Genomic DNA, 57,753 nt, shown 5'->3' on the forward strand with positions numbered 1-57,753 from the left:
CAGGAGCTGCTCCTCACGCCTTCCCCTTCCTTTCCCCTTTCCTTTTCCCTTCCCTTCCCTTCCCTTCCCTTCCCTTCCCTTCCCTTCCCTTCCCTTCCCTTCCCTTCCCTTCCCTTCCCTTCCCTTCCCTTCCCTTCCCTTCCCTTCCCTTCCCCTTCCCGCCAGCGCTGACGTCCCGCTCCACCAGCCAGATGGCCTCCAGAAGGCTCTCCAACGGGCCTCTAATTAAAAAAGCCTTTATTTTCAAAACTATTTCACAGCTTATTTTTCTGACAATGGGATGGGGCTTCTTAAGCTAATGCTGGGCAAGAGGAAAGGGAAATACAGGCTGGCTGCTGCCTGTCGTGTTTTCCTTTCCCACTGACACAGGTTGTATTTACCATTTACCCACCGCAGCCGGGGAACCCATGTCCCCTGCAAATCTGCGCCCCCGAAGCCTCCCCGGGGCCAGCGCTCGTCTTCCCTAACGATACTCGGCTCTGTCCCCGTTAGCCATCCGTGCTGATGTGCCTAACGAACCTGAAAGCCTTTCTGACTGCAGACTGAACAAATTTAACAATTTCCCCCCCAATTCCCCACATGCTGAGTCCGGCAGGAAAGAAACCAATTGCCACATCCTTTCTGAACTACGACCCATTTCATTCAGAGCCCAGCAGTGTTTTATTCACCCCGGCACATTCCCAATCACCTTCATCCTATTATTAATCAGCAGCAGAATCGCTTCTGCTTCTTTAAGCAGCGTTTCTAAAAACCGAGCCACACTCCTTTAGTCATAGCCAGAGAAGTTATAGAATATCTCGAGTCGGAAGGTTCCCATAAGGATCATCGAGTCCAACTCCCTGCTCCTCGCAGGACCACCTAAAACCAAACCGCAGCATCCCTGTCTCTGCAGAAAGAGGCTGCATTTTCTTTTTCTTTCCTTTTGATCAAGTTCGTTTGTACCCACGTGGCATTTCTCATCAAGCGGTCGTACCCCCTTCCAGCTGGCAGGCAGTCCCATACCTTGGTTTTAAAGCATAAATAAGCCCCAGTTTTCTGCAGCGCTTTGTCTGTGCCGAGGCCGGGCTGTGGCCGCGCTGGGGGAGCCCCCACAGCCCCTCGGCTCAGCCCCGGCCCCGTCGGGGACGATCCCCTCGGCCCCTCGCTCGCCTTCCTGCCCCCGGGGGTCAGTCCTGGCCACTCCAGCAGCTTCTCCTCTGCACCCGTTTCAGGAGCGTTTCCTGCGATATCAGCATTGAGCAAAGCCTTGGGCTGGCTCCGATTTCTTGGCTTTCGCTGAACGGGAAAGCGAAAGGGGGAGAATCAATATCCCAGGAAGAAGAAACACCTGATCCTGTGTCGGGCTTCACCTTGGGCTGGCTGGAGGTGAATTCGGGAGGCACTTCCCGACACGCTATAAATGCACCATTAACTCCCCCTCAGCCGGCTGGACACAGGCTCCAGGATGTGGAGGGGAGGCAGAGGGGTCCCTGCCCGCCCTCACCCCGTCCTTTGCACCAAAGCCCACCCCCCAATGTGGTGTGGGAGCGGAGGGAGAGCAGCTTTGGGCCGACTCTGGTCACCACTGTCACCTCCTCCTGTGGCTGGCGTAGGGTCCCCGGGGCAGAGGAGCCACCCTGGCCAGGGCAGAGCCGGCGCTCGTGGCACGGAGGGGGTTCACGTCGGCTTCACCACCCGGCTCTGGTGCTGGCCCCGGGGGACTCGGGGAGGGGGGGGTCCCACTGCTCAGGCAACCGGGGGGGAGATCTGCTCCCTCATTAACAGACCAAGCTGGCGATTCAGGCTGGACCTTCCCAGAGGGCTTCGCCGCATTCGCGACATCGGGCTGGAGTTAGCAATGTGACATTTCGAACCTAGAGATAACGAACGTGACATTCTGTCAGGTTTAATTAGTCCCTTTGCTGTGCGGTGACAGCCGCCGCGGAGGCAGAGCCGGGCTGAAGGCGGCAGAAGAGAGGGCTGTCACCTCCCGGGGCTCCGCAAGCCGAGGGCAGCTCCGGGAGGAGACGCTGGGACTGGGAGAAGCAGTTGCCCAAGGAGGTGGTTGCTTTATTCTTGAATGCTTTTGCTGACAGCAACCTGCCTTTGCCTCACTGGGATAACTGAAGGGTCACTCCAGACCCCCACGTTGTATTTTCGGTCCTCTGTGGCCTGTTACAATCTTCTGGGGCTGGACAAGCCCCGCAGAGGAGGGACGGGGTGTCTCCAGGGAGCAGGAACATTGCGGAACCTCTTTCACCCCTGCTCCAGGCTGGAGGCGTCGCAGCACCACGTCCCTCCTGACGGGCAGCCTGAAATGAGGGCCCCGTTCACTCGGCGCCCCGGTCGCCGCGTTGGCGGCAGCGCAGGCAGCGGCTGGGGTGGGCAGCCCTGTAACACGGCAAGGAACAAGCTCCCCGAGCGCGTCCGTGAGCCCGGAGACTCTGCCAACCGCCCCCAGCCCAAGAGCTCTCCTGTCAGCCAGCGCGGACGGCCGAGGCAGCCGGGAAAAGTCTCCTGGGGCCCCGGGGGACCCGGTCTCTCCCTCACCCCTGCGAGGGCAAAAGGAGAAGCTGGGGTCCCGGAGCCACCGCTGCCCATGTCCTTGCAGTGCCCAGCGTGTTCCCTTCCCCAGGGATCACACAACCCCGCACGGCCCCGAGGATGCTGCGGGCGCCGGGTCCCGTTCTGGGGGTCACTCGGCTGCAGCTCTCCCGGGCGACCGGCTCAGACTTTCCCCCTCCCTCGTCTGTTCGTGCCGTTCCAGACCAATTACTGGGAGTTTGCACCCAAAGGCCGCCAGCCAGGCCTTTATGCAGGCAGCTGCCTGATCTGCGTGCACTCGTGCTAATTGTGGGGAAAGGAGCTGTGGTGGGTTTTGTTCCGTTTCCTGCGCCCTGAACTGAGCTCTGCTTCTCAAAAGGAGAGATCAGGTCCTCTGGATTTCAAAGAATTCGAGAGGGGATCTTTCTAGTTACTGCTCAGCTGGGTTGCAAACCACCCCTGAGGTTAGCAGTGCCGTTGGCGAGAGCAGCCGAGCTTTTCACAGAATGTCTCTGGGATTTGCCTCTTTAAGGTGTCTCCCACCAGGAACGGGAACAAACACTTTTCTTGCAGCTACAGAGTCCTGGGAAATTGGCCGGAGGTAAGATGCATTGTCAGGAGGAGTGGAGCAAAAGTCCTCCTTCTGCAGAGGTTTTATGGCACCTCTAAATCACTCTAGGATGGACAGGATGAGATGCTCCTGCCCTGTCTGTAAAGCAGCAAAACCTGGGGTTTTTTTGCAAAACACCTGGGGGCGATTCCTCCTCCCTCCCTTCCCTTCGCTCTGGCCTCCCTGTGCCCAGCCCCGGCGCAGGAGTGGCCCCGGGCCACCGGCTGCACGGTGGGCGACGGGGATGGCACCAGCATCCCACCCGGCAGGAGACACCTCACGCCACGTGTCGAGGGCTCGCTGAGGCTCGTGCCCTTTGTGGGCACATTTAAATCTCTTCTGGAACAAGCCGTCACTCCTGCAGCACGTCAAAGGTACGTTTCCTCCTGTCCCCACCGGAGGGGATTATGTTCCCAACAGGGGTTCAGGTTTTTTTGCCATAATATGATTTAATGTGACAAGTGTAATTAGATGAGACACATCTTTGCAACAATTCACTACCTTGGAAAATCACAAACAAGCTTAAAATAAAACAGAAAGCACAGACTCCCAGCAATCCCTACATTGCAGCTGGAAAAAAGAAGCACCAAGTTAAGGACTTTTCGGCGCTTCCTTTGGGAAACAGCAAAGTCATGAACACGATACTATGAATTAATTATTTAGATCCCAGCCCTGCAATGGGAGTTATCTGGCCAGATGCCTTTACCCTTCCCAGAGCCCCCTTGGAGTTAATCGCACTCCATGCGGAAAGAGCCATCCACGTGTAGCTCTTAATGGACTGAGGCTTCGGCCCCTGCCCCGAAACAGGCAGAAATAGAACAGAGATGACTCCTAGCACTTGGGTTCCTGAGCCATTTAGTTTCCTCTGGAATGAAGACAACGCATTAAACTCACAGTGCTTTGTAACTGTAGAGGTTTATAGACCGAGCCCTCGGTCCCCGCTGCTGACCTGGCCCGAGCTCACACTGCCCCTTCCCAGCCCCACATCCCGGTTTGTGCAGTGGGAAAACGCCCAGACTGGGAGATTTCCTTCTCGCTGTGTACCTGCGGCTGCGCCTCGTCCACAGAGCTCAGACAATTCCTTATGCACATCAAGATTAATTCTCATTTCCCCCCCGTGGGGCCCTCCGTTTACAATCCAGGCGCCGGAGCGCGGCACCGCGCGGGACACGTTGTCATTTGCCTTGGTCTTAAATTAAAGTGGACGGTCGGCGCGATTGGCGCTGATTTCTCAGTTCACGGGCTTCAAGTTGCAGCATTGCCCGTGTCCTCCACGGAACAGAGATGGAGGCAGAGGGGAAAGAAAATCCTGTGTCTGGGAGAAGCCCTGCAGGGAGCCAGCAGAGGCTTTGGAGATCCTGGAATAACCCCGGCGTTGGCGAGCTTGGAGCGTGCGGAGCAGCACGGCAGGGGACACTCCGAGGAGCCCCCCCTCCTCCCCCGGGGAAGAGACAAGGGGGAAAGAGTTAAAAGCTGTCTCCAGGCAGGAGAACAAAAACGCTATTGCTCTCATCGCGCTTGCTACGCTCATCTAATTACGTTATTTAACAGGATACCCTCTCATTGATTTTAATTACTCACATAATTTGGGAAGTAATTCACAGTACATCCCTGCAGGGTGCATGAGTCTGAGTTGGAACAATGTGCTGGAGTCTTCCTCGCGACATGAAAGGAGAAGATGGGGAGGATGAGCCCCAGCCCAGCCAGCGGGGAGGGGACGTGCCCGCGGCGGCTCCTTCCCTTGGGGACATTTTTGGCAGGGGATGGGCCGGTTTCTCCACCAGCACCGGAGAGGTCAGCGGGGCCGGGGTCACCCTGCAACACAGCGTTATCACACGGGGATCGAGGCAGGTCCGTTTCTGGACCCCCACCTGCGCAGCCCCCGGCCCCACTGGGGTTTGCAGGACTCCCCGTCCCGCGGGAGGGGGTGACGCCGCAGCCCCAGCCCCCAGCTGCCGCCCGAAGGCCATTCAAGAAGCTCCCGGTCCCCCGCCGTCCCCGTCCCCCCTCGCGGAGCAGCTGCGGATTAATTGGCCCTTTGATATCGGTGGGTTTCTGCCAGGGACGGTCGCTCCTGTCTCGCTGGCGGGGGGAGACACTGGTCCCTTCCAGCACACCCAGACAGCTCTCCCTCCAAACGCCCCCGGAGCAAAGAGCCGCTCTCCGTCCCCCGGGGCAGTTAATCAAACAGTCCCCGTCGCTTTTGACCATTAAAAATGCTTTTAGCCACAGCCCCCCTGCAATTTTAATATTTTTTTTTTAAACACGGTTGCACACAGTTTAGCGGAATTGGGTTGCGCATCCCCCAGCACACACTTGTTTGGTTTCTTCACCGTCTTTTGTAAGTTCCCGACTTAATTAGGATGCGAACAATCCCAGAGGAATGTTTAATTAATATTATAAAGCAACAATGGGATGATTAAGCAAGTCTGGGCAGCTGCTATTTATACACAGGGCATGTGGCACTTGTTGGGGGTGAGCGTGTCAAGGAAAAATCATTCCACGGCCCTCTCTCTGCAATTTTATTGCTTGTTTTAATTGTCTGGTTCAGTCCTTTTCTCCTCTTTGTGTTCGCTCAGGCAGAGCGAGAGAAACGGAGATTTAGCTCAGAGTCTCTTGTTCAGGATAATTACAGAGTGGAAGCTTTCAGCCGAGGAGGCTCTCGCCCACCCCTGCTCCCCTTCCCCAGCCACGAGCTCTCCAGAAACAACCCACCAGAATCTTCGGGCAACAGACGCCCTAAAACTGGTCCAGGAATAGCATCGGGGAGGCCCCTTCAAGCAGAAAAATACCCCAGAGGACAGAGGGAAGTTTCCAGGCTGAGAGAGGCGGAGGGGCTTTGCCAGGAGCGGCGGCGGCCGCTCGGCTCCCCCCGGGGCAGGGGACGGGGTGGGATGGGGCACATCCCAGGCTGCAGCGTCGGGGTGTCTGGGGCAGGCACCAGCACCGCCTCCCACCCCCCTGGAATTAAAGCTACTCCTCAAAGGGTTAAGGGATGCTCTCATTGCACGGTGGCTTCATGGCATTGGTTTTTAGGGCATTTGCTATTTAGAAAATATTTCTTCCTTGCTTCTCAGAAGCCTGCGTGCAACCTGAAGTAATTGTATTTGCCTCGGGTTGAACTCTTTTTGCAGCTTCTAAAAATAAACACTTGATTTCTTCCACTTCCCATAGAGCCATCTCTACTGAGAGCAGCCACTAAACACATTGATAAAATATTAAAGGAAGTGGGAAATCCAACAGAAGCAATGTGAGATGGCTCCAGCACAGCCCCAATCCTGTTCGGAATGCACAGCTCCCATAAGTCACATTTTCCAGGGGCAGACACCTGACTTCCAGAGGCAGGGAACGCAGCTGGTCCCGGGCCCCAGCTCCAGGGGGATGTTTGGGCACGCTGCGCCTCCCTCGCTGACGCCGAGCCCAGGCTGCTCTGTCCCGGGAGCCCCAGGAGCGCGGTGGGGACCAGCCCTGCACCCAGCGCGGGCTGCAGCGGGGCTTGGGGGCCGGGCACCCCAGCACAGCTCCCGGGGAAATCCATCCTCAGCATTCTCCCCTGGAAAATCTGCTCCCGGCAGCTCCAAGAGCTGGGTCCCAGCGCTGGCAGGCAGCGGAGGAGACATGGAGGAGCCTTTTCCCTCCTTCCCAAGGGCAGTGGCTTTGCCTCCAGCTGCTCTGACTCATCCTTACGTGCCTTATTCACCACCTCACACTTATTCAATTATTACTTCAGTCCTGGCCCCGCTCTGGGAAGCTTATCTCACACCGAATCCTTCTTGGTCAAGCCCTAAACACCGATTGTTTCAGGAGGAGAGGGCCAAAAGCTGCCTATCGGCTGCTAATCAGACTCTGCATCATGTGTTGAATAAAGGGGAACACCCTGAGCTCAGGAGTGCAGCAAACCCAGCTCCTGGTCCGGCAAAAACTGGTGTGAAATCTGTCGCGGGACAACCCTGCGGTGACACAGCCACGTAGTGATTTTTAACACACCGACGCTGCAGCCCGGCTCAGGCGCAAGGAGCCCGAGCAGCCCCAGAGTCACCTGTGGGCCAGCGGCTGCGGCCGACGGGCACCTCTGTCCTCCCCGTGCATCGGGGCCCTGAACGGATTTCCATGTCAGAACTAAATCGATAGAATTAGATCAGAAAAAACTTCACTCCAAGGCCAGGAAAACACGTGTTATCGTTTGCTCAGTGACAGCCTGTGACAGACTGACAGGACAAATGAGTATCTCCCGGTGCCACGGTCCTGCGGAAAATGGATGCCTTCTCGTGTCTCCATTGAAACTCGTGTTTGTTTCCAGTGGGATTTCAGAAAACAAGAGGCTTCTGTTTGCCGTCTGGGTTTCTTGCCAGAATTCTGGTGCTTCTGCACTAGACAGTATCGAGTCGGTTGCCCAAGGTGCACGTTGCAGAGAGAAACGGGAGGGTACGTAAGCGCTGGCTTCGCCGCGTTACGGGGAGATGCTCCAGCTCAGTGTCTTTGCTGTAACACCCGGGGCCGGTCCCGGCGCGGGTTCTGCTGCCGCTTCGTCAAAGCCCAGGCTCTGCCCTTTGCTCCGTGATCACGCTGTGCCTTTCCCTCTTCCCGCAGACTGACTGTGACCGGTGTGTGAGGCAGCCAGAGCCGGGGCTCCCTCATTTCCAACATCATTTATCACACAGGATTATCCCGCGGGGGCGCCTCTGCAGTCATATTTAATAACATAAACTGCTTCAAATCAAATGAGTTCTCCTGTGAATTGAAGCCACACTGACGCAGCAGCTTGACACCGCTTATTTCCCCAGCTAAATGAAAAACGGGCGTAGGAGGCTGGATGTCTGCAGCCCTCAAAATGTTATATCCACACACCGGCCACGGGGAAGGTCCAACGCAGCTGAAGTCAGTTTGTCTGGTGATTTGCACAAACGTGGAGAGGAAAGGGGCAGCAGAGCTGCAACGCCGCTTGCCTCCGCTCAGCTCCACCATAATCCACTCAAAATGGAAAGAAACTTTAGATTTAAAACGCTTGCGGGGAAAAAAAAAGGCAAAAGTCCTTGTTAACTCCCACGTTGCGGAGGAGCTGGGCTGGAGGAAGCTGTTGCTCTCCGTGGGGTCGCTCTGAAGGACATCCAGAGGTTTCTCTGGTTCCTTGGCTGCAAAACAGCGCTCCATGGAAATGAGTCCCAGGAGCCCCCGGCAGCGTCCTGCGAGCGAAGGTGGTCCCTCGGCACAGCACAAGGTGGTCGTCACCCACGGGCCGCCTCAGCCGGCTCCATAATGCCCCAGTGTCTCAGCCCGCGGAGCCGCGCTCGGCCCCATCAATTTGTCCTTTGTTGCTGGATCGGGGGCCGTGGTGGCGCAGAGCAGATGCCGGTGCCGCTGCCGCCCAGCCCGCAGGCACGGGAGCGCTGCCAGCACCCGGAGCATCCTCCTGCCGCCACACAACGGGCTCCTTATTCGCCCCTGGGGCCACCGTGACCTGCCAGCAAGGGGGGTGGCTTTTGACCTTAAACACTGGTACCACCCGAAGAAAATGCCACGGATGCTTGAACTCGGGCTTCTGCCGGCGGCTGGGAGAGCGGCCGCACTGGGGCCAGCGCTACGGAGGAGACGGGATCGTCTGAGAGATTCCTCAGTCCCAAAAGGGCTGGTGCGATCGGGATTTGGCCAAGAGCTGGCACGGCCAGGTCAGCAGGACGGGCACCTCAACTCCAGCTCTGTCACTGACTTGTCCGAAATCTCTGAGAAATGGTTTAATCTCCCGTTGCTGCTCCCGCTGAAGCGCATCCCGTTGGAGATGAGGGACAGAGGATCCAGGACACTGTAGACGAGGGGTGTCACTCGCTGCTCTGGCCTCTGCTTCTGCTGACAGGCAGGAGGAACGAGCTGAGTTTACTTGTGTGCAAGTTCTCTGCAAAGCGAGGGAGAAAAGGCTTGTTTCAGTCCCAGATAATACAAAAGCTGTTTCCCAACACTGGGATTAGCAAGTAACTGAGCTAAAGCCCAGAGCCCGGCCTCGGCCAGGAGCAGCCACGTTAGCACAGCACTGTGCCAGGGCTACTGCGAGCTTGCAGCATGGCTAATTAGCCCTGGCATAGCCCCTAATTAGGCTGTTTCTAGAGCTGGCTTGGGGCTCTGCACTGAGCTGCCCCAGGCTGGGAGCTCAGAGCCCTCGGCATCACGGGCACACGTTGGCCAAACCTGCCCGTCCCCGGCTCCGTTACCAGCTGATCCGACCCACATCAGACGGGAAAACGTGATTTAATATATCCTTAAGGTAGCACAGAAAATAGATGGATACAGACTGAGAAGTTCAAGAACAGCGTAACAGTACAGCCCCCCGCGAACCACTCCCTGCACAGCTCAAACCAACGCCAGCAGGAGCGGGATGACTCCGGATGACTCCGGGACCGCGGGGCTTCGCTGACATTTTAAATGTGCTCCTTTCCTCCCAGCAACACGTTGCTTTGCTCGGCTGGATGCTGCTCGGCAGCAGAACCACGCGACCACTTCTGGGCGGGTTTTGTGTCACCCTTTCTTTAGGACGCTCTTCGGTAAACTCAGTTTTAACCTCAAGCAGCGGGTGCGCGAGGACAGGCTCTGCTCGGGCACAAACCCCCGTCGCGGCGGCAGGACCGGGGCCGCTCCGCTCAAACCCAGGGGAGGAAAAAGCCCCCCCCGGCCCCCGAGAGCACGGGCGGGCGCCGTGCGGGGAACAGCCGGGGGGGGTCCCGCAAACCCCTTTACACCCCGCTGCGAACCCCCCCGCGCCGACACCGCCCCGGCCCCTCCGATTCTCCGACACCACCATCTAGTGGCAAAGGCCTGGGAAGCGCTTTCGCCTCTTCCTCCAGCTCTTACCCCGAATTTACTGCTCATTTTGCGCCGCAGACCCCCCCCCCCCCCCAGCCCCTCCTGGGCACCCACCAGCGCCTACCAACCTCTCCCGCTCCAGCTCCTCCGGCAAACGGGGTGAAGGGAGCAGCAGCATCTCCCTGGGGAGCCCCCGGACCCCCCACCCCTGGGGTGCTCCGGGCAGATCCCGCTTGGACAAAAAAAGCCACTGAAGAGGCTGGACTTGCCTTCCCCAGAACAACCAGTTCCGCGTTGGGAACAGGAGAACTGGGAGACGCTGCAGAGACGCAAAGTTCCGGAGGGCTGTGGAAAAGCACCCCCATCCCCAAGTACCCCCAGCTTTGCCGGCAGCAGGTAACGTCGCCGGCTCTTCCGGATAAAACACAGTTGGTGTTTATGAAATGAGGTTGGACGAACTTACACACCGCGGCGTAGCGAGAAAATCCAGGTTAGGTTTCTGTTTTTAGAGAAGAGACATCTAGCAATCAGCAGGTACATTAAAATTACTTTATTACTAAAATATTTTTACATTTAGTAAAGATAACCAACCTGCAAAGACCATGCTTCTGCTCCTCCTGAAAAAGGAGGCGCGTAGGTAGGTAGAGGCCGACCAGCTAAGGAACTACGTTTGTCCTAAGAGCTCGTAAGTAGGCAGATGCGTTCACATTATTGTCAACCAAATATCTTCATCCAGTCTTGTTTGGGCTGCATTTAGAACCTGGGATCTCTGTATAATTCAACAGCTGCATCAGGAACACAGTTTTAGAAAACCCTATTTATAGAAATTTCTCCCCCCTGGTTTCCAATACACCGGGCCCAGGAACCACTGGTCACCAGCTAGTCATTACATTTAGATTTCCCATTTAAACAACCAGGACGAAGTCGGTCCTGAGGTTTTCTCTACTGTGAAGATACATTTCTCCTCTCACTTACACAGAAGCGGAGCGGGAGCGAGTCCTCCAACCCTGGGGGAATCCCAGCAGCATCTCACCGGGATGGGACCGGGCCCCACAGCTCCCGGGGCGGCTCTTTCACTTGCAGGTAGCCAGGAGGACGGAGGCGGAGCACCCGCGCGTCTCTTCATATCTGCTCTTTTAAACTCTATGGAACCAACAGGTATTGGGGAAAAAAAAAAAAAAAAGAAAAAAAAAGAAAAAAGAAACCAACCCAAAAGCAGCAGAAAGCCCTTCAGCTGACTGTGCAGCCCAGGGAAGGTTGGCCAGGTTTTGTCAAAAAACGTACAGCAGCCATTTGCTTTGTGGAAATTGTACTCAGATGGGACCAGCGTTCCCCTCCGCAGCTCCCTGGGGAGATGCTGAGCTGGGGGGAGCACCACGGGCACCCCCAACGGGGGGCACCGCCAACGGGGGGCACCCAGGAGCACAGTAAGAGTCAGACCTTCGTACAACATGAAACCAAATTTGTACATATAAAAATAATTGTACAGAGGAAGTATTTTCAGCAGAATACAATCGTTAAACATTCAAAAGAATATAGAGAACTAATTGAAAGTAGCTTTTCTGTACTCGAGAGCGCGGTAGGATTAAATACACCCAGCAACGGGGGGGGGGGGGGGCGTGAGGACATGGCATCAGCCCAACCACACACCGGTGGGGTTTGCTACAACAAAATACTTCACCTACCAGAATGGAAGAGGAATTCACAAAAAAATGGATAAAAACCAAAGCCTGGAAACCGTAACAAAAACACAGAAACAAAATGAAAATGTACTAAAATTTAATCATTCATAAAAGCTGTAATTTAATCTGTGACAGTAAAACACAAGAAGCAATATTAGAGTTGGTTTAGTATATTATATATTTTTGCTTTTAAAGCCATAGAAATCAGTTATCCCAGTTTTTTCCTATAAAAGACCCATTTTTCCAAAGCATTATGCACAAACTTTTTTAATTAGAATATAATGGCAGAATGAAAATAATGATATTCCATAACTTTTAAATATAAAATGAAGTCAATGACTCAAAAAAGTTATTTGTTGCAGTGAGTTCAAAGGGAAATTTCAGATAATATATATCTATATTTATAGATATAAAATATAACGGTGGAACATTTTTAGTGCTTGATGGGGAGAAATTATGATAAAAGGGTCAATATGAAATTTTAATTATAGTAGCAATATCTAACATTTGAAATGCATCCATGCTCCTTTGTATAATCATACACTAGAGTCAATTATATTTATTTTCACATCTTTTAACTGCTATTGCAAAGGAGGAGTATTATTGTCTTAGATTTCCAAGAGATATACACAGAGTAATTTCTTTTTCCAGGGACTGTGTGCAAACCATTTTAAGATCTAAATTCTTCTCATAGTATATAAAAACAGGAGAAGCTTCTTCGGATAGGTTATTAATTTCCATAAGGTTTTGAAGTCGGGAATGCTGGCACTTTCCATTTAGGCAACAGTTCTTCATTCCTGCAATCTAGAAAAAGTTAAAAAAAAAAAAAAAAAAAAAAGGAAAAGGTGATGGAGGGACCTGCTCATCCTGCCCCCGAGACCAACGGTCTCCTGGAAGCCTCCCTGGCCCAGGGGGAAAACACGCTGCGTTTCAGCAGGCAGAGCTCATCTCCCCCAGCACTGGGGTTGGCTCCTACCGCCCTCCGAATTCAGAGGTACTGAAAGAAAAGAGACTCTGGGAGCTGTAACTCTGAGAAACAAGCTCTTGTTCTATCAGCCCACTGGGACACCACACTACCCAAATCCAGCTACAGCACCTGAGGAACAGGAAAAGCCACTTGAGACGCGCTCCTCAATTGCTTTTCCTAAGGCCATTGTTTCCCCACAACCCTAAGCTATTCTTTTCTGGCGTTCAAAGCTGAGAGTAAGAGACTCATCAATCAGTGAGGAGTCCTTAGAAGCCGGGTTTAGTGCAGAGCTCCACTTCTGCTCAGTGACACCTGGGCTACGTGAACACCCACGAACGCTACATGAACAGCACGAACTTCAGAGCTGTTCGTGGCAGAAGCAGAGCCATTTGTTCTCAGAATTCATCCCTGAAATCCTTCTATGGCCAGGAGATGTTTCTCACGTCCCAGCGCCCAGAGGGGCTGTTTGCCCCACATGCCCCTGGCCATGCAACACACGCGTGTGCCAACACCCTACCAGAACCTGAAGCTACAGAAATGCTGTTTTCTTTCAGGAGTGCGCGAGAACAGATGTGAGCACACGGAGTCCCCTGCCAAGATACACAGGAAGATTATTTATAGCCATCTCTAACCTTGGAGTGGTTTTTTGTTTTCATTTTTGCTTTGGGGGGTTTTTTTGGTGGGCAGCTTTTTATTTTTGTGCCATTGAAATCCATGTCCCACCCAAACCGATTTGCCGTTGTCCCCAGAGCACCGAGGACTGAGACAGCAGCTGCAACAATAACACAAGTCACAAAGATGCTGCCAAATTTCAGCAGAGGATAAAAAGGAAGCAGAACTGAGCCATGGTGGCCCCGAGCGCGGGGTCACAAGACAGAGAGAACCTGCAAGAGTAAAAGGGAAGTTCCTGCCCTGTCGCACTCATCACCCCAAGCAAAAGGGGAAAGGGAGAGAAGCAGAGACTCCTCTGCCAGGTCAGTCAGTAGAAATGCCTTTTCTTAAAAAGTCCAACAAATGCAGAATTTTGTATTTGGGAGCAGAGGGAAGGACGAGGAGCGGAGGGAAGGGGAGCGAGTCCCCCCTCTGCTGGGAGCAGCTCACGGTCCTGAGCTGTGGGTGGGATTGAAACCTCTTACCTGGCTCAGAGCTGCTGCACGATGGGCGTCTAAAGCAGCAGACATGATTTCTTTTTAGGCTTCTTCTTTTCCACTGGTGTTTTTCTATTTATCTGTCTGACCAGGTCATAAAAGATCTGAAAATGACAAACACAAACTGAAAAAATCAAAGTGATAAAACACTACACAAGTGTCAAAAATCAGGCAGGTTGGCAAAGCTGATACTCTTTCCTGGGGGCTGCAGTCTCAGAAACTCAGTTAAACTGCTTGCATTTACTTAAAGGTGTTTCTCAAGCAGCTGCTTACGGCACAAGAGAGCACAGGGCTCCCATCCGTGTGCGGAACGTAAGGGAGCTGCGAGCTCCCATCCTGCAGCCCAGCTTTCTCCTGCAGGGTGTGTGACCAAAGGCTTCAGGAGAGGACGGGAATTAAATGGCAACACAGCCCTTGCTTTGGAAAAGTGGGAGAAAACTGGGAAATGACAAAAGGTGTTTTAAAAGACAGGCATAATATCCTTCAGGATGATCTTCCCACTGGCGGCCCCTGGGCTGCTGAGTGTCTCTGCAGAGAGAGACGCAGTAGTGTAGTCTCAGCACAGGGAAAGGCATCTCTTTTCCTTGGCTTTTGCCTCCAAAAGGGGTCTGCATTCACCTGCTCCAGAGGATGCTCTGTTAATGTTCCTCTTTGCAAAAAGAAGTCAAGCTCTTAATTACTTCACCTTTTTGCCTGGTCTAATATTTCAAGTTTTATTAATAAAATTCACAAGGAGAAGCAAAACATCTGCCCTGAACTCGGACATTTCCAGAAGGAGACGATTACAGGGGCCTCTTTCAGCTCCAGAGAAGAGTTTCTTGTGAACGCTGTTGCTGTGAGTTGTTTTCCCAGCAATGCTCAACCCATTTATAGCAAAATGAGCTTTGCAAAAATGCTTGGAGCCGGTCACAGTATTGAGGCGAAATATTTAAACCTTCAGAAGGCTCCACCCTTGTCCTTGTTTACTTTTTTTCCTTCCTGGAGTGGCTGACAGCTCACAAATTCTTGTTGATTCCAAGGAAATTCAGAAAACAAAGAACAGTTTATAAAAAATTGCAGCAACTGGAAATTTAAGATTTTCTGGCTATTACCTACATGAAAAAGCACCAGTGCACAGTTAAACAGTTTCAAATGAAACAAATAACCAGTACAGTAAGTTGCTTATGTTACTTCTCTTTGATTTCCTCAGCTTTTATGCTTTTCATAACCAGACAATATAAACTGGCAGAAAACCAGAAAATTAAGATCACAATAAAACCAGAAACTAATCTTGCAGGTAGTAACTTTCTTTTCTATGATGTGTCTCGCCGGAGGCAGGAGACAGGAGGGAAATATGGAGCCAGGGGATGCACAGGCTAAGGATGATGGTCTGTTACCACGGGTGCACGTTCGCCCCAGGACAGCCCGGTGCTCTGCCGTCCCTGCACCGCTCTCGGGAGAGCTTTAAGGCACCTTTGGCTAACGAGGGGTCAGTCTCTGCCACAAACTGGGGAAATACAGATAAACTGGAATTCGTTACACTCCGCAGTGATTCTGTTCGATGACTGAGCCACGAGATTCTTGCTTAACATTCATAGTTTTACTACAGCTCAGACACAAACACACAAAAGATCCCTCCTGGCAGGAGGCTGGCTCAGCAAGCTATATTTACCGGGTTAGATTAGTGTGCACTGCAGCCAGGCTAATCCCAGCCACAGGAGCTGCAATTCCTGCAGCCCAGAGCTCCCTTCCCTTCCACCCGAGTAAATGCTGTGCTGAGCATGTCCCATGAGCGGCCAAATTAACGCTGGGGCCGGTCCAAGATCCTACTGCTTCTGCTTATCACACAGCCTCCTCCACGGTCCCAGTTATCTCCTGGCACCACACCAGCTACGCCCAACGGGGTCACCTTAGCTTTTGTGGCGGAAACCTGGCCCCTGTAACAGTCAGATCATTCACGGCAGAAAATAAAAACTTGGTGGCTGATGTCAAGCAGAGCTCCCTCAGCAGCGCTGCACGACCTCGGGCAGCAGCAAAAGGCACACCTACTGCAGAGGAGTTTCTCGTTCAGACACAGAGAACTGCTTAGACAGAGATATGCTGGGACACGGTCTCAGTGAATTAGCAGTTTACCAGAGGAGGACTGTGATGGGATGTCGGCCTGAGCAGCCAGACATAGCAGGAATGTGAAAAGCAAGTACTTTCAAAACCAGCCCACGCCACCGAACACAACGTGTAATACAAAAGGGGCATAATCCACGTTCTGAATAGCAACAGCAGCTACCTTGAAAGAGTACACTTTCCAACCAAAGATTATCTAAGCTGAGAGCCTCCAGGGCTCACTCAGAACCCTCTGCTGTTCACGTCCGCTGCCACAGAAAGCACCTACCTGGAGAAGTCACCCGCCCTTTACAGAGAAAAAGGAGCAGGTCTCCTCAAAATGAACAGAAAGAGCAGCCAAATACACGTCGTCGCAAGCCTTTCTTAAGCTGGTAGTTCAGAATCATCCTGAATCTTCTCAATTAAGAACTATATGAAGGACCGTGTGCTGGTTTAACATGGCTGAAGCAGGAAAGACAAGGGAACAGCTGATAGTTACCTCATTAACGTTGATTTTAGACTTTGCAGACGATTCTAGAAAGGCACAGTTACACCACTGTCTTGCTAAGTTTTGACCCTGTTCTTTGCCGACTACACGCTCTTCCTCCAGGTCACATTTATTGCCAACCAGAATCATTGGAACCTGGAGAGAAGCAAGAGCAAGAGATGCGTCAGCAAATTAGCATACAGCATGGACTGTAACGGTATGGCTTACAAAGGCACGGGTCCGGGGGGAGAAGACAACATAGACAGTATGAATAACAATAACAATCCGAAGTTCAGCAGAGCCCACAGACCAGACTGGAGTTTAGATGCCTGCTGGGAAAGGGCTGAACAGAGTCCGTACTATAGCACCCCGGTTCGCTAAAACGAAACACATGGAGGACACCGTAAAACCGACTGGCAATATTTCAGCACAACCTTAAGTTAGTAAAGATTTATTTCCTGGTCTCTACGTTCAACACTGTTCTAGTCAAAAACTTAATTTACTACTGAAAAGCATTTCAGGACTTGCATGTGACAGCAGGCGAGCAGCTGACTTTAGACAACAGAACGTACAGCACGTGTTTTAAGACATACATTATGTGTTTCAGCCCCTGTGACCTATCTTGTCAACCTGTTGTTGAGCCACACAACAATAAATGGAAGCACCTTTGAAAAGCACTGCCCTGGCCACGGAATGAAAAGGACTAGTCCTGTGCAGCCCAGTATTCCCCCAGCCCCGTGCACAAAACCAGCTGCCTTTCTCATCTCGATGCAGCATCCTACGACCGACAGGTTTCGCACACACACAGAAACCAGGATGTTAACTACAAAAGGCACAAATACTGTGCTTGATATTTAGATTAGAATAATTAGATTTCCAACTAGTGACCATCTAGCAGCTCAGCTCCTGAAAGGACATCACTTCCGATAAATAATCTCATGCAATATTAGAATAAACATTTGATACGTGTTCAAAAGATTCACCCCAGAGCCATGACGCAAATACAGGCAAATCAGTTGTTCAAGGCAATGATGAAAGGCCATCTGCCCCGCTCCGTGAGCCCCCGGCTTTCTAAAGTGTTGGGGTGAGTCACCTTCTCGCCCCTTCATGAGGAAGAAAGTGCCTCAGGGAAACCCTATTCTTGTGACATTTCCTACAGAAAAAGAGAGAAATCTAATACTGTAGGAAAAGGACCTTGGCTGCAGTAAATGCTCGTTACCCATGTGTTTCACGAGGCTGCAGGGAAGGAGGGTCCCTCGGCTTGCCCGGCCCTCCCGCCAACGGCACAAGGGCCAGCAGAAAGGATGGGTCTCCTGCCCCACCGAACATCACCAGGTCCTCCCCAGGGCTGTGACTGTATCTGCTTGGGGAGTGCAGAGACAAGAGCAGTTTGTGCTCGTTAAGTGATAAATCCATTTGTCTCGGAAAGTATCAGAGTAAGCGCTGGGGAGCGTAAGCAGCAGGAGACTTGTTCTCATCAGTTACGTTTAGATAGTGAGTTAAAACTCTCTCAGGAGAAAGAAACTGGGCAAAAAGATGTCTTAGTACTCTTTTTAATCTATGTCAGAGATAACGTCCTGATCTATGATTTCAGAAGGCTTTCTCTGCTCCTCAGGCCGTCTCTGCTACGGCTGCAGCACACCAAGATGTCACAAATGGGCTGAAAAGACCTTAAGCAAGTAAACAAAAAACACCCAAAGCTCCCCAAAATCCTCCCTAATAACCAACCCAACCTATCCTTTCTACAAGGATATTCCCTCATCTACAAGACAACGAGATCGCAGCGCCATCCCAGCTGCTGTGCCCCCCGCAGGACCCATCCCCGGGGCACTGACAGGACACTGTCACAGCCCCCTGGAGACAGACACACACCTCAGGGCTTGCTGCGCCGCAGAATCGCGGGTGACGGATCATTTTGAAGTTTGCTTTTACAACCTGCAGCTCATAGAGATCTGAGGGGACGATACAGCAGAGGTAGGGGGGATTTCGCAAGGCGAGCCAGCGGTGGGGCTCGGCAGGCACCCGGCAGCGCCAGCATCCTGTTTGCCCTGCGCTGTGTGAGAGCAGAAAAATCTAAAGAACGGCTGATAATGGGTGTGCACCCGCTCCATTTCCTGAAGCATTTCAGTCTTTGAACAGAAAACGAGTACTTTCCAGCTGGAAAATAAATCATCATCCACTTCCTTTTGTAATTTACAACACACTGTATGTTTCTAATCTACTTCTATGTTAGTATTTGTACTCTCTTCAACTTCTCTTCAACTACACTCAAGATTAATTTCTGTATTTAAAACTCCCAGCCATACTGATTAGAAAATGATCCCGGTTTTATTTTTGAGAAATAAATTTTACTTTTTACATCAGAAACCTGGAGTAGCAATGCTAGTAACAACTAGCTTTTGTTCATTTTCTATTTCAAGTAGAAGACTGGAATTTAAACTTTGGGAGACATACATGATTTAATGGTTTAAGTATTGCGATTTTAAAAGACACGTTCTGAAACCAAATACAGGAAGGAGCGCATTTCCCTAACTCAGCAGAACATGGCTTAAATGTTCAAAAGGCTCTCAGGCTTGGATTCAACAAGTAACAGCCCCCTAAAACAACATAAATAAATGTATTTTAATAATTAAATCAAATCACTGAAGTAAAACGAAAGCAACAGTCTCTATTGTCCCACGAACTCAAGCAGCTTACAGTGCAAATTCCCCTCCCGCGAGTGCAGCTGAGCGGAGCGTCGGGCTCCCAACCCGGCCAACGAGGGACTCTGTTACCAGGGATTTATGCAAGTGTAATCCCTACCTAAATGAAAATCAGTTTTTGCATAAATAGAAGTTCAGCTTGTTAGACCAAGGAGGAACCAAAGCTGTTCAAAACCAGGTAATAGGGACACGGAACACCGAAGATCCAAGAGAAAGCAGCCGCCGAGGTGCCCTCGGCTCATCCCAGTCACTGCGCAAACTGCATTTTCCTGAGCAGCTATTTAAATACAATGCACACGGCTTACCAGGGTCTGGCCTAAATACGTGTCCCAGCCCTGTTCACGGGGCCCCGCCGTACGGAGAGTGGGGCCGGGAGCAAGAGGCGGCTGCTCCTCGGGGACTGACACCACCCCAGAGCCACCGACATCAAAGGCGGTGGCAACTTTTAAGCCATCGGTGGAAAAAAATCAGCAATCTTTTTCACACTCCTCAGGGCAAAGCCTTGAATACATTACCAACTGTGAGGCAAAAAAATATTCATTTCGGCTCCTTCTGGAGGAAGCCTCCACAGAGAGGGAGTTCCCGCACGTCTCCATCAGCCACAGGGCAACCATGGCAGAAGCCACCGGCAACCTCACCTACGTCATACACTTACTTCCCGTGTGCTCCATTACCAAAGCATTTTAAACATTTGCAAAGCAAAAAATATCCTACTTACATCTTCAGTGTCCTTAACCCGTAAAATCTGTTCCCGCAGGTCCTGTAAGTCGTTAAACGTGGACTGTGCTGTTATAGAATATACTAGTGCAAACCCTTGACCGTTCTTCATATAGAGATCCCTCATTGCTGTAAATTGCTCCTGTAATTAGATGTTTTAAAAAGTGATTAGCTAGCGAATGCGGCTAATGAACATTTACAAAGGAATACTTTTATTACAATGGAGACAAGAACATAGTACCGTACAGCATGCATTTGCATTTTTACCCCTTCTTACAGAAATCCACCGAAGCATGCACATTTAATAAAAGCATTAACACATCTCTTTCCCTTTGTCTTTTTTTTTTCCCCTAATAGAGAAAAAGGCTTCTTGAAAAAATGGGGAACAAATGAAGAGCAGCAATAAAAGTCTATCTGCAGATGGACTGTTGTATGCCCCAAACCACAACACAAGGTGTCAAGGTTTGGCCGACATGTTTTGTAGTGATCTTTCATTTATTTTCTGGTTCGGTGTTAAGCACCAGTCTGCCACCAGGATTCCCCAGGCAACAGATACGGACTGGAAATTCAATTTCTCCTCTAACACGCTATTGGAACAGGCCCGGGTGTCACACACTCACGATTTACTGTGAGCACGATTGCGTGGGAAGGCACTGCCTGATCACTCTGAACATGCACAATTATACAGTGGTCATCTCTAGCATGAACAGGGCTTAAAGGTTCAACGCAATGAAGTGCTGGACAGTCTGTACCCAATCAGAGCCGCCTTTGTCCACGCCTGTGAAAGCAGCTTCACCAGAACCACTTCTGCTTCCACGCCTTTGCATTGCTGTTAATAATTTTCAAAGCTTTCTAAATAAAGCTAACTTTTAGGAAGCGTGTCCTCCCCCTGTGATGTGCACTCAGCCATTACAAGGTCTGTTTACTCAGTGGCAGGATTTTGCAGGACGGCAAGTGACAGTGGGACGGCAACTCTTTACACCTGACCTCTCTCAACAAAGAAACTCCAGCGAGAGTTGAAAAAGAAATGATACTCACTGTCCCTGCTGTATCGAGGATTTCAAGCATACACTGTTGACAGTCTACTTCCACTTGCTGGGGAGAAAAGGGAAGAGAGAAATGCAGTTAACACTAAAGTCTGAGATGGGACAGGCAAGAGGAATATCAGCTTAATTTCCACTTCTGCTACAAAGACCTCTGTAAGTGAGCCGGCCACCTGCACCCCCCCAGCGCTGAGAGAGGGTTAATTACACCCCCAGCCAGGCGTCTGGGTCAGCACGCTTGTGCTGCAGGACTCTGTTAAAGGCCTAATAGAGCAGCTCATTGTAAACATCTCAACTTAAGTGAGATAAAATCCACTCGTACAAATCAAAGAACCTTTAACTTAGTTTTTCTTTGGTGCTGGGAGAGAAGGGAGGAAGGAAGAAAAGAAAAAGCACGGTATTTAGTGATGCTCACAGTTCGGCTTAGCAAGTCTTCCACTCCCTGAGAACCATCTCAGATTCAATGAGGGCAATTCCAGGGAAGTCAAATAAACTTAACAGCAGAACTCACAGGACAATTTACATTAAATTATCACAGGCACAAATGCTACAAATTTTTATTTTATGCTTTGGTACCTTTAATTATGGTAACATTTATGCTAATCTGTGAAACAATGGGTTACTTGACATCAACCCAGTGAAGAAAGCGGCTCTGTTGGTAGCGTTACGTATTACGGCAGCGTCAGGGATCCTGACAAGGACTTTTGCTCAGCAATCACAAGCCTGCATCCAGAACGGCCATAAGGAATTTTATATGCCTTCAAACCAACGCATTTGAACTAAATGGCAAAACAGCCATCCTTAAAAGAAAACAACACAAGGCAATGGCTATGCTCCAGTGCTCCAGCCTGCTGTGATGAATGGCACATGTATCCTCTGTAAGAGCTTTCACAGCGAACATACGCACAGCAAATATTGATATCTTCATGTTTTGAAGTAATAATTGTGTGTCAAGTGACAGCAAAAAGGCCTGAGTAACAGCCTGACCCTCATTATTTTACCTTTCTGTACGAATCTTCTATTGTTGGGTCATATTTTTCAACAAAAATTCCCTGAACGAACTGTACAGTCTGTGGAGAGAGAAAAGAAGTAAGTGAACTGAACACAACCAGTAACATTCACCAGGAAGCATTTTATGAAAAAGTAACACTGCATAAACTGCTCAACACTGCTGTTAAAATTCAACAGTGGGGAGCAGAGAGAGACATACGCATTTTCAGTTTTTTAACTGTTGTATTAAGAATCACTTTACTCAAGGAGGTTTTCAAAACTTTTTTGAAACGTAAACTGTTTTCTTGTTGCTTTTTCATAAAAGATGGTGCTCTCAGAAATGCCTTCACTTCAGTGCCTGCAACTTTAGAAGAATAAAAATCACCAAATATGGAAGACTTGAAGTTTAATCAGAAGAACTGGCAATCTGTACACTGTGGAAAAGTACGTCGTGGAAAATCCACATTTCGGTTCAAATCACAGTCGGGTTAGAGCAGAGCTGCTCCGGGTGACGTGCCCAGAGCACAGACATATTCAGAGCAACACGTTAAATCTGGAGCATCTCCAGATGCTCAATTTGTATTAAGCCATTAAAGAAGGAGACATCATTCATTTCAAAGAGGAAGTCTTTCTTCCCATATATAAGCGAATCTATTTCCCCCATTCAAAGCGAATCTACTCTAAACATTCCCCACCAGGCTGTCCCCTCTGTTCTGGGAACGGTGCTTGTGAACCAGCCTTCAGAGCGACAAACCACTCATGACATTTCATCCTTCTACTGCAACACTCACAGTCTTATTTTATGTCTGCAAATACAGCACTGCTCTGAAAGGAAATTAACTGAACCCATGTATTCTCTTCTCAAATTGATTTATTTCTAATAAATCACTGTTCTAACTTTTGTTATCTCTACTGGTGCTTGTGTGTTCAAAGAGACACCAATTACGTAGAATCATAATTACAACTATATTCAACTTCATTCATAACCTGTCTTACTATGGAATATTCTTAACCTCTGATGTACTTTACTTTTATTGATTATAGGAGGAAAGAAAGGCCAAAGGATAAGACAGAAACCTGGAGTTGGTTCCAGGCTATGTGTGGATCCAAGACTTCTATAACTTTCTATCAGTCCGGGGGCTGTGTCCCCCAACTTTGGTTCCCAGTTTTCCATAGGACTGTGCACAACTGGATGCTCTTGGTAACGCTGTCCGCCCACTGACACTCCAGAAGTCACGAGTCTACTCTCGTTAGAAGTGGGGACAAAACTACTGCACAGCAAACACTTATAAAGAAGTTGCAAAATAGCTGTGCCTTAATAACTCTGAAGGGTTTTCTGCTGTCCTGACTTCACTACCAAACGCACAACCAGCACCGCATTGGCACAGAAGAGTTAAAACAATAAGATGGATTTGCAGTGAAACAACACCATATTGTAATGAAAGCACAGGACTGAAAAGGAACACCAGCCTCTTTGTTAGACGTTTTAGTTTATACAGCTCAAAGAAAGAAAATTTAAAGTGACCTCCATATTATTTTAAATCCCTCTCCTTGCTTGTAAATCGTCATTGTGAAAGCTAAATATTACTCACTCTTAGCTGCTAATTGGCACTTACTGTGTCCTGTTATAAATATAAGGGATCAATGTAACATATGAATTACAAGACAGGCTTACTTAGCACCTAGACTGTCAAAAAGAATGTAACTTTTGTTTACAAGACTAAGTATTCACATTTCAGCCTTTAATAAGGCCAGGGATGGATGCCGACTCAGACTTTACATCACAAATATGAAAATTCAAGTATGTCAGATTTAATAAGTGCCGTATTTTACCTCGAGAGTCTTTCACCATTATGTAAGAACAGCAAGACACTCAATCGAGAGGGTGCTGGTGGAAAACGTAATACAGATTGCTCCAGTTGCTGTGGAAAACTACAGTGCATAAAAAAAATTGTACACCTACATCTTGTAAGGATTAGGATGGGATCTCTGAGAGAGTACATCAAATTTTATACATAATTGAATAATCTTTCCTCCTATTCATCTGGATTGTGCAGGTGATTTACCAAGATTAGAATCACCTATTTCAGCAGAATCAACAATGGTGGAAGAAGCAGTGTCTATGACACGAACGGCTGGTCAGGTATTATCATCTTCTGTGAAAAGGAACACGGTGTAGTTCCTTGTTTTAGATAACTTTACACTTGACCAGTTCTTCGCCTTCCTTGTTGGAGTGAGCTGCTTGACTGGTTCGTGATAAATAGGTGACAGAAATCCCTCTTACAATGCTTTGCTATCAACTCCGCTACATAAACCTCTTACTAGAAACAACACAAGTACTTAAGGAGTGCAAAGTGTCATCAGTCTGCTTATCCCTCGTGCTGCACACGCTGGAGGCGACTTCTCATTCTGCCCTGCGTTTTCAGTCCAGGCGGCTCATTCGGGTCCCATCCAGGATGGAAAACACGCAGCCTTCAAGGTACACACGGCTGCAACCTCCGCGAATCCCCTGCCAGGCACGGCAAGCCTTCACCCGCTGTTCCAGTGCAGGCCAGGCTTTTATTACTTAGATACAGACATTCAGTCATTTACAGCGTTATACCCATGTGGGCAGCAGAAATGAAATGCTAACTACTCTAACCGGGACTAATCGCCTGCTGCTTCTCCAAAAAGGTGACACAAATTCACGGACACTTCAGCAGTGTAACAGTGGCCCCGTGGAAGTCACTCTGCGTGTTAAACGTCGTACAAATATCCCGATGCATTTAACGAGCGCTGCCTCCAATAAGATAGGCCAAATTTTGAAGTTTGTGTATTGGTTTCAAAACTGCTTCCCAAAACTCACCAAAGCGGACTTCCCCACACCTCCTGAGCCAAGGACCACTAGCTTGTACTCACGCATGGTGTGGTCTGTTCAAACAGCAACGATCTAGAAAGCAGGAAAAAAGCCAACAGTTAAAAGCGTGCCCGCACATACGCATTTATGTCTTTTGAAAGTAGCAGCACGCTCCCCTTCTCCAAACACTCCTGAGAACAGAAATCTCTTTAGTAACAGCCATGGGGTTTATTTTTCCACCTGGGCACTTGGGGTTCAGAAGGCCACTCCGACAGCTCCACTTTGTCTGAGATGCCCAGGACCCGTGAGCCTGCGGGTGCTGGGAGAGGAGGAGGGTGAATCCACCACGGTACAAAGACAGTGCAGCCACCAGTGCAGGGGGAGCACACGCTCTCGCTGCCTGTCCTCCGCGTTCTCAGCATTTACAGCATAAAATAACAAGTATTGGACAAGACAACTAGCTCAGAAAGACGCAAGGAGAGAGGTTGACGTCTCCTACCCGCCCCCAGCAGGGAAGGCTCCGGGTCAGTATTTTCCCTCTGGAAAAGGCCAGCCCATGGTGGCTGCCAAGGCAGAGCCTCCCTGTGCCCCAGCCAGGGCTCTGCCTTTTTATGGAAATCTTGCAACTCCCTCCACTTGCTGCGCAGCACCAGAAAACTCCTCATTCTCACCGAGATTCCCTGACAAATAAGGCAAATGACAACGCTGGTGATAAACATTTTACACTATGTTTACATTATACGCCAGGCCGGGCTGTCCCTATCAACGAGCTCAAGCAAACAATGACCTCAGCAGCTAATTATCTCCCCCTCTTCCCCCAGCAAGATAGCGCTTTCTTCCCAAGTAAGGCTTCGGAAACACGAGTGCTATGAGCCTGGGCAAGCTGCATCTCTCAAAGGCATTTCAAACTAACGTTAGCACAGGATTTATGGGCTCACTGCCGGCAGTTCGAGGATTGCTTTAAAAATAAAAATGTATTCCAAGTAGTTTGATAGAGAAATGTATCACCTTGTCGACTACCGCTAACAACAGTCTGCGAAGAACAGGGATCGTATTTTTAGCTTTGCAACTGTGGACAACTCCCCGACAATCTGTGTCTCAAGTTTATATAATCACCAAATCGGGACAGGTTTTTTTCTATCATTTAAATTCCCAAGGGAAAGCTGTAGCACAGAGAGAGCAGAGGAGCCCCACGTGCTGCCGCGCAGCCACAGCCAGTCCCCGCCAGAGCCACCGGGACTGGCAGCAAACGCCTCGCTGCAGACTTGCCCAAACATCCTGCATTTAACCCTCAGCCCTCAACCACAGCATGTTTTATGGCCTAAATGTGACACAAGCGCAGGTTAAAACAAAAATTAAAAAAAACCCTGCGTGCAGCTGGAGAGAGACACACAAATTCTGTGGCTGGTTTAACACAAGTTTAGGCTCATTTTAAGTCCAAAGAACAGAACCAGAGGGCTGGCCAGCCCACGCTGGGGCTCAGAGCCACGCAGCCGAGTTGCCCTTCCCTCTCCCGAACCTCAGCGGGGGGATAAGGGTGACACCACCAGCAGCCCCCGGTTTTCAGCACCTTGGGGCGGTTTCTTCTTCATTCTTCAACTCTTGAAACCTACATGAGCTGCAGTTTCTTAACTTCATAGAAATTGTGAAACTAAGTCAAACTGAAAGGGATTTTCCAGAATGGTAACTTTGAATAGCTAAAAGCAGAGCAAGCAATGTCTCTGCACTCTAGTACACCAACATTTTTGGTTATTCTGGCAGCTGTAAGCTCTTCTGCGTGAAAGTTTCCCCGAGAAGTAACATCCACTTCCTTTTTTTTTCAAAAATCATGATTTTGGATGGAAAGGAGAGGGGAATTCCAACTAGCAATGATTTTCCCCTTGATAATCCTGAGAAATTAAAAGGCCATACATTTTTTATAGACCATAAATGCAACTTACTGATTTGGTTTATCTTCATCTTCCTACAGTTCCACACTCTGTTCCACCCAAGAAACCCCAGAAAGCAATCAAATGAAGGGTTAAATTTAGCTGTGAACTCTTCCACTTCTTATTTATAGTAAAAATACTTGTGGGAAAGTTTCAGCTGGGAGCAGTACAAGACTAACTTCTCATTTCTTCTCTACAGTATTTGCTGATTATTTTTCTTTTCAGGTGCAACAGGAAACCAAGATCCTGAAACGCATGAGCCTCATTACTGTAAACCCCACATGCCTTAATTATCTTGTAGCTCTTTCACAAGTATGTTAATGTTATCTGTTTATACAACATGAATAGAGTGCTCAAGAAATTACTATGCTGCATCCCAGCCAACTTTTCATTTGGCAACTGCTTGTGCCCACCTAAATAGAGTCAGACACTGTCGCATTCATTTCCACCCAGAGCTCTGGGTAGTGGAGTCACGTGCTGGGAAGCAATGGCTATGGTTCAAAATGGAATGAAGTTATGGGTGTTAAGTGTTTCTTTCGAGGCAAGAAAAGCATATGATCATGAAGCAGCATAAAAAAAATAGGTCTTACTGTTGTCATAAATGCTGTGAAATTATCTCATTAGTTTTGAACACTGTGGTGCAAAAATAAAGCAAAAGGTAAGCGTGTCTCCTCGCTCGTGCTCCCTTTCCCCATTCACACAAAGCCACTTCTCTGGGGCAGGACAACCATGGGGCAGAGATCACACCTCATCTCCCTGACCCATCACTGCCCCAGGCAGCAGGGCCCCCCCAACCTGCCCAGCACCTGCACAGCCACTTCAATACAGTGATAAATCAGTAGGGTTCAGTTTCAGCTATAAGAGTGAACAAACTTTGCTTCTACACTGCAAAACACCCGACACCTCCAGATTAATCTCTTCTTTTCTTTATTCTTTAACAGCAGCATCTCTTTCCTGCTGCTGCTGTCACAACACTGCCTGGGAAATGACAGAAACGCATACTCAGCATCAGCCCCAAACTGCTCAGCTCCTTCCTGAAGGAAGCGTGAAGAGCCCTCCCCTGTGAACTGATGGAGATGTGAAGAAAAGATGCAGGATATCTGTTTAAATACGCAACAAAGAAAGGCAGGACGGCAGAAGGATCTCTGAGGGACGGGCAGGTGGATGCAAAGGCAGATGAAGCTGTAACCTGAAACATGGCTCTGAGCACCCGCATCTCTGGAGAGCCCAGCTTTCCCCAGCTCACCCGCATCTCTGGAGAGCCCAGCTTTCCCCAGCTCACCCGCATCTCTGGAGAGCCCAGCTTTCCCCAGCTCACCCGCATCTTTAACTGCACCAACCACCTCCCGCCCCGTTGCAACCACGTGGCTGAATGAGGGCTCAGAGCAGCAAAACTTTCAGGGTATTTCCCAAGCAGCGGAAGGAGCTGGGCAGACACAGCGGGGGGAGAATGACCAAGCCCTTCAGGAGATAACCCTGCCGCAAAAATTAGCTGCTCCTCTTAGAGAAGTTTCACCAGCTCATCAAGAAGTTTATAATTTGGATGATGGGGAGAGAGAAGCATAAACAAAGACGATAAGTGAAGACAGCAGTGAAAGAGAGTGGGTGCAAGAACTTCACAGCGAGATGTGAGGTGCACCCTGTGGAATGCAAACGCCCGAGTACAGCTCTGTACATCTGAAGAAGGCAGTTTGTATTTATCAGTTTCTCCTTCTTTCTCCAAACACCGCTGGAGCAGGAGGAGCAGATCCACGGCGCAGGGTGAGGAGGACGGGTACGAGCACATGACCCGATGGCTTTGCATAACTTGGTGAAACGTTGGCTGTGTCTGATGACACAATCTCCGTTCAGTAAGACAATAACGAAGACTTAACAAAATAACAATCAAAGCAGACACATTCTTGACTCAGCCTTAAAAACTGTTGACTGTACTCATAGGTTTGTATTTTGTACAACAGCAGAGGACATCAGGAAAGACAGAACACAAAACTTCAGGGTTTCTCTTCCCCACCACAGGAAACAAGATTCAGGCAACTTTTCATTTTAAACAATGCATTATACACTTATCAGTTCTCAAACTTCCCCAACTGCCAATGTTTTCAGTTAGCAATTTCATTTCAAATACACTGAGAACATTAAAAAAATCATACCTTGGCATAAAAGATCTCTCATCAGTGTTAGCAGCCCTACGGAAGGTTTTTCCAGGCTCCCTGTAAGGGACTGAGAAAAAAAAAAAAAAAGAATTAATCATTTAAATCATTTTTCAAGTGACAGTGTATGCAAGCGCCAAATCTTCTCTTTGTGGTTTTAAACCAAAACACGCCTGTCACAAAACTTGCCCTTTGCTTTATCAATGGAGCTCTACACAATTTCTGAATACTGGAACCAAATTACCTTATAAACAAGAACTCTGGCACAATTTAACGCTGTGTGTGTGACAGTGAAAGATTGCAGCGGGCCGGGTGGAAGGCAGTGGCAAAACACAATTTCTACTTGAGCGTGTCATTAAAAAACTCTTTACAAACTGGACTTGCAGTTAAGGTAAACCATAGGAAGAAGATACAAAATTGAACTTTCTCAAGTTAAAAAGTAAAAATCAATCTCACAACCATAAAGTTTACATTTCTGCTTAATACAGGACCCCAATGGCTTTTAGAAGCAAGAAGTAAAACTCGTCCCTGTGCTGTGCAGCTCCCGGAGCCGTGTCGGCTCAGCCACCCAATGTGTCACACCGAGTGACGAAGCATCGGCCTGAACACAGAGCACCCACGGCCACCGACTCTCGGTTCCCTGAGCCACGGCACATCCACTGCTCTGCGGCAGCGGGGCTGGACCCAGCCGAGCTGCCAAGCCAAACCGCTTGTCTATGGCTTTCTTTACATCAATTTTTACAGGATTTATGCAAAGTTGCCACTTCCGTCCACAATCCCCTGTAGCTGTTATTTGATGATTGCATTTGCAAAAAGGTCACATACGCTTCCAAAGTCTCGCTTTTTCCCTTTCCTCCAGCAATGCCTTCTACCTCGACACGATGGAGTTCATCCTGCTACATACTGATGGCTGTCTTCTCCCAATTTCTGACCGTTCACCCGTCAGCTAACCCAGGGGTGGGAATTTTTAAGAACCATTCAATGACCAACTCCTGTCGAAAGCCAACAGGATCCAGGCTCCCACATCCCTTTTTTCAGCTCCCTTGAACCTCTCTGCCCACCGCCCTCACCCCCGCAGCACGCTGAGACCGCACCGGCGTGGGAAAGCATTACCCCAGAAACCTGGGGAAACGTGTTTCTGAAGAGCAAGTGACAGATAACAGATCAGCAAAGATATTTAAGAACTGAGTCAGTACTAAATGAGTCAGAAGGCCACGGCTGGACGAGAGGCGAGGGGGAAGCCGGGCAGAGCGGGAGCATCTGCTCCTCCACAGCTCCCACTCGGAGCATTTCGGGGTGGCCAAAGTGGGGCTGGGTATGCCACCGTGGGCACCAGCTGGCCTTCCACCACACACTGAGCACGCATCCAACAGGTAGGTTTAAACAGGCATGGCCGCTTTTTAACAGATTAACAGACTCCATCCATTCTGACAAACTGGATTAATCAAACCCTCACCCGAAAGCCGGCTGCTACGGATCTCCAAGCACTCGGGAGCCTCCTGCGCTCTCCAGGCCCTTTCCTCCTCTCCCCCAGTTTGCTTTTCCCACAAGAAAAAAGACAACTTTCTTCTGCAGATGGGCGCTGCTTAAGTCAAATCACCATGTTCCCATTGGACATCTTCTCCCTAATACACTCTACATGAAGCTGCACTTACAAAAGACGAACTGAGATCAGCCTAACCCTGCTTGAGGTTGTATCAAGTTTGCAATGCATTTTAAGAGATTAAAACATAGTACTTTCTCCTATCGAGCACACAGGAGAAAGCCAGCTGCATTTAGAGCAGCCCAGCGACCACGAGTGGTCACCAATGGGAGAAACCATCACTCAACCGCTCGCAATCCAGGGACTGCTGCAACACCTACAAAGTAAAATTATTTTACAGAACCCATCATGTTTCTTTCTTGTAAGAAACACACAGTGCCTGTGGGCCCACGCTGTGCCTTTGCGGCTGAGCGGCAGGATCTCAGCAGCACGGCCCCACGGGAGGCTGAGGAAGCAGAAGCATCAGGCACTGATGCTATCAGGGTCTCTCTGAACCAACGCGGGCATCCTGTCCCGTACCTCCCCATGCAGGAGCCCTGCCGTGCCCCGGTCCAAACTCCTTCCCCAGCCATCTGGGCAGCCCCACGTCACAGCGGGACGGAGGGGGACAGGCTGTCCCAGCCCTGCCTGGGCAGCACAGACACCACGTGTGTGACATTGCCTGAAGAGCACCTAGAAGGCGTGAGAAAAGGAGGGGCAGAGGGAGAGCGTGGAGGTGCACCCAGACAGGAGACACAGCATCTCACCGGTCCTCAAGAGTGGGAAGCAATTGTTCCCCTTTTAATGCTAGAATCATAGGAAGTTGAAATGAAAACAGAGCAATTTGGTTTTTTGAAAATATTTTTTTTTTTAGCAGCTCTGCACCCAACACCCCAGAGCCATGGGCATGTGCCACCCTGGAGCCACAGAAATCAAAGTGTTTTAGAAATAGACAATGAAGTTGTCATAATCCTTATCGAATATTTTCCCAAATATAATAGGAAGTTGGTCTAGAGCAAAGCAGAGCTCATTCCGGCAGCTCCTGCTCCAAGCATTCGCTTGGATCCAATTTGTACAGAAACAGGGATTTTTAGCGAAAGCGCTGACAGCGTCTCAGGGACAGGACTGAAGACAGATGACAACTCAGCAACGCAGGCTGCATTTTGACTCAAGAAGCACAAGGCACAGCCCTAGTTTGAAAAAGGGTGAGAGAAAAGGAACAGAGAAAAGCGAGGCCCTGAAGGAGCACACCCCAAACCACAAGCACCAGCTTCTAGAGCCAGCGTGGAACGGCCTCGTGAGGTGCAGCCGCCGCAGCCACCTGCGCTCCCGGCCCGACACGAGTCTTCCTCTCTTGCCATTCCCTGAGAAGATGCACCGCGGTGTCCCAGGGGAAGAGGAGAGAGGGGCAGGGAGCAACACCACTCACCCGGCTTTAGGGAAGAAAAACGAGACTGACCTCCTCCTGAGCGCTGGCTTGCTCATCACCCACACCTCCCTTTTTCTAGCAGTCTGCTCTGCACATGCGGAAACCAAAACATTTCACATTTTTGAGGGGAAACGTGCCGTCAGCATTTTACAGACCGGGGAGAGAAACACGCAGATGTGTGTGTGAGCTCCAGCACCTCTGTCCCGGGCTGGCCCTGCCACCCCCAGGGGCATCGCCTTCCCCGGGAGAGGGGCAGAGCCTCGGGACGTTACAGCCACGCGTCTTGGTTATTTTTACCCTGGCGGTTAAATACTGAATCATGGCTACTATAAACAAACCTGTTTAATTTTGAACTTGTAAATGTTCTTCATGCCAGTTTTTTAAGTTACTATAAACTAGGCCATGAAAAGGGGTGGATTTATTTTTTTTTTTAAAAAAAAAAAAACAAACCAACATTGCTCAGTGCTCCACCAAAATCCCTTCATTACTCAGAGCCGTGTTTGCAAATCCAGCACTTCTGCAAAGATTTACAATGAAGAAAATCACACTAAAACTGGCAGAGCCCCTCCACAATAAAAAACATACAGAAAGAAAGCTACCGCAGGAAAGGCCGGAAACGCAGGACCCAGGCTCTCCCCTTGGCTCCACCAAGGGCCAGCGCTTGCCAAACGTGGGCTGCAAATTGCCAGCGGCACCGCGCTGCTCCAGCCGCCCAGCTCCGGCACTGCCGAGCGACAGCCCCGCTCACCGGCTGCTCCCTAATTAGTTATTTGTTATACACCATGTATACCACCACATCTTAGATATTAAATTACCCAATGAAGTTGAAATCACATTAAATGCTTCCCTAATATTAATCAAAGCTGTCAACAATTACACAATTGTTACACGCGAGCTACGGAAACGTGTCTGGAAGAGGGACGGTGGATCACAAATGAAAGGGTGTTTGTCTGCAAATTGCGCAATTAATTAACAGAGAGCTCCCCTAAAAAGCAACGAGACAAACACCACCATAGACTTACCCCGTTAGTTAGCATGTAATTTACTTAAATAATAAGCATCACTGCCATGGACTCACTTGCCAAATCCCTTGCCCAAGGCAGTCCATCTCCCTCTCTGCAGGGCACAGCGAAACCTCCCGCAGGGTGCCCGAGGCCACCAACAGCAGAGAGACGAGAGCAGGAGGGGGGAAGACAAGACTAAGCAGAAAGCAGGACTTCAGCCGGACTTTAAAGTACAATTTCACAAACTTCCATTCACACAAGCTTCAGAGTCTGCCTCTATTATGTTGCTCATTATCACTCTGATATGAGAGACCCAAGTAAACGTGTTTTCTGTATTAACTTTATATCATAGCACACATTTTATACACTATGGCAGAAATCTCACCCTCAATTTTGCAGTTATAACAGTAAAAACATCACCGTTTCCACTGACTGCTTTCAGCATCAAATCAAAGACAGCTCAAGGCAACAAGTGTATAACTAACTCTGGATAACCACACCGCCACTGAGTCACGACCCAACTGCAGGGCGACTCTGCTTCTGCCCCTCCAGATTTATACGCTTTTGTTCCAAATTTAACGCAGGCCAAAACCTGAGTTATTTCTTGTAAAAACAAGGAAAACATTTTGGTTCCAAGCAGGAATTTACATTGCCTAATCAACTTATTTTCTCCTTCGGTTACTTCAGGATTAGCAAACAGGTTATTTTGGACACTCGGAACCGCAGGCACTCCCGGGGGAAGCCTCGCTACGTGAAGAGCCGGAGCAACTCCTGAGCGAGCTCCAGTTCCCTACAACAAGGCTCAGGAATTGAATCTGATCCTGAACCACTACTGGGCTAAAGCGCAAGTAATTAGGAACTGAACTCACTGCGATTAGTGAAAAGTGTAACAATGTTCCAATATTGTAACAGTCCAGTATTTATAGAAGAGAACTTTCACCAATAAGTCATAAATTTACAAACAAGAAGGCAGCAATGTTTTAATAACATTCCTTGTCCAAGTGAGAGGCGATCACGATTCACTAATTTAAACCTAAATACACTCTTTTTTTTGTTTGTTTTTGAAGTACTAGATAAAAACAAAACCACCGCAGCGCGAAGCACACACGAAAAATGGAGCTCGTGACGAGCCAAATAAGCAAACGGGTATTTGGGAACACAGGAGAGAAATGACATTGTCCCGAGCTGTTACCCGAGGTGTTCAACTGGAAAAAGCAAGAGGCCTTGCCTTCAAAGCTTGCACACCTCCGTCCTCAAAAGCTCAAGTCCCGACCGTGTGCTCCTCCGAACCACCCCCAAATCCCCGCTTTCCGCTTCATTTCCCATCTCCTGTGCCGCACCGGGATGGTTCCGGCTGCAGGGCCGAGGTCATAAACGCCTGGGCTGAGAGTAAAGTCCTCCGGCAGCAGAGTCGTCCCTCCTGGCTCCGGCGTTGTGCCCAACGGGAGCTCCCAGCAAATTAACTACACCCACGCCAGCAGCCCAGGGAAACGATCTCCTTTGAAAGCAGCAGTAATTCTGCAACTTGAAAAAAGTGATGTGAAGCAAAACACATTGAGATTGATCCTCTCCTCGGTCTGTAATCTTCCCTGCAGCCAGCTTCACGCTGAACTTGCCATTTTCAATATCCTAACGGTAACTTCCATGGAAGCGAGTGCCCACGTCCTCGGCTCAAATTGCCGTGCGACAGAGGCACCGCGGGCACGGAACAAGTGCTTTGGGCAGCTGAAGCCTGCCATCCTGAAACAGCTAATTTATGTTTTGTCCTATTGGTCTGCATTTGCAGAAAGTTGCTAGGGACGTGTGCCAGCCCGACAAAGACGGGGAAAGGAAGCCAGAAGCAAAGCTCAAAGCCCAGCACACTCTGCATCCCCAAATTAGCCCAAGCGCGACGTCACCGGCTGCAGTTGGCAGCGTCCCCGCGGGACGGGCTGCAGCACCGCTGCGAACTCAATACTAATGAGCACTGATCGGCAAACAGCAGGGAAGACATCCACCTAAACGCTGCAGACTGAGGAGAAAACAGGCTTTTCTCAATTACGGGTATAAATCGGCTTCATAGGAAGCATTGAGTAGCCACATTATGGCAACCGACTGCCGGTGACGGGCCCAGCTGGTGGCAGGGTGGCAAAGCCCAGGTCCTCCCGAGCCGTGCCACGGCCCCACTCAGCCACTTCTCCTCATCTACAGCTACTCGAGTACTTTCGGCAGAGGGCTTTACACAAACCAGAGGAGTTCTCAGCAGCTTTTTCAGAAGAAGAAAAGAAAAACATTTCCTTTCCCCCTTCCTTGCCAGCAAAACATGTAAATGTTAAAGGGCATAAACATTAGACACAGGAGCCATTTATGGGACTTCCTCCATCTGTCGTCTACCACATCCACAACTTGCCACTGAGTTTTAAGCCCTATAAAGTTTTTTTTTTTTTTCACTTACTTACTTGGAAAAAAAATGTTCTGACCTTTTTTAATACAGATCAAATTCCAGACAGACTCTAGGAGGCTCAGTCGTAGCAAAACACCAACTACATTATACTTGGTAAGAATAATTTGTTGTGCTGATAGTAGCTTGGCAACGTTCTTAACTATGTTCTTCCTGGTTTATATAATTAGAGTAAATAAGTGACATGAGGTAGGTAGATTGTCGCTGCAATTTCAGCTTGCACTTTAATTATTTTATTTCTGCAGTAACAGGGCCCAGGCACTGGTCACGAAGCCCAGACACTGGTCACTGCTGGGGGCTGGCATCCAGCTGGTCCTTATTGGGTCTCCAGCATCACGCCTTTGATGGAGAAACCAATATAGCTTCCTCCCAATTCAGGTTTCTTTGAAACTCCTTGAAAAAACTGTAGAGGTTTGAAGTACTTTTCAGATGTATTTCTACCCCTCAGTGATCAATTCTAAGGCTAATATTAAGCCTCTAAAAATGCGTCATCTGTGAGCGTGGACAGTGCCCGGCTTTCCAGGAGACTGGGCTAACTTACAAATTCCAGAAAATATTAAGATTCTTTAAATCTTACTGGCAAAGCTGAAATAACCAGTTTGTGTGTATACGCTGGATTTGACCATGCAGACCTATCTAAAGGTCAGGTTTGCATATGCAGCCTAGAGATTTTCACTGCCTTAGGAATACTTTACTCTTTAATGCGTCAGCCACGAGCAACCAAAGCACCCCCAGTTCCCACGCAACTGCAGCTAATTAAACGCCTCTTTTAACAATGATTTTTTGAATGAAAAGCCCCACTTACCATATGGCCACTTATTAATACTACATTGTTTATCAGTTTAAATAAAACCCCTACAGCAATGGGTATCCATGTAATGAGTACCTAAATACAGTCACTGATGGATGTACCTTAGCACTGTAGAGCAGAACTGCACATCTTGAAATGTTTTCATGGCAAATTTTAAGGCTTGATAGGAGCCTGAATAGCAGTAAGTTAATGTACAGAATTAACATAAAATAGAGGAAAAAGTAATAGTTTCACTACTTCTTATAAAGAAATGGAGTTATTTAATATGGTACTTAATCCTTCAGTAGTTAGCTCAGTCCCCTAGTGCTGCTTCCTGGAATCTGGGGGCAGAGGGGAACTGAATTTTCTTTTAGAAGAAAATTTCGTTTTCGTTGTATGTGAAGATTTTAACTGAAGAAATATTCAAAAACGTTATTAACACTTCAGTGCTGGAGCCTGAAGGGCATCACAGCGAGAGCTTTCAGGCCAGGAGGGTGGAGAACCGAACCGCTGGCAGATCTGGCCTCTGCGTCGGGTCTTCCCTCAAGTTTTTAAATCCTCCTGAATCTGCTGGGCTTAAAAGGACAAAACTACTTTGACAATTCATCCTGGAATTTCCTTTATGGAAAATAAAAGGTGACACTAACCCCTAAAGGAAATAGCTCTGATAGTTTAAATCAGTTTTATATGAGCCATTTCAGTATTTATAGGTCAAGCTTGATTACAACCAAAATAGATTATTATACAGCTGTCTTTAAACAACAACAACAACAGAAAAAACCACGGACAGTTGGGAGTCCTGCTCCCAGAAGAGACGCTATGTTTAACTCACAAGGAAGGGAGGACACATCCTCCAGCAGCTAACGATGAGTACCACTGGCATCGGTCAGCTCTTCCCCTCCACCTCACCAATGGTATTCAAACAGGAACAAAAAGAGTCGTCTTTTTTTTTTTATGTGTCTTTGAAATGATAAGACATAAGGCAATAGGAAAAAAATCTCTCCCTTATTAGTATGCAAAATTGTTCAGCATATGGCCTGGAGACAGTCAGTTCTGACTCTGAGCAAGACCTGAGAACATACCACACTTAATTTGAATGTTAATTGCCGTTACTCGCAATTTCTGTGCTTTCCATTTCGGTTAGCACATCCTCCCATCCACGTTAAAACTCCCATTCAACTGTTTTTTCTAAGTAAATCTACAAATACATCAGCCGTACAAATGCACGGGCAATATCCCCACCGGTTTTAAAATATATTTAGGAACTTTGTAAAACTTCTGCCCATACAGATGCAGTTAACATGAACTTGGGAGGAAAAGGAGAACAAAAGTGCCAGCTTCTCAGCTCTCTAGACATGACTTAGTTTTTCTGACACCTGCTAATGGCACCCTCAGCTACCGCCCGCCCACTCCAGCTAAATTCAGTTGTACTCGGCATTGTGTTCATGAGGAGGGTTCAGAGCAAACAGTTCATTCAACAGATAGAGGCTACAAAGTACTGAAATTACAGAATAAAGGAAAAGAGCCACTTTCTCGGAATCACACCATTGAGGAAAGTCCCCTGGAGCATTAAAACATCTGTTTGATCATTTTAAACGAGGTTCCTGCAAAAGCTTTATTCTGAATTTGAGTGCATTCTAGAGATCAATATGCCAATGCAGTGTATTCGTGAAACAAGACAAAGGCGTAGAAACACTGTAATGCCTGTGACTTTGTAAGTGATCTGGTGAGCTTAAAGCCCTAAATGCACGAATATTTCATGAGAAATGCTGTCTGAACTGTTGCAGTCTGTATCTTTAATCTTAATGTTATTTTCAACTACAATTAGTGTTATAATCCAAAGCAGAAAGCAACAATTGGCTAAATTTATTTTATCTTCCCCTGTATTTACTTCATAAACCCATGCAGATTTCTGTTGTTCGGGCCCGGTAACGGTTACCCAGCACATACCAACACAGCAGTTCTCAGGGCAAAGCAAGATGTGCTGGAATGGCACTACTTATGCAAAAAGGAGAATTGCGCCAGCAATAACCTTACCCAGTGAACTATGAGTTACTTTAAACTATCACGTGGTAGGTGGCATATAAAAAGATATCATTCTGCATGTCAGCTGTCTGTAATGAAAGTCTTCCTCTTCTCAGCAGCCCCTCCCTACAACTTCAAGTTTATTTGCATTAGAGAAAAGAATATTACATAAAAAGCAACATAAAAGGGACTGCAACCAATACATCCAGCCAAACTGCTCCTCCCACATACTCGGTGCTTTCCAGAGTAAGGGTCTGTTTCCAGCTGACGTGTTAAAAGTGTGAGAGATGCCTGATTCCATAGAGATCATTCACTGGGACAAAAACTAGTAGAGGTCTTACTTGTAGACGCGGGGAGCGCTCGCAGCTCCAGCCACAGCCAGCTCCAGCCACAGATGCTCAGATCTTTTTAAAGAGCAGATTTCATAGCTATGAGTTCACACACACTACCCTGATTTAAATATGACAAATTCAAATTTTTTCAGTATTAGAACACTCCAGAACACAACATCGCTGGATCCAACAAATATTTCAGCAAAAAAAACCCAAAAAACCAAACATTCCAGCCAGCCTGGAGTTTGCAGTTCCAGCCACTCTCCAGTGAAACGCCACTGCCTGTTTTCCTGCAGCGCTCCGGCAGCAGCAGTGAAGCAACGGAACCGACTGACAAACATGAGGTGTGCTACCAGATGCGTGGCATTTCCAAAAAGCAGGTTTTTCCCCAGTAACTTTTGACAGGGCGACAATTACCTATTATAGAAATGCTCATCCTGCTCCTTACATGAGCGTATGAAGCACCAGGCCAGCATACACATTTGACTGCCTCATTTAAGCGATTAATAAAGATAAGTTTCAGCCATAACCCAACCACTGCTGTGGACATACCCAGTGCTCTTGTTTCAGGGCCCCAGGTGGATTTAAATATTTTCCTTCTTATCAATATTCAAAATAAATAACAAACCGTAATGACTCAGGCCACCTGCTCGACAGGACTGCTACTGCCTGGCTCCTCGTATTTTCAGTCAAACAAAGCAAAACAGGAGAGAAAGCCACGTCCACCACCTGCAGCCGGGGGCTGTGAGCAGCCCCGAGGCTTCCTTTTTTGCTGTGTGTTACCTGCTGCTTCTCCATTACAAAAGCACCGTGGAGGGTCAGACTTTCCCCCCAGACAAAGGGCTTTGTTCATCAAAAGGAAACAAACAGCAGTTTTGAAAACATACTAAGGTCTGCTTTTGTCAGCACCGGGATTTCTCAATCAGAAAAATTAAATATGCGCTTTCCCCGGGTTCACGTCAAGCCACTCCAGCTGTGCCGAGGAAGTGCCTGTGCAGGTAGAGCCGGTATTTCCCAACACACCACCCAGTACCTGCCGGAGCACTCGCAGCGCAGCAGGAACACACATCAAAACACCAGCTTCATGTGGCCACGTTCAGATTGGCGCGGAGCTCCCCTGCCTGCTCCAGCAGCCGAGGCGGGGAGAAGAGAGCCCTCTGCCATGCCCTGGGCACTACGGTCACGGGCAAACAACAGAGTTTTAAAGCTCACCTTTAACTAGAGGCGCTTGCTGCTACAGTGCTGGGAGTGCAAACTGGAAATATAGAGGTTAGAAACCCCAAAATGGTAAGTGATCAAAATTAGGGAAGGCTTCTGGTGTCCCATTTCTTCCCACACACGCCTCAGAGGATCTTCCCACAGCAGATGAATGCAATTTAAGTTTAAACACACCATTTCTGATTAGGAATGTAACACTCTGCCTCCTCCTTGAACACCACCCATCTTCCCACAGCCTCTTCATCTTAATATCATTAAATGGACTACTTTAGACAACCTTAATTATTGCAATATTTGCAAGGGGAGAAGCGATCTCTCAGTAACCGCCTTCTGTCCTGTTCAGAGCTCTGGAGATCAAAACGCATTTCATATCAAACCTGGAAGTGAAATGGCATCCGTAGCTCCAGCACCAGAACAAGGTGCTCCAGCGTCAATACTGGGTACCAGCAGCTAAGCAGGGACGTGCTCTCCTGACTGATGCTCCACTGTCACCACGGTCTGCTCAGCTTCTCCCTGCTCTCCCCTTTCCTCAGAAAGGAGCTCAGAAAATATGCAATAATTAACAAAATTATCATTATCACAGGAAAGCATGGATATCTTCTGATAACGAGCCATTTCTCTGCGGATGGTGCCAGCCAGCCAGCAGACACATAAACCCAACTCACAGGTGATGTCTTTCAAGTCACCAACACAACAAGCAGCTCCAACTGAAAAACAAGCAGTGGAGGCCTTAAATTTGTTGCAATAGAAATGCAGCTTGATATAAACTCCCACAAATGCAGGCTGTTCCTTGCAAACAACACTCCGTTACCACTGAGGACAGAGAGCAAATATTCCCCTACTTACCCACCGTCCAGAGAAGCGGCAGGTCACGCTCTCTCCAGATGCAGCAGGGAAAGCAGAAGCCACCGCGTCACCTCCACTGCAGTCCCGGCACAAGAGTGACAGAGAGACACTGCCCTAAGTCAGACACGGGCAGGAATCACAGTTTCTTGTTCTCTTTGCAACTCCTTCCCTCGACCAGCACTGGTGCTTGCACAACCACACCGTGAGCCACAGCAAGAAGTGATCTGGCTCAAAACTACATATATATTTTTTGGGACTAGCTCAGTTTCCAGCTAACAAAGCTCCCCGACTGACCTCAACATCTAAGAGCGCAAATATCAGAGCAAGGGGGACAACGAAACTGCATTTATCTCACCCTACCAAGCGATACAACACGACAGGCTCCGAGCGACAGGCAGGGCCACACACTCACAGAGATGTCTGAGGGTGTTGGGGTAAAACCAAACTCCCACCACGAGGTTCCAGATCATACCTGCCTCATAGAATCATAGAATGGTTGGAGTTGGAAGGGACCTTAAAGATCATCGAGTTCCAACCCCCCTGCCCTGGGCAGGGACACCTCCACTAGAGCAGGTTGCTCAAAGCCCCATCCAGCCTGGCCCTGAACACTTCCAGGGATGGGGCATCCACAACTTCCCTGGGCAACCTGTTCCAATGCTTCACTACCCTTACAGTAAAGAATTTCCTCCTAATATCTAATGTAAATCTCCCCTCTTCCAATTTAAAACCATTACCCCTTTTCCTGTCACTACATCTCCTGACAAAGAGTCCCTCTCCGGCTCTCCTGTAGGCTCCCTTCAGATATTGGAAGGCTGCTATGAGGTCTCCCCGGAGCCTTCTCTTCTCATCCACGAGCAGCTTTCGTGGATCCATCCATCTATGTGGACCATCCATCTCTTCTCTTCATCCACGAGCAGCTTTCATCAAGCATTCTCAATTTCCTCTGCTTCTAACAACACTGGGTAAACTGGTCTTAACAGGCACGAAACAACTACTTTACACATCACACCACACGTAACTTGAAAAATCACCTTTTTTTTGCACATGGAAGACACTATCTACTACCTGCTCTGCCCCCTCGGGACCGTCACCCACAGCAAATCCACGCTGACCTTGGAGGATGCTTCTTCATGGCCTGCTCTGACACCTGAGCAAAAGCAAATCAACTCAAAGCACACTCGGCTGCAGCCTCAGAGCTCACATTAAAGCCATTTACTCTTGTAGATGCTTTCAGTCCTGGTGATAATCTATGAAATACAAATAAACCACCATTTTTTATATACTATAACCAGATTCCTCCTAAAAATTTCACATTACTGGATCAAATGCTGTGTTGAATGCCAGGTTTACTAACTAAACCCTAAAAAGCATATTATTTGCATTTTCTAAAAAAGCAAGGGTATGGCAAGGGAAACCAGCACTTACGCTAAGATCTTGTCTATTTTATGAATCAGAAGCAACCATACATTCTGCAGAGCTTGTTTAAGTATAACTCAAGAAATCTAAAGGAGAAAGGGAAAAACTAGATGCACCTAAGGAGTCTACATTACTTCTTATGATACAGGCTTGTTTTGCAGAGAACCAGTCAGGGGGAACACCAGGCCATGGGTTAATACAGCTGCAGTCTCCTTCCAACCTGCAGCTACGGCCTCCTTTATCCTCTCTGCATTCTGGATCCTAGGATAAAATCCAAGGAGAAACCTGTTTGAGATGTGCACTTTTTAGGGCGTTAATTTATACACAGAGAGCAGTCTAGGAACCTGAATAATCTCAAATCCTGGCTGCCACCAGGCTTCAGAACCAGAGCAAATAACACAAAACACCTCACACAAGTTTTAGCATCTGAACAAGACAGACTGGACCAAACAAGATAGCTCTGCAAGATTAACTTTTCTTCCCAACTTTCTAACATCCTTACTTATCCCGGCCATTAGGTGTCATGTTTCCAGGATCAGAAGCTTTTGCAAAGTGCAAACACAAATGCCCAAGTAAAAATTGACACTGCAATTTATGAGCAACCCTTTAAAAACATGCTTTCATTAAAATTCTGTTTAACTTCCAATTACCTTTTAAATAAAAGAGTAAAAGCAAATCAGTAACTACTTCAGAGTTCAGCGTAAAATGAATTCAGGCTGTACTCTATCCACCATCCCCACTATCTCCTCTTTAAAAAACAAACCAAACAAAACCCACCTGAAATCAAGGCCAAAAAAAAAATAAAAATCAAACACAACCTCAGGACTTGGTCAAGTTTTAAAAAGGTGTCTCTTGAATCTGCTTCTGCAGAATTGAACACACAAAGCTACCAGAAGTGCTTGACGTTTAACATTGATCTGGCTCATCAGAAGCGAACAGAATGCAGTAAAATAGGAAGTCTCCCATATTATCCTCAAAGAAATTTTGATCCGGATCCCCGGCAGCCCGAGCCCAGCCAGGCTCTCCTCAGCTGCTTCCAGAGAGGTCGCAAGTAACACCAGAGCAAGGGCAGCTCTGAACTTCAGCTACAAGTGAAAAATATTTCAAATCCAAAGAGTAAAGGTTTGAATTTTATGTCCGTTCAAAAGATTCACTTCCTTTTCTCTCGTATAAACAGATGACACGTCCCCGTTCTCAGAATATTAGGATTCCTCTCTAAGATGATTTTTGAAGTGTCTGTGAAGTTGCACAGAAGCAATCTAATCTCTAAACACTGAGTACAAGTTCAAAGTGCCACCGAGCACACTGTGCACGCGCACGGTACAAAACCACTGCAACGTATAGAACAAACAAACATTTAGAGTTTTTTATGCCTAAGAGTATGATTCAATATACAATTAAAACTTTTATGTTAGAGTATGTCCACATGTTACACTACTGCTATCTAATTACGTCTCGATTTTTTTAAGACCAGTCCTGGGACTGGATGAACAGCCACAAAATGTATCACAAACAGGGCAGGACTGTATATTTGCAGCTTATGGTTTCAAACGTAAACCATTTTGATAAACTGCGTAAACATGAGTCTCCAAATAAAAGCATTAACGTGTCACTGGAATTACACTGTGCTAGTAATTCAGTCCGTTTGGCACAGAGTCCTCTTAAAATCTTCAGCAAAGCTACTTACCCTGAAAAGGGCCACACCAGAGCCCGGACACGTGATGAGAGACACCAGCTCCGCTTCCTGCCCGTCCCCAGAGCGGTGGCTCTCGGCTCTGCCACCACCAGTTGGTCCCGCTCGGTGCCACCAAGGTTCCTTCGCACCGTACACGGCCCCTCGACCAGACCAGCTACACCCTCCAGACACACACTCTCCTGTGTTTAAAAAGGCCATAAGAAGTATCGACTTTTAAGAAGCGCAACTCACTTTTCCGTGGCTGATCTTAGCCCGACAGAGCACACACGCTCCTCTCCTCCTGGGGCGTAGAAAACACTGCGCATGAAAACAGCTTATTTTTAGCAGCAGCGTATGTGAGCGCAGCGCTTCCTGTCGACTCCACCTTGAAGAACGACATAGGCGTTCTCGTGTCCAAAACTAGGATTTCACAACTTCTGCTGCCCGGGACAACAGGGAGGAGGAAGGGACGACCTGCTGAGAGCTGCCAGTGACAACTGCCCGGTTTCTAACTCGGCATCAAAAACTTGTGCTGGAGTATGTTGTCAGTCTTCAGGCAATCACACCAAAAAATCAATGGCGTTTTTTCTGCCACAATGATGAACAGAACATTAAATGTTTTTATTTATTACTCTGATCTTTTCCATAGTAACAGGATGTGAGCATGGCATTCCCAGCATAACGAAGTGACTATAGCAACGTGATAATGATGTCAGAATAATCCGACAGCGTTTCATACTTGGGACACGGTGAACTCCACCGCTTTCATAAATTAAGAGGTGCAGATATCACAAAGGCAAGGGAGCTCCATCTAAAACCTCCCCGTAAGTTGCCTCATTTCAGATAACTTCTCACTAACGGCACAGCCTTTGACTGCTAATGCACTACTTTCTGTTTCTCCACAGCTTCATCCGTTACTGCCTAAAAGTCTCACAAATTCCCACGTTAAAGCTCTTGCAGAATCCAAGGGCTCCACTAGCACCAGAGAGAGTTAATGACAGACCGTTTCAGCCAGAAAAAGCAATGACAAAACTCCCAACAGCAAAACATTTGACGGCAGGCAGCCACGCTCCACTCCACAGCCGCTTTCCTCAACTCTTCAAATAGCATGGTGTCTCTTTTTACTTCGGAGCAATACTACCACTCAGACAGAAACACAAAAGCAACAGAAATTACAGAGTGTTGATACGATACTCCGAAGGCAGACAGGCGTTTTCAAGTCAAATGACTATCTTAAGAAATATTATCTCCCTGTTAAGCTACTGAAAAGGAAAAAAATACGGAGTTTTCATAGTTTGCCCTTCCTGTTTGCAGCTCTTTCCAAGTTGTGTGCAAAGCAAAACCCAAGCGCCAATTCCAGTTCTGTGCTGGTCGGTATCGCCCAAACCCCAGCCCTCCCGCTGCGGAAGCCTGGCAGAAACCCTTGCACGAAAACCACCCGCACTGTAGCTCGAATATCGCAGGCAAAGATGCCAATTAACGAGAAGTACCTAAACGCAAAAGTTTCCCTGCACAGAGAACAGTTTCTCTTTACGTTGCCTCTTTGAAGCGACTGATGGAAGTGCAAGAAACCATCTCAGAGCTGAAGTGGTCGGAAACAGCCGGTCCCCGGGCCTGGAGGATGAGGATGGACCAGCGCGTTGCCCCGCCGTGGCTTGTGCTGAGAACACCGGGCTGTCCCCTTGGCCCGGCTCGTCCCACCTGCCCGAACCCCCTCCTGCCCAAACCACCCCCTGCCCAAACCCCTGCCCTCCGCCCGGGGCGGAGGAGGGGGCGCACGGGGAAGGCTGGCCCTCACCCGGCCCACCCCGCCCTCACGCCCCGCTCTCCCGGTACCTCCACGGTCCCCAGGCCGCCGGCGCCCGAGCCTTCGTGCCCCGTTACATCCCGGGGAGCGGCGGGGCGGCGCACACCCGACCACCCCAAACACCAGAGGAATTTTGGTGATTTCCAGCGGCCCGGCGAGACCCTGCGCAGTGCCCAGGGCCGACCGCCCCCGCCTCGGCCCCGCCGGCCGCCCGGCGCCCGGCCGCCCTCTCCGGCGGAGCCGCACAAGATGGACGGTGTCCAGCCCGCGCCGGGGGACGGGGCAGCCCCGGCACCGCGGCGGGACGGGCGGCGGGGAGCCCCGCACCGCCCCGGCCGGGGCCCAGCGCGGGCGGCCGCCTCCCGCGGGCTGCCCTCCGCCCGCCCCGCCGCGGCCGGGGTGAAGCCGCCTCCCCCCTCGCGGCCGGCTGGGCTTCGCCGCGCCCCCGGGGAGGGAGCGCTCAGCCCGGCCCCGCTGACACCGCCTCGCCGCCCGGACCCCCGCTGCCGCGCCCGGACCCCCCCCCGCCCCGGCACCGGGACGCGGCCCCGCGGCCTCGCCACGGCCAGGCCCCAGCGGGGGCGCCCGGAGACCGGCCCGTCGCCGCCGCCGCCGCCGCCCGCGGGGCCCGGCCCCACCGCTCCGCTCCCACTGCCTTCCCCCGCGGCCCCGCTCACCCGCCGCCGTCCGGGCCGCCCGCCGCCGCCTCCCGCCGCCGCTCGGCTCGGGGCTCGGCTGCTGTGCGCGGCGGCGGCGCCGCGTCCGCTCCGCCCTCACCGGCCGCGGCCTGGGGAGGAGCCAGCGGGGCGGGCCGGGGCGCCCAGCCGGAGTGGCGGGAGGGGACGTGACCGCAGAGGCCCACGAAAAGTTCCGGCGGCAGCGCCCGGGGGCCCGGGCAGGTGCCGTCGCCCGCCCCGGGGACCTCCACCCCCCCCGGCCGCCCGCCGCCCTGCCCGCCCCGGGCGGAGGGCACCGGCGAGGGGAGTCCCGGCTCCGCCGCAGGGGCCATGGCGGCCGCTGGGCCTGGGCCTCCCCTCGGGCATTCGCCACCCGGGCGGCCCCAGGGCCCGCGGGAACCCCCCTCCCGCCTGCCCGGGCACCGGGTCCTCGCCCGCCCCGCTCACCGGTGACAGCCACGGGGGGGAGCGGGCCAAGCGATGGCAGCGGGTGGCAGCGAACAGAGCAGGGACCCGGCGGATAGAGAGGCCCCGAGCGGTGCCTTACGGAGGGCAGGGCCATGTCCGCAGCGGGGACAGGGCACGGGTGGCAGCTTCAGGGCCACAGGGACCAGCACACAGGGCCACCGGGCACACGGGCCTCCCCGCCACCGGGCTGCCCTCCCCTTGTCACCCCCGCAGCTTAAAACGTGCTCCCTGAAACACGGCTACTTAATAGCAGTGTTATTTATTTTTTATTATCTGAAAAAAAAAAATGGCATAAAGAAATGTAACATGGGAGTACAAGATATCTGTAATCAAGGAGAAACGCAGAAAGAGGGAAGAACACACCTATATCCTGATGCTGCTTCTGTGTCCCTCGCGAGTGACAGCAGCCGTGTGTAACGGCTCGGGTCAGAAGTTGATAGTCACTGCACAGTCTCGTGATCTGCTACATTGCTTCCTTGCTCCTAACACAAACTGTAATTCAGCTATAAAAAATACATACTCGAGAAAAGCTAACGTCAACAGTTAATAAATTTCAGTAAAATTTTCTAATTTTTTTTTTTTTCCAGTTTAAAAAAAAAGTAAATGTCTATGTGCCCCGTGAAGAGCTGTAATTGCTTCCATGGTCTGACCGCCCGGCTCTCCACCAGGGTTGCTTAAAATGCAGAGGGATCTCTCGCCTTCGCCAGCAGCACGTCACCTCGATCCCCGGCGGGGACAGGGAGGACGCTGAAGGTGACGCTGCGGACGGCGGCGGCGGCAGAGCTCCCCGGCAGCGCTGCGCAGCAGGCAGCGCGCCCACTGCCCTCCCCGGCTCGCCACTCGCTCCACCTGCAAAATCCAGGGACACCAGCGGGAGGTTTGCCCACGTATAAGAGGAGAGCTATAATATTTTCTGCATTCACGCTGCCTTTCATCCGGAACTCCAATAAAAACGCTAAATATTACTCATCTGGCTTTACAGATGAGGAAACTAAGACAAAGAGATTAAATGACTTATCCAAAATCCCCAGCAAGTCAGTGGCCAGGAGAGGAATACAGCTCAGAGTCCCCACTCTCATCCCTCAACTAATTGAGAGAAAACCGTGCTCTAGTTCTCCCGCTCCCTGTGCCTGCATTAGAAACACGCAGCGCAGAGAATTTTGCTTCCAGGTCCAGCTCTCGGCTGCTGATACTGATCTATACATCCCTGTTCTGTACGGCTCAGGTCCTAGCGAGGCATCTCCTTCCCCAGGGACCACCGTGCTGGGAGCGAGCAGGTGAATCACTGTTTCCTAATTTGTGTAGCTGGAGGCAGCTGATCTCTGCAGAGGGATTTCCACATTTTCTGTCTCCACAGGACTCGGCCCCTCCAGCCTCAGTCACCGCTCCCGCAGCATCATCTGCCATCAGGGATGCCTAACGCTGGTAGTCGAGTGACTTGTTTCCTCTGAACACAGAGATTATCATGAAATCTGTGAACGTAGGGAGTTACCAGCTCTCCGTTAAAAACATGAGGCTGTGTCTGGAAAACATGCAGAGACAAAATACCAATAACTACAGCTTTTAAAACAGCAGTTAAATCAGTAAAAACAATTCCTTCCTGCAGATAGAAGCTGCACAAGGAGACGACTCTTATGTCCTTTAAGAGGCTCAATATACATGGAGGTATATGAACACTTTGCAAGGCTTTACCCAAGGTTTCCTTTAAAATTAAAGGTTTAATAAACTCTGGCCCGGTTATCAATGCATCTGCAGCTTTTCCCACTCAGCACAACCGACTGAAGAATTTCACCGTATCCAATGAATCGCACACTTATCTATTCCATGGGTTGTGGACCATCTTCTAAATTTCAAAACAATAAGGGTCCAGGCACACTCAGGGCCTGACTCAGCAGGACAAAGCTGCTATTTGATGTCTGTTCTGGGAAGGTTGACTTTTTTCAGCTTTCTGCAGGTCTGAATGGAAGCTGATAACATTTACTGCTGAGTCAGACTTTGCAAGTACAAGTACATGAAGTTAGATGAATGTGAACCTGGTTATGAAACGATTAGAAGAGGACAAAGGGGTCTAAGTTCAGCTGCAATCAGAGGGAATTTTGCTACTGAGCTCAACAGGGAATAAGTCTGGATTTTCGTTTTTCTCAGCCCCACAGGCTTTAGCAGGAGGGACGCGGCCCCACGCACAGACCGGGCTGGAGCCCCTTTCACGGCTGCACCTTATCTCTTGTGCAACGGGCGCTTGCTCGGCAGCAAATTCAGTCTGTCAACAGGGTGTTAAACCCTGTGTCCACACCTTGTCTCTCCCTCCATGCCTTTTCCAATTTATAACAAATCCTATTAGTTCAGGGACATCTACAGTATTACCGACGTCATCACTTACACCTGCTTGAAGTGGGTAAAACCTGCTGACATCCCCCAGCAGGGGATCGCTGCTCCACGCGACCTCTGCAACAGCACAAGGTTAGAAGGCAAAGAGAATCGAGTCTCTGCGTCCTGTCACATACAGGATACAACCTGGTACGTCCTGGAGACGGCCCAAGAGACCCAGTGGCCCTTAACATTGCAGTTTTATAAAAAAATATTATAATTTATCATAACCTTTCTATTTATATCAAACACGAGCCGCCACAAGAATGTCTTTTCTGGACTCTGTGATGTAAATCCATTGATATTGAGCATCTCACGCCCCTTTTCCGACTGTGCGGCAGCAGTGAAAGACTGAAGGGAAACCACCGTTATCCCTGGCACCTGCAGCAGGATTGCCATTCCTCCCCGGCTTTCCAGCCGAGTTGCAGGGGCTGCACTGAGACTTTATACAGAGAAATGGAAATGAATCATAATCCCTCAGGACTTTTTTTTTTATTCCAAAATAACAATTGCCCAATTGGATAAATTATCACAAGTCCAGCTGATGTAAATATCTAGCTAATGCCCATTTGCTGATTTAATGAAATCCAGAAACAAATTGCAATCACATAATGAGCATGGATTCCTGGCTGATGGAATCACAGGAGTAGGGAGAGAAGTCAGCTCAGTAACACACAGCAGCAGCACATCTAAATGAAAGCGTATTTGACACCGTACAGGCTAATAACACATTAGTATTGCTCTAGTTGTTAAAAGCAAAGGTGCTGACTGCATGATGAGCATATCCTGATTAGATGAACTTAAATTGCACAAAAAAAGGAATTGATCCTCTCTAAATTTACAATAATAGGTTTTTTTTAAACTATAGTCATGGAAGAATCGGGGGGGGGGGGGGAAGGGGGAATGCTCATTACAAAGACCTCAACATGAGCTTTTGACGTGCAAGCATAATATTTTCTTTACAGATGAGATTGCAGTGTATCATTAGGAATAATGACTTAATTATGTTGTTATGGGTGCACACGCACATCACTGGCACTGACAGCGGCTCCTTTGGCTGCACGGTGGTCACTGAGCAGGCTCCTCGTCTCCCCTCACCACCCCGCAGCCGCAGAGCTCAGCGGTGCAGTGTCCTTGGCAGGGATCAGAGCGTAAAGGATTGTTTAGCACACACCAGCATCTGACAAGGTCTGTGGAGGGACGTGAGCTCCAAAGGCAGAGCAGATAGAAGGGACCAAAGAGACTCCTCTGCTGGAACCACCGTCCCTTCTCAGGCCACGGCAGACCTATTTTTTCCGTGCCCACTGTCTGACTGGGTGAAGCTACGGGATAATTAGGCAGATAAGCTGGGAGGTGTGGAACTGGGGAGGGAGGGACGGTCCCAAGGCAGGGCTCCACAAAAAGTCTAGCAGGTTTCCAGAGGGAAGGCCTGGGCTGGCTTTTCCATGAGCTACAGCCCTGGGGCAGGAGTGCTGCTGCCCTTCTCTCCGGAGTCAGCCAGTACCGTGAAAGCTGCCTGAACACACAGGAGAGGCTGAACCCCAGCTGGTACCTGCGAACACTAGCATACTTTCTGGGTTTCAGCCCTAAATATGTCTCCACCAGTGAGCACAGGGACTGCAGAGAGGATGAGGCAGCAGGAACAGGGCTCCCTTTATCATGAGTACCAGCAGCCTGGGCTTTCCTCCTTTGTGACTCCCACTGGTCTCTCTGAAAGGGACGTAGGATGGAGGCTTCTTATGCAGCTTCCCAAACATTATCCTACCTTGCAAATGTGCCAGGAAAGCCCAGTGTCGGTCTGATGTCCGCTCTTAGCGATTCTGCAGAGTAGGGAGAAAGGCAGAGACTGATACAAGGTTCTGGTTCAAGGGGTTTATAAATAAACATCATAGGGGGCTGTGAAACTCGCTGGGGAAGGAAGCAGAAATCGCGCTCCCCGCTGCTCAGGTATGGCAGGGAACTCCGTGTTATCGCACACGGGGCTTCCCATTTTTTAGTCTAATGGCAACGCAATGGGCTGCTTTCACTCTTTGCTTTCTGAGAGCAAGAATTTACTTGTTCAAAACTGTATCAGCCCAGCATTTACTGCCAGGGGAGACAGTTGGCAAGGAAATGACCCTGAGAGCACTAAAAGAAGAGCCATCAGCCCATGCACCTCTCTCATCTTTAATCACGGGGGTTGGTTGTGGAGCTATATTTGAATTAGTCTTCCAAGCAATCTGTTATCTGTGCATCTCCCCACTCCGTAGCTGGTCTAGTCGTGGCAGAGAGCTGATACCGAGCGGTTTGCTGTGTCTGGTTTCAGATGGGAGAGGTGATTTTGCGTTTCAGATGCTGGGAGACAGAACGGGAGGTGGTCCCAGCTTGGGCTGGGATCTAACCCAGCAGTAGCTCATACTGCAAATCACCCGGCCAAGCAGAAACACGGGTGTGAAACGTGATGGGGGGTCTGTATAATCTTTATGGCAGCAGCCTGGAGGCCAGGAGGAAATTGCCTCCAGTTGGAAGCTCAGCTCTTCTCTGATAAGGAAGCTGGAGGATGCATTGCCTGCAGTTCCTTTACCCCTGGACTTTCTCCAGTTGCTGCTGCTTCATCCTTCCTCCCAGCCCCACTGGTAAACATGGGTGTCTGCAAAGGGGAAACACCGGAGCAGTCCCACCCCACCGCGACACAGAGAGCCGCTGCCTCCTGCGTGTGCTGGCCAGCGAAAGTGAAAACAATATTTTACTCATCCGTGAAGAGGAAAGTTACTTGTCCCAGGCGAGGGCTGCACGAGGCCGTGCAGGATTCACTCACACAACAGCAGCTGATGAGAACCGAGCAGTGACACGTTTGTAGGACACCCCGACAAGTGTCCCCGGCGGGTGGCTCCGTGCAGAGACCCCCATAACGCAGCACAGCCCAGGGCCTGATTCTGCCCTCACTTATCCCATGTACAAATTGGGCAGTGACTCGACCAAAGCTGCTGGATTCACTTGAGACGAAGCCCAACTGAGGAGGTTGAATCTCCCAGAGCCCCGCACGGCAATGGCCAGGAGAGGCTCCGTCTCAAGCACAAAAGGCTGGGACAGCAGAGTTCAAAATGAGCAATAATGAGTGTTATTCTTTCAGCTGACAAACTGTGCTCACTCCTCAAAGGCAACGTCAACCACATGTTTTCTGCTATTACCCAACTTCTTCCTGTAGAACTCTTCAGAGCCAAGCACTCGCTCACCCCACACGAGTAGGTGGTGCCTCGGTGTGTCACCCGGGTACCAAACCTCAGCCTCCCCAACAGCTCCCAGCTGGTCTCGCCTGTTTCTAGAACGGAGGCAGCTCCCATTTTTCTACTTCCATTCTGTAAAATCAGGCAGTACAGGGAAGGGGCAGGAAGCATAGAGAAAAACAAAAAAGAAAGACATCAAAATAAAAATTGAATTTAAGGTTTTAAGTACTAGAAGAAGTCAGAGACATTCCTTTGACTTCATAGGTATGGTGGTAACCACACACAGCGAGGCAACCATTGCCTTGAGATTAAATGTCATATACATTGAAATAGGAGAAAGTCTAACTCAACAAGTGCTTGCTCCCATGTTTCCTTTCATGGGTTTTAAACACATACTTTGTTTAAGCACGGTCACACACTGACTGTAGCACAGCCAGGGGGTAATTTTTGATTAGTAGGTAAAAGCAGCAATTTAGCTACTTGTCTATAAGCAGCTGGAAACCCCTTGAGATCCATGAGATTTCCTCATTACCTGTTCCTGATGTCTCTTAGTTGACAGCTGGTCCCTTCCAGGGTCAGTCCTGCTGATTGCCACCATCCAGGGATGGCACACGGCAAGAACCATGAGTCCTCAGACAGCCCTCCTTCCACTCGCACCCCTACCAGTTACCCCAGGTCACCAGTTACCCCAGGCCACCAGGAGCCAGTTGGGGCAGGTCTAGGGCTGCAGAACAGGATTTATAAAGACATCAGTGAGTTAATAATGAACTCACCTGTAGCTGGATAAGAGGTGTGTGTTTCCAATTAGTGCTGCTCTGCTCTCCTAAGTGGACTTAATCATCCCATAGCCTTGGAGATCCTCTGGCAGGCTCCAGTCTCTCACTCCTCCAGCTCTCAGCTGTTAGCGGGAGCTTGTCTTAAAACAGCTGTTTCAGGAAAGGCTCTTTCTCAGCTCTTTTTATTTGTTGCTCCACTATAATTACCATTACAATAACACTTAGCCTCATGATAGCACTCTTCATTTTCTGATTGCTTCCTGAACACAAGCTAATAATACTGGCTTTATGCTTCTTGCTCGGCAAAGAGTAGGTATTTTCCTACAGAAAGGCTGTTGCTTTATGTTAACAGCAAAGCAAACACTGAACAAGAGGGAGCATGAGGCACCTGTGTCTCCTCACAGCCTGTACTGAAAAGAAAATGTTCTATTCCCAAGTACAGTAGCCCTTTGCCCTTTTGGGCAGAAGCAGCGTCTCCTGGTCACCGTCCAACTGGCAACGCAACCATGAATTCCTCTCTGAAATCAGCTGTTGCCTCCTCACCAGGTCATGAGTAATTTCCACTCCAGTTATGACTCAGTTGACTGGAAACTTTGCCTGGGTAAGAACTGGGTGTCTCGCTCGTTGTTCTCCAGCCCCGTGGAGTTTCTCCCCGTGGTGCCCGTGGGCAGGCAGGACGGTGCTGGGGGGCTGGCAGGGTCACCCTGGGGCACACGCCGATCGGCCTTTCCCCAGCTAAACATCACAGAAAATGGTAAACTCTTCAAAAGATGAGCCATCGTGCCTGTCGCTAGCGAGCAGCTGGCGTGTCTGCATCGCCAGCAGAAACGCAGCCCCATTACATCCTAGAAACGTTTGGGGGTGCTTTGGTTTTCAACACTTTCCTCTGTTGCCCTTTGAAAAGAAAGTGTTTGTATAAATAACAGCAGATGCATTTTAAAATAGCTCATCTCCCAGCCAGTGTTTAGCAATAGAAATGAGCAAAGACAAAACAGTTGCATATGATGTGAGAAACTCAGCAGATGGGTTTGCCGGGAGACGGGGCCAGCCTGCGCCGTGCCAGCGCGCATGGCCTCTGCCGCTCTCTGCCCACACAGACTGCGGCATGGGGGGGCTGAGCATCCCCCCCCCCCCCGGGGCTCAGCACCCCCAGAAACCTGCCCTTCGAGCTGCAGATATTTTCCCCGCTGGTGATGGTGTCTGCATGAGGTGCTGGCTCTATATGACGAGAGCCCAGCAAGAGCATCTCGGTCCCCTTTGCGGTGGCTCTGCCTGGGGACAGGGGCTGCGGGGGCCACTTCATCCCAACGTGTGGCAAGTTCTGGCCCCCCCATCCCGAGTGCTCCTTGCAAAGCACGGCCAGCCCAGTGGCACGGCTGCAGCCTTCCCTGGTCACCCGGACTTGGGTTTGCAAAACTAATAACTGAGCCCAGAAGGTGGGAAACGGAGCATTTCCTAAAAGCACGGTTTGGCAGTCATTTCCATATTACAAGGAAACACGCAATGACTCTGAACTCCCACTGCGGCAGGGCTGGTTTAATCATTGTCACCGAGAAGAGAAGCTTTACCTTGGGACAGGCTTATGGGTGGCACGGCTTCGTCACCAACTGCACAGAACGGCGGCTGCTCTCCCCGCGTGAACGTGCAAAACCTCCGAGATCTTTTCCTTCAGCTCACAAGCCTTCAAGACAAATGCAGCCATTTGTTCGCTTACACAGTGCTTTAGTTTCCTTCTCCATATGCCACCAAAACCTCTTGCTTTCCCAAGGCGTGTCCACTGGGATTAACCAACTCTTGTACATGACATGGTGATGGTATGGGTGTAGGACTGACAGCGGGGAAGATTAAGGTCTGATGGGCTCAGGCTGTATCCGTATTTATGCCAGGTAATGTCAAGTACTGGAAAAAAAAGCTGAACCCCCTGCCCTCCCGGTACACAGCCCAGCAGTGACCCGAGCGGTGTGGGGACAAGCAGCCGGGTTTTGGGGCACCTGGTTTCTTTGCTTCCCCCTAAAACAGACGGGTGGGTGTCAGACTGAGCAGGGCCAGGAGGGGCAAGTCCCCGGCGTTGTCCCTGCGCGGTGGGGAGGGCTGGAATGAAGCTGCGCTCCCAGGGCTGTTTTCTGCAGGAAGCAGCGTGCCGGGGACGGGGGTATTTATCTGCCGGGGGTATTTATGTGCCAGGAGATCTCACATTTACTCAAAACAGGCAGAAAGTCTCCCCAGAACTGCCGTCCCATCCGATATACCAGAATGTGTACCCAGCTCGCGGGGTGACCGGGGCCAGTTCTTGGAGTTACCTTAATAACAGAAAACTCCACTCGTATTTCCAGAGTTACAGAAACCACAAAGGTATCAGCCCGTTTAATCACTTGTTTTACTGCCTGTGCCGTGTGTTGTGGCGAGGTGCCGCATACCAGCCTGACGGGTTCTCACTGATGGCTCCTGTCACCACCCTGTGCTGCTGCCGGGGCACGTCCCGGGAGGGAGCCGGGGCTCCCCGTCCCCCCCAGCAGCTCCGATGCTCCTCCACTCAGCTCTGTGTCCCCCCCAGCCCTCCGGGGGGTGGCTCAGTGTGGGCTCCAGCCCCTCCACGCTGCCCCTGGAGCCTGCTGGGCTGGCCGGGAACCGGGGAGGTGACCTCTGTGACCTCCTTGTGTCTCCAACTGGGATCTTCTAGGCACGATGCTGCAATTGTTTCGACGTCAGCAGGACTTCAGCGCTGGATCTGCTGGGGCTTGGTGGCTTCTGCTGCTTCACCAGTAGCCCTTCCACTGGCAGGTGTCCCAGCAGCCCGCACACGGGGTTTTCCGTTGAGGTTTGATGCAGAATGAGAGTGACTAATATCTTGCAATTGCTAAGAAATGTCCTCGGTGTGGTTCTTCCAGTGTCACCACGTCTCCTCTGTGCACGGTGACTTGTGCTGTGACCTGCACATCCCTACGGAGCCAGCCTCTGTGCTGCCTGCTGTCACCCTGTCCAATCTGTGAGGCTTTCAGCTGAGCACCGCTGGTGACAAGGACATTGGGTAGGGAGGACAACAGGCAGGTTGGGGCCTGGAGTCTCCGATTCGGAGCTGTTTCTCCTCCAAGCCCAGCCAATACTGCCCCAGCGCTGGCGACACAGTCTGTGGCCCCGGCCCCACTGTACCAGTGAGGAAGAGGAAGAGGAGGAGAGTAGCTTCCCGCTCGCCCAGCCATGGATGACCTCAGGGCAGGTGGAGCCGCCTTGGAGAGCTGGCACATGGGGATGGAGTGGGTCCAGCGCTGCTTCCCGAAGGCAGCGTGGCGGGATGGCGATGCAGGGCTGTGGCCACAGCTGCCTGTTCGCTGGTGGCCCCGCGCTCTGCCAGCCGGCTGGGAGGGGTGTTTTTCTTGGGCCACGTGCGAGCGAGCGGTGCCAGCAGCAAACTTCATCACCCCGAAGCAAAGCGAGTGCCGCTCCCTCAGACTCATCTCTCCCACGTCTCGCGGAGCGGTGGCTGCTCAGTCACCATCCCCACCGGCTCCCAGCTGAGCTCCGGTGCCATCCCGGCAGCGGGCACCCTCCAGCCCCCCATCCCGGGCAGGGCAGCGAGCTCCCCCCCGTACAAAGCTGGGTTTGGAGTGGGTATGTTTCCAGCAAAGGCCCCCGAATGACATCTCTGAGCCCCTGCTCCCCGGGACGGCAGAGCCTGTCAGGCTGCAGCTCAAGGTGGCCATAAATCGCCCATTTGTCAGTGGCCTTGCTATTTTGAGAGGCGATTACGATATTTGCCTTGGGTATCCAAGGAACCTGAAATGCTGCCATTTATCCTCGTGTGACGTTATCTGCTGTGGACCCTTGGCCGTGCTCATCAGGCCGGCAGTAACGGGGCTGCCCTGAAGATCCTTCCTGCCTTAATGACTGTGGAGCACGGCATGAGGCCACGGCAATGCCAGGCAGGTAAGGGGGGGACAGGATTTCCTCCCCAGATTAAACTTCCACGAGATAAGGAAATCAAACACTCGCTGGTGTGCAGCAAACAGCTTCCTAAAGGGGCAGCGCCTGGCGATGGGTCTGTCTGCTCCAGACACAGCTCTTCTCCCTGCTCAGCCCAGTGCTGAGTTTTGGGGACAAGGACCAGCTTGAGAGACACAGCAGCCATCCCTCCTGGAGGTGACACTTGTCCGCAGCTGGGGCTGGAGCAATGCAAACCCCACACTGCCTGGACTCCATCCTGCCACATAATAACAGTGGGTTTGTATATATCTATATCTATCTGTCCGTCCGTCCATCCATCCATCCATCCATCCATCCATATCTGTGTGTCTAGCCCATCTCTTCACTCAGGTGCCCTCCCCGCACAGGTCCTGCTCCTGCTCACACAGGCTCCTCCAGCTCCATCCTCTCACCGAAACCTCAAACGAACTCAATTTGCATTTTTCAAATGAGCAAAGCCCAGCTCAGCAGTGTCACCCCCGGCCCCACACGTTTGAAGCGGAGAAGAGGAAACAGCGAGGAACTGAGGAGGTGGAACCACTAATGCTTCATCTCACCATGCTTCCAGACAGGCATCTCCCATATTTCTTCTTCAGCAAAAAAATGTACTGGTTGTGGCATCCAATCTCCTATAGAGGCAGCCATCCCATCCCATCCCATCCCATCCCATCCCGTCCCATCCCCACACAGCTCCTTTGGTGGCTCTGAGCTGCACAAAACTGCACAAAATAGGCACTAAATCTTATTCTCAGGCCAATAACAAATGTTGCATCACTATTTAGCCAGAAAAATGCTCAGTTTAAATTCCCTTCCACTGTAGAGTCAGGGTGTTGCGATTCCTCCACCGCTAACCTGTCCTAGGGGCAGAATCCAAATACATCGTTATGAGACTCCGAAACTGTGTCTTGAAGCAGATGCTTAAGAACAATCTATTTCCCTAAAAGTCCGGGCAATGATCTCGGCGATGGGTGTCATTAGAAAAGCTGGTTTGTTGTTTTTGCTGCAAGCAGGCAGTAAGGAAAAATAAATTCCTTTTTTTTTCCCTAAGGAACCAAATAGCACCTCTGAGTTAACTGTAGAATAAAAGAGGCCTCAATTTCTGCCGTACATCATGGAAAGGGCTGGATCCAAATATATAGAT

The 57,753-nt window shown here is 49.8% G+C and overlaps 1 protein-coding gene and 1 long non-coding RNA gene across 6 annotated transcripts; both read right to left on the reverse strand.

Annotated features, from left to right (window-relative positions):
• Window positions 1-10,459: 10,459 nt before the first annotated feature.
• On the reverse strand, window positions 10,460-45,933 carry RAP1A (RAP1A, member of RAS oncogene family). 5 transcript variants are annotated; one of them, XM_074163286.1, is made up of 9 exons: window positions 45,836-45,933; window positions 28,655-28,724; window positions 24,586-24,669; window positions 21,752-21,820; window positions 20,746-20,802; window positions 19,709-19,849; window positions 16,301-16,444; window positions 13,711-13,826; window positions 10,460-12,411 (listed from the first exon to the last, which is right to left on the reverse strand). In XM_074163286.1, exons 3-8 carry the CDS (start codon window positions 24,640-24,642, stop codon window positions 13,740-13,742), a joined length of 555 nt encoding a protein of 184 aa, XP_074019387.1. In that variant the 5' UTR covers window positions 24,643-24,669; window positions 28,655-28,724; window positions 45,836-45,933; the 3' UTR covers window positions 10,460-12,411; window positions 13,711-13,739. The 5 variants fall into 5 exon arrangements, with proteins under 5 accessions (XP_074019387.1, XP_074019391.1, XP_074019389.1 ...); XM_074163290.1 differs by lacking the exon at window positions 45,836-45,933 and adding an exon at window positions 44,842-45,114; XM_074163288.1 differs by lacking the exon at window positions 45,836-45,933 and adding an exon at window positions 43,364-43,677.
• Window positions 45,934-46,544: 611 nt separating this feature from the next.
• On the reverse strand, window positions 46,545-53,064 carry LOC141475224 (uncharacterized). The gene is made up of 4 exons (XR_012463642.1): window positions 52,650-53,064; window positions 51,886-52,008; window positions 50,436-50,490; window positions 46,545-47,825 (listed from the first exon to the last, which is right to left on the reverse strand). It is a non-coding gene; the product is annotated as an uncharacterized lncRNA (long non-coding RNA).
• Between the last annotated feature and the right edge of the window lie 4,689 nt (window positions 53,065-57,753).

Source organism: Numenius arquata, chromosome 24 (assembly GCF_964106895.1).
Source record: "Numenius arquata chromosome 24, bNumArq3.hap1.1, whole genome shotgun sequence".
In the NCBI taxonomy this organism is placed as follows: domain Eukaryota; kingdom Metazoa; phylum Chordata; class Aves; order Charadriiformes; family Scolopacidae; genus Numenius; species Numenius arquata.

Bases quoted from the DNA above. Each gene is read 5' to 3' on its own strand.
- RAP1A (XM_074163286.1), bottom strand. From the start codon at position 24,642: ATGCGTGAGTACAAGCTAGTGGTCCTTGGCTCAGGAGGTGTGGGGAAG. The intron at 20,803-21,751 runs GTAAAATAATGA...TTTTCTCCCCAG, and splicing joins TAGAAGATTCGTACAGAAAG to CAAGTGGAAGTAGACTGTCA. The intron at 16,445-19,708 runs GTAAGTAGGATA...GCTTCTCTCCAG, and splicing joins GGGTTAAGGACACTGAAGAT to GTTCCAATGATTCTGGTTGG.